At 37.0% G+C, this 72,089-nt stretch overlaps 1 long non-coding RNA gene across 1 annotated transcript; it reads right to left on the bottom strand.

Moving 5' to 3' along the window:
• Window positions 1-27,620: 27,620 nt before the first annotated feature.
• Window positions 27,621-70,317, bottom strand: LOC140711576 (uncharacterized). The gene is made up of 3 exons (XR_012092851.1): window positions 70,228-70,317; window positions 30,588-30,682; window positions 27,621-27,668 (listed from the first exon to the last, which is right to left on the bottom strand). It is a non-coding gene; the product is annotated as an uncharacterized lncRNA (long non-coding RNA).
• Window positions 70,318-72,089: the final 1,772 nt, after the last annotated feature.

The following is a 72,089-nucleotide window of genomic DNA, read 5'->3' as shown; positions in this document are numbered from 1 at the left end:
TGAATCTTGAAGACATTATGCTAAGTGAAAAAAGCCAGTCACAAAATATCACATTTGATTTCATTTATATGAAATTCCCAGAATAGGCAAATCTCTAGAGACAGACAGTAGATTACTGACTGCTAGGGACTAGGGGAAGAGGAAGTAGAGAGCAACTACTAATGGGTGTGGGGTTTCTTTTGGAGTGATGATAATGTTCTGGAATTGGATAATAATGATGGTTGCACAGCTTTTTGAATATACGAAAAACCACTGAATTATACCTGGAGGAAGGTATATATCTGGACATAGTTGGGCTTCCAACAGAAAGGTAGAAGGATGTTGAGAAGATGAACAAAACCTTCTGCTTCATTCTTATAGGCATTTGAGTTTATAACCCTGTCCAAATCTTCTCTGCCTGGAGAAGCTCTGACATAGAGTTGAGCATAGGTTAAGACATAAACAACCTTGCCAGTATATTGAACATTTCCTAATTAAGCTTTCAGAAAGTAACTGGCCAAAGCATAAAATTAGTAAATAAAATGGTGGTTCCTGTATAGATAGTCAAGTGAATGAAGGAATAGAGTAATTTTTTTTTAGTTTACACATATCAATTTAGCCAAATACTAACAAGCATGGACTGCTGGGGTTCCAAGGGAGCCCCATGTCTCCTTGAATATTGATGTGGTTACTATGACCCTTATTCCAAATAGCATTATGAGCCGAGCTTAAAACATAAAATAGAAATGCACGTTGGATGGGTGAGTTATAGTCATTATTTATTTATTCATTTTTTTACCCTTCATTCAACAAATATTCTTTGAGTCCTGTCCAGTCCTGTGGATAGAAGGAGACTGAGTGTCATTACTTTGCCATTATGGAGCTTAGAATCTAGTGGAGAAGACAGACATTAATCAAATTATTGTACAAATAAAAGTAAAACAATTGGGAAACATAAAAAAGAATCAACACACTGGTGAACAGCGCTTACCAGTGAATTGATAACTGAACTGATATCTGGAGAAAAGGAAGAGGTATATAATTGACGGTTGAAGGTGATTTGTGGTAAAAGAGATGGGTGGGGGTGGCTCACAGTGTTTTAGGAGGAAGAAAAGGTGTTTGGCAGGAAGAAACACGATGCACCACTGGAAGTAGAAAGCTGGTATGCTTGGAAGCCAGATGAAGAAGGAAGGTGATCTGTAGGATAAATCTCCAGCCTCTCTGAGGGCCTTTAGATCTTGTTGAGGCATTTTGATCTGAATCCCAAAAGCAGTGGTAGGCTATTGGAATATTCAGGCTGGACTGACATGGCCAGACTTGCACTTCTAATAGATGCCTCTTGCTAAATTGGGGAGATCAAATTAGATGGAAAGCTCTAAGTCTGAACATGTAGGTAGAGATTAGGATGTCATTATTAAGTTGAACTATATGCAATTGTCTGCATTTTATTATTATTACCCAAATTTCATATGGCTCAATGTAATATATTAAATATAAAAAAACTAATTGGACTAACAGCTATAGTTGAACTAATATTTACTTTTTATTATCTAGTTAAAAGGAACTTAGAGTTAATATCTAACATTTGTTGAGTACTCAATGCTTATTACTTCAACAAATAATTCTGTGTGTATTGAGAGCCTATTAGGTGCCAGTCCTGTTTCAGACACTGGAGATTAAGCAGCGAACAAATAAACCAAAAAAACAAAAAACAAAAAACAAAAACAAAAACAAAAAACCCTTTCCACATACAGCTTTCATTCTAGTGAGGGGAAACAAATAATAAATAAGAAAAAGTATATATTATGTGTGATAGTCGAGTGTTATGAAGAAAATTAAACAGGATAATGGTTGTAATGTTTAACAAGATTGTTTGAAAGGGTTCACAGAGAAGGTAACATTTACGCAGCTAAGGAAGTGGATTATATAGTCAGGGGAAGGTCCTCTGAAGTCAGAAAAAGAAAACAATGTAAAATCTTGAGGCTAGAACATGTCTGGAGTGCTCCAGGAATAGCAAGACCACTGCAGGAGAACAAAGAGCTTGAAGGAGAAACAAACAGATGTCATGGGTAGGAGTTGAGGCGAGGGTGGGGTATCTCCAATCCTGCAGGCCTCCAGGTCACTGTAAAGACTTTGGATTGTTTTTTCTTCCAATGGGAAGACTCAGGAGGCTGTGAAGAGAAGGAAGTACAATCTGACTTACATTTTAATAGTAAGCTTCAGCTGCTCTGTGGAGGAAAGACTATGCAGGAAGAGTGGTGGCAGGGAAATCATTTGGAGGCTTTGTAGAAATCCGGGGGGAAATAGTATGATACATTGGACCAGGGATAGATCCATGAGGGTCATGATAGCTGGTAGGATGTTCCATTTATCCTGAAGGCAGAAGCATCAAGATTTCCTGACAGATTGGTTGTGGGGTACGTGACAAAAAAAGGATTCTATGGTTAACTCCTGGACTTTTAAGGTGGAAGATTATAAGGTTGTTGTTTCCATTTACTATGAGGTGGGAGATGGGATGAGAAGCAAGTTTGAAGTGAAGGATTAGGAGTTTGAGTTTGGACATTGTAAGTTTGAAATGTATATCAGACATGCAGAGATGCTGAGTAAGCAGTTGGATACATAAATCTGAAATTCAGAGGAGAGGATTATCCTGGAGATATTAAAGCCATGACCACCCAGAGAGTGTATATAAACAAAGAGAAGATGTCTGAAGACACTGGAACACCTGGGAAGATTTGGAAGAGGAGACTTCCAAACACAGAAATGTAGAAAGTTCTTTATTTTAATGAACTAATAAAAAGCAAAGACCAGTTCAACTATAGCTGTTTAGTTCAATTAGAGTTTTCTATATTTAATATTTAGGTTGGACCACATGAAATTTAGGCAATAACAGTCAAATATAGACAACTTCATATAGTTCAACTTGATAACATATTCATATAGGAGACTGAAAGGGAGTAGTTTATAAGGTAGGAGGAAAATCAAGAGTTGTGGTGTTTTAGTAGTGAAGCAAGTGTTTTAAGGAAGAGAAAGTGCTGTGGGCTGATCAAATAAGATGAGAAATTAGAATTGACCATGGATGTAAACATGTAGAAGGCACTGGTGGCCTCCATAAGAGAAACTTGAGTGGAATGGTGTGAGCGCGAGCTTTATTGGCATGAGCACAAAAGAAAATGGGAACAGAGACAGTGAATAGAGACAACTCTTTCAAGGTGTTTTGCTGTGGAGGGAAGCAGGAAAATGGAGTGGTATTCGAAGGTAGATGTAGGATCCAAAGTCAGTTTGTTTTTTATATGGGGAGAAATGTCAGCATATTTATGTCCTAATGGAATAATTTACTAGGAAAAGAAAACCTGATGATGAAGGAGAGGAAGAATTGAAGAACCATGTCCTTGAATAGGTGGAAAGGGTAGGTAATAATACACAACTGGAGGGGGCAACTGAAAGAGAAGCATGAACAATTTATTCTAACTAGTGAAGAAGAAGTCAGAATTTATGGTTTAAGATTCACACAAGTAGTTAGCCACCATGATGGAAGCTTGTGAAAATTTTCTTCTGTTGATTTCTCAATAAAATAAGAAGCAATATCTCATCTAAAAGTAACAATAGGGGAGGGGGTATTGAAAGTCTGATACATTAGTAGAAGGTATAGAACATCCCTTAGAAAAGTGGGGGAATAAAGAGAGAGAATAACAGTATTTATGTGTAGCAATAAGGGCCATTTTGACGGCAGTGGCTGCTGCCATGCTGGCTGTAGCAGGGAGGCCCGGCTGGAGCTGCACACTACATGGAGCCAGTAGGAGCCTCGACTCCTCTGAGATGGGGCAGGAGGTCCCCAGGTGCCTCTACAGCTGTCCAAATCGCAGCTGCAGACACAGGCCTACTGTTTTATGGAGCAGGCAGGAGCCACGCCCTCCTGGGTGGGGCTACAGCCGCGGGAACTGTGGCTGTGAATCTGAGCCTCCCTGTGCTCTTTCACCGGACCAGGAAAAGGCAGGATCTGCCCTCCCCTCCCGGTAAGGATGCAGCTGCAGCTGCTGGACCCACATCTGCAGACCTGCGCCTCCTGTTCTACAGAGCTAGCAGGAGCCAGGGACAAGCAGGAGCCGCCCCTTCCAAGTTGGTGGGGCAGGAGCTCCCGTATGCTGCTGTGGCCACCCTCTTAGGCGAAGGACCCGGGCATCTCTACAGCCTGCACCCTCACAGATTCCAGAAAAGACACTCCCCCATCCCCCAGGCAGGCTCTGGGGTGTTTTCTCCCACTGCCTGGCCTCTCTACTGTCCTGGCACCAGTTCCGATTGTGGAGCAGGGTCTGGGCTGAGTCCCCAAGCCATGAATGGCCGTGGGAGGCAGACACCTGGGTGGAAGGCGGTGGGTCCCCAGTAAGGGCTCACCTTCAGCCCAGGGAGGACTTGGAGGCTGGGGGCTGGGCTGCCAGTCCTGCAGACTGGAGTGGGGACTCGTGGTGCCTCTTCTCAGGTAAGAATCTTACCTTTTCACCGGCCCATGGCTGCCCATGGACCAACTGACATGCACTTCCTCTTCTCTGAGGTCTGTAAAAGTCATGGGCTCAGCCAGAGCAGGGCAGAGGACAGCCAGAGGACAAAGAGGGCAGAAAGGCTACTAGACGACCAGACCACCTGTAGAGAGGAGCTACCCTCTTTGCTGAGAGGTGCAGAGATGGCCTGCCAACAGAGAGGAGCCACCCTCTCCAGGGCCTTCTCTCTGCTGAGAGCTGCAGACATCTGGACAACCAGTTGCAGAAAGGAGTACCCTCTCCAAGGCCTCCTCTCTGCTGACAACTGAACACTTGATGGATGACCTACCTACAGAGAGGAGCTACCCACTGTGGGTCTCCTCTGAGCTGTTGTAACACTCAATAAAGCTCATCTTCATCTTGTTCACCTTGTGCTTGTCTGTGTACTTCATTCTTCCTGGGTACAGGACAAGAACTCTGGCAAAGGTGCCACTGGCCACAGAGGTTTCTGGGAAGAAAATTGACACCCCAAGGATCCTGTAACAATTTCATAGTCAAGAATTTAAGTGACATCAAATAGCATGATTGGTTGTTTCTGCTAGCCAGGGCCACCTTCATGGTGGAGATATGGAGTAAGTAGAGAGTTGAATCTTCTAGGATTGAGGTTTTGTCAAATAAGAGCAAAGCAAAGAGAAAAGTAATGAAGTTGAAGTAGTATGTAAGAAAGTGATTTACAATATTAGACCACAGACTAAAAGCTCAGTAGGGGAGAAGGAGTTGAGGTAGAATCAAAGAATTGTTGGAGTTGAGGTACAGGAGGTACTAGCTGCAAAGGCAGTAGGGGGGTGGGCAGAAATAGGATGCTTGACATTGAGATGGTAGTTATTATTAATGACAAGTCTAAGAATGACAGATGTAGTGAATGCCAAGTTTTCTGATAAATGCTTTACATGCATTATCTCATTTAATCCTCATTAATCCATAGAGATTTACTTTTCCAATTTTTCACTTAAGAAATAAAGGAAAGACAGGGTCCAGATCCTTCTGTATTGTTGACAGCTATCAATACTGTATCTTACCATAAAAACTTTCTCTTTTCACAAATTAAGTATCTCAAGTTCATAGGTTTTAAACAACCATAATCCTACAGCTCATTAGTGGCAAATTAAGGGTCTAGGATCCAGGTTTTATAGTTCCATGGTAAATTTTCATGACAATATTCATGTTTTCTATATTCCTTAGAGAATTAGCAATTTGAAACCTTCTGAGAAACTCCTTGAGAAATAATTTTTTTCTTGCACCTTTTCTTCAATAATTTGATATATTAAATTCAAGACCCAGATCAATCTCTCAACTAAACCTTTCAGTAGTGAAAAAGAGATAGTAGCAGATGGAAACAGAATGTCCAGGTGATCTATCTGAGCATTTCCTTTTCATAAACTTATCTGGACTTGGTAGAAGCCAGCCTTAAAATAATTGACAACACTGCTTAGACAACTTCTAAGTAGCTTAGCTTTTCCTTTATTATTTCACCAAATATACAAACTGAATGTTAATTGGAAATGACAGACATTTATGATTAAATTACAACTTCATAGTTGTAATGCTCCATTGAAAAGAATTCATAATGAATTTTTTGGGGGGACTTGTTAGTTTTCTAGGGTTAAGTCCATGATAGAAGGTGGGGCAGAACGTCAATTTTTAGGTCAATAGATCATGAAATTAGGCTTTATTGTAAGCACTGACATTTCTCGTTTTTCCTTATTCTGATCCCTCATGGATCCCTCTTCCTCCCCAATTAATCATGACAGTAATATTCAAATAACAAATGAATAAGGTATGTTTGGCCTGTGTAAGTATGAACTTTATCATTGTTCATTTCGACTGTTTATTAAAGCAAGCCTCTAAGGAACAGGAAAATATTGGAGATGATCAATTTATTGTAATGCCTCAAAATGTAGTATCTTAGCAGTCATACACTCATCTCCATTCACTGTTAATTTCCCATGCTTTAAAACCTTGAGGGGAGCACAAGAAAACTTTGTTACTTGTATTAGTTTCCTATTGCTGTTAACAGATTTCCACAAACCTAAAACAACACAAATTTATCTTACAGTTCTGAAGGTCGGAAGTCAAAAAAAAAAAAAAAAAAAATCAATGGGCTAAAAGCAAGGTGTGGCAGGACTGCTTTGCTTCTGGAGGCTCCGGAGGAGAATCTTACCTTGCTTCTTCCAACTCCTAGGGACCACCTGCATTCCTTGGCTCATGCCCTTCTCCCAGCAATGCCATTGCTCTGACCTCTGCTTCTGTCCCCACATCTCCTTCTCTGGTTCTGAACCTCCTGTCTTCTTCTTTTTTCTTATAAGGATCCTTTAGATTATTTGGGGCCAACCTGGATAATTCAGGTTAATATCCTCATCTCAATATCCTTATCTTAGTTACATCAGCAAAGTCCCTTTTGCCACTTAAGGTAACATATTCACAGGTTCCAGAGACTTGAACGTTTATATCTTTTAGGGCTATTGTTTAGCCTGCCACATTTTCAACAACTCTGAGAATGTTTTTCTCCTCTGTCATGCTTTTTCTGGGGCACAGCCCACACACCCTTTCTGCTGAGTCACTTTGTCCTGTCAGGTGGTCCTCATAGATGGGGCCATTTCAAGTTGCATCTAGCCCAACTGTGTGACATCCAGTTAATCCATGATAAAGCTTGATGTCTTTCCTTGCCAAAATCTGGCGATGTAATCCCTTCTACCCACCACTCATCATTAGCATCTCCCTCTGTCTTTGTCTCTACCATCATAGGCATTCCAGAAAGCCTTTAGTTCATCAGACAAGGTGTAGGGTGTGTGTGTCAGTTTCCTTTTCTGGTAGACACTCCCACTCTTTATGAATGGTTCCTTTAGAGGCTCCTCCACTGGGTTTGAGGTGGGGAAAAGAAACGATATGTACTCCGGCAACTCTTTTTCTGAGAAATCTTCATGCATTCTATAAACCTCTTTGTCTTAGTCTGTTTGGGTTGCTGTAACAAAATATCATAAATTGGATGGCTTAGAAACAATAGACCTTTACTGCTTACACTTCTGGAGGCTGAGAAGTCCAAGATCAAGATGCTGGCAGATTTAGTACTGGTGAGGGCTCCCTCTCTGGTTGATAGATGGTGTCTTTTCCCTGTGCTCACATAATGGAATAGATGAAGAGCCTCTCTCAAGCCTCTTTTGTAAAGGCGCTAATCCCATTTACGACGGCTTCACCTTCATGACCTAAATCACCTCCCAGAAGCCTCACCTCTTTTTTTGTTGTTGTTTTTTTGTTTTTTTTTTGTTTTGTTTTTGAAATGGAGTTTTGCTCTTGTTGCCCAGGCTGGTGTGCAGTGGCGCGATCTTGGCTCACCATAACCTTCGCCTCCCAGGTTCAAGTGATTCTCCTGCCTCAGTCTCCTGAATTGCTGGGATTACAGGCATGCGCCACCATGCCCAGCTAATTTAGTATTTTCAGTAGAGACGAGACTTCTCCATGTTGGTCAGGCTGGTCTCAAATTCCTGACCTCAGGTGATCGGCCCGCCTCGGCTTCCCAAACTGCTGGGATTACGGGCGTGAGCCACCGTGCCTGGCATCCTCACCTCTTAATACTACCACATTGGGAATTAGGTTTCAATGTATGAATTATGAAGGGACACAACAATCAGACCATAACACTCTTTAAGTTGGTTTTTTAAATATATGTATTTCTTCCAGATGGATGATGTACTAAGGCTAAGAGAATCTTCTTAGCAAGTCCTGCAGTGGTGTCTGACCCCTCTCTGTAGAATGGGGAGTTACCTGTACTCTAATTGGCTTTGGGTCTTAACTGATATGTTGAGATTTTAAAATATCTATTATAGAAGTGAGGAAAGGATTCCAGCAGAGCGGCTAGGGCAGGATGTGTGGAAAGGGGAACATAGTTGAAATTCTAGGGACTTTTACATAATAGAGGATGCATTAACCTATGCTCATCTCTACCTTGAAAGTCCCCCCAACCAATTCCTCTACTGAGTAGTTTCAGATGGGATGACTGGTTCTGTGTGTAAGTGAATCATATGTACCCAGAATACTCTCGTTTATCAGTGTGATGGAACAGCTTTTAGGGTTAAATCTGCTTTTGTGATGTCTGCTGGAATAGTGGTCTTCAAGTCTCTTTCCCTAGCATGACCTGATTCCCAAAATAATTTTATAAAACCATATAGCTTGCACATTTTTAAGTTGAAAAAATGACACTTTTAAGATTTTAAGATGAACTATCTGCAAATGTCATAATTCTAGCAAATTGTAAATATTGACATTTTATTTTTAAAATATAACTTTTAAATGTATCCAATAGACTCCAAATGCCATAGAGATTTGATATACATCATCATTAACTTAAAAAACTTAGAAAGTTCTTCTTTAACAGAATTTTTACATAATTCATTTTTTCCCCTTGAGCTTGCATTTTCAATTTTCTTCCCCTACAAAATTTAGTTTTATGTAATACATTTTATGTTTGACAATATTATATTGACAACACTATTGTACTTCTCTGCAACATGCATAATATATATATAAATGGTAATTGCTTTTAAATTTTTTTGAAAAGGGAGGCTCTAAGCATTTTTAAAAGGATCATTTGAACTGAGCTATTATAATTATTATGACAATATAATTGATCAAAACTATAATTGTTATTAACATGAATAATTATGAAACATAAAATGTAAGATTTTATCTTTTAATGAGATAGGCTTTTTTTCTTTCCCCAATTAGGTCATGTACTTATTGGCTTCAGAATATGTTTTATTCTTTTTTAGTAGGTATAGATTTTGATGAACTTTGTTAATATATATCTAAGTAGATGTGGATATAATAAAATTATATTATAGTAATATCATTCAATTTACTCATTCCTATTTATTAACAAATTTTACTGCAATAATTTATCAACAAACAATTAAATTGGGTCCTTTTTCAATTTTATTGAAAGCAAATAATTAAGAATTATTTAAATTGCAAAAGGTTTTTTACCCAGTCATTCATTTTCACTTTTTCAACTTGAACACCAACAATTTAAATTTTTCCTGGAGGGTTTTATACCTGGAGTAATTTTAGAAGGGTGAGAGTCTTTTTTTTTTTTTTTAAACTTTATGTTAGTGTATAAATACAGAAAAGTGTATGTTTCATAATGTGCAGCCTGATGAATTTTTACCACTGAATGATTACTGTAACAAGTTCTCAGATCAACAACAAACAAAACGTTATTAGTACTCCATGAGCTCTTTACTTGTTATTTTCTAACCACTATTCACTGACTCCCCCAACCATATTTGCCTTTTTTGTGTGTGTGGTAATTGATATAAGTGGAATCATTCATTATGCTCTCCTTTGCTGAACATTATTGAAATTGAGATTCATCCTGTATTTTGCATATATCTGTAGATCATTCACCCTTATTACTGCATAGCACAATTTCTTTATTCATTCCATTATTGATGGGCACTTTTTATAGTTTGGGGACATTAGAAATATTACTATTATGAGCATTCTAGTATTTGTTTTATTTTTATCTATGTGTACTTTTCTGTTGAGCATATATACATTGCAGTAGAATTGTTGCATCATGGGGTCATGGAATATGCATTTGAGTACAGCTTTAGTACATACTGCCAGATAGTCTTCCAAAAGAGTTGCACCAATGTATATACTCAGCAGCAATGAATAACGTTTCTGGTTGCTTCATATTCTTGTCTACACTTATTTGTTCATTTTATTAGCCTTTCTAGTGGATATATAATGGCATCACTATGTGATTTTAAATTTGCATCACTTCGAGCAATAAAGTTGATCATTATTTTATATGTCACTTGGCCATTTAGGTCTCCTTTTTTTGTGAAATGTCTAATCTTTTTTTTGCCAATTTTTCTGTTGTTAAAATTGCTTTATTGATTTGTTGAAGTTTTGTTTTCTCAATGTATTCTGTGTATAACACTTTTTCAATATAAGTAATGGAAAATATTATATTTCATTCTATGAGTTGCCTTTTCATGCTATTAATAACTTTTTGTAAACAGAATACTTGATATAGTCCAATTTATCTTTTTTCTGTTACAGTATATGCTTTTTTGAATCTTATATAAGAAATCTTTGCCTATCTCAAGGTCATGAAAAAGCTCTTCTATACAGCTTTATTAACTCCAAGAGATTTATTATTTTACCTTTTATATTCAAAACTGTAATCCACAAATAATGTTTGTGTATGCTGTGAGGTCAAGACCAAAACATACTTTGCCCCAGTATGGATATCCAGTCTATCCAGTACCACTTTTTGTGCCCTTTCTTCAAGCTGGAGAGGAGCTATTATAAATGGGGTGATGAAAGAAAATCTGAACTTCCATAACAGGCTCATTCTTAGACACCACCATTTTAGAAACAGTAAACATGAGAGTTGAAGAACAGAGAATCTACTACTCTAAAAATATCTCTTTCTTCATATCTTCTGGGAAATCTTGAAGTACTCTTGGGCATTTCAGTTTGAAGACTACTGTTCTAGGAAGTAAGTCAGGATAGAGGAAGATAAGGATGCTTAAAAGGGAGGATAGAGTCCATATGGCAACTCATATACCCTGTACACGCAAGAGGACTTTGGGGCCCAAAGGCAGACAAAGAGATAATGATATTGTGGAGTACATTGGGCAAACTTTCTTGACTAAATGAAGTGAGGTCTCTTTTCTCCCCTAAGCTACTTGGCAATTCGTATTTATTTTTCTGTTGACTGCACAGAACTTTTCAGTGGTGACTACTAAAACCGCACCATGCTATAGCTTCATTTTGGATCATCATTTTTTCTTACCTAAGGTCATTCAGCTACAGATTTTAAATAGATTTTGATGGAATTTTATATGACTGGAAATTACTGAGCAACCACATTTTACCAGTTACTTTTTTTTTACATATGAAAATTCTAAAGCAGTGAAACATTCAAATATATTGTCCTCGGTCATGTCCTGAGTTTCAGGCTTAGTTTCTTAGAAACCAAAATTCCCTGTTTCCAACCTAGTGCTTCACCCCTCTCTAAAAGGTATGCCTTTGCAAAGAATTAAAAATTTCTGTCAAAGGAGCCCTCAAACATCAGAGTTTTTTTGTTCTGTACATGGGGAATCAGCCCAAGGCTGTCTTTGTGGGCATGTGTGATTCTGTGGATTTCCCAAGGGCCATGGGAATGGCTGTGGACACAGAGCAGGCCAAGTGTCTGTGATCAGGACATGATAGAGATGACACTGCCTTTCCTTTAGCTGCCCTTGGAGGCATCTTGTGCCTCATAACAGAAGGTAGAAATGGGGAGATTTTTGTCTAACAGGACGGTTTCAGGCTCTGTCAGAGCTGTGAGTGGGTTACGTGCCATTTCCTCAAGCTGTACTTGGGGGGAAAGTTGGGGCGAACTGGTGCATTTAACTGCTTGGGTTGGCCCAGCAGTGTTTCTTGCTTTTTCAACCCTCAGAGTTCTGAAGCAACTAGGAAATGTTACAGGAAGGAGAAAGAGGTTTTCAGGGACAGAAGGGTAGTGACTAGCAGGGCAATGTTGGAAATGGAAAACAAACAAATTTTTAAAAATAAATCTTTTACTTTGGAACATTTTAGATTTGCAGAATTATTCAGAAGATGCTACAGAGAGTTTTTGTATACCCTACACCCAGCCTTCCCTGTTAATAGCATCTTACATTAGTATGGCACAATTATTGCAATTAATGAATAAACATTGATATATTATTATTAACTGAAGTCCATACTTTATTCACATTTATTAAGTTTTTCTATAGTGTCCTTTTTCTGTTCCAGGATCCCATCCAGGAGATCATATTTTATTTAGGAAGGATGTCTCCTTAAGTCTTCCTTGTTGTGACAATTTCTCAGACTTTCCTTGTTTTTGATGACCTTGATAGCTTTCAGGATCAGGTATTTTGTAGAATGTCCCTCAGGTGGGATTTGTCTGATGTTTTCTCATGATTGAGTTGGGTTAAATGTTTTTGAAAGAAAGGGTACAGAGGCAAAGTGGCATTCTCATCACATATCAAGGGTACATATTGTCAACATGACTTCCCACTGTTGATGTTAACCTTGATTGCCTGGGTGAGATAGTGTTTGTCAGCCTTCTCCACTGCTTCCAACAGGGCCAGATTAAATTTTGGAAGCTCTAAAGCATTGAAAACATTGGAAGACACATTGCGCCAAATTAATTTTAAAGTATATATTACAAAATTTTAGATTGTTCTGATTTTTCCAATGAGGACTACATTTTTTTTGTTGTGATTTTTAAGCTACAAAATTGTTTCCTAAAAAAATTGTACTATGAAAAAAACATATCATGGTTCTTCTGTTTTGTTGATGTCCTAAGCACATACTCTATCTGTCCCTAGGGTAATCCAACAAAGGCCCTCTGGGAGCAATTTCTTACCCTTCATCCCATTTGAGAGATATCCTTACATTCTCTCTAATCCCAAGGACTTCTTGCATTTAAATGAAATTAATATAATTCTCTCTATGAATATTTATTAGGAACAATAGTTCCTAATATATTAAAACAAAAGCAGATCTCTGCTAGAAACAGGAAGAGTAGCTACAAAGGTTAGTAATAAACCTTTGTTCTTAGGGTCCTTCTGATCTATAGCAAACACTACCTAAACCTAAACCAAATGCATGAATCACTGGTTTCTAAGACTTGCCACATGGCAGATAAGGTATGTTTTGTAGTCAGTAGCTTCCTGGGAAATCTCCAAATCACATTCTCATCTTCTAAGTTTGGCCTTGTTCAGAAGGAACCTGGATGTTAATTAACACCAGCCCCTCCCTTCCTTCCTTCCTTCCTTCCTTCCTTCCTTCCTTCCTTCCTTCCTTCCTTCTTTCTTTCTTTCTTTCCTTCTTTCTTTCTTTCATGGAGTTTTGCTCTTGTTGCCCAGGCTGGAGTGCAGTGGCTCGATCTCAGCTCACAGCAACCTCCGCCTCCAGAGTTCAAGCGATTCTCCTGCCTCAGACTCCTGAGTAGCTGGGATTACAGGCATGCACCACCACATCTGGCTAATTTTGTATTTTTCGTAGAGATGGGGTTTCCCCATGTTGGCCCAGGCTGGTCTCGAACTCCTGACTTCAGGTGATCCGCCCACCTTGGCCTCCCAAAGTGCTGGGATTACAGGCATGAGCCACTGTGCCCGGCCAACACCAGCCACTTTCTTAGCATCCACCAGGAGTAGGAACTATGCTTGACCATACAAAACCCAGAGTAAGTGACTAAAGTCACACAGCTGGTGATAGTGGAGCCATGACTGGACTCCTAAGCATCTGGCCTCAATATTTAGCAGTAACTCACAAGATGGTTTACAGTTTTCTCATGTCAGGTTTACATAAAATCCTGGTGCATTATGAACTACACAGGTAAAAGGATAAAAGGATTCCTTTCTTTCCTCTAAAGTACTCTTTTTCATCTTGGTGAGGATTTACTCCTAAATAGTAGTTAAAAGGTAGAAGAGGGTTTAATGCTCATGTTCCAATATTATTCTCAAGCAAGGCAGCATCACATGCTAAGATTAGCTGCTTATCAGGAATTTAGTATCACTTTAATGTATGCATTCATTTAATAAACTCTTCAGAATAATGTGTTAGAGAAGTTAAGTCTTCTCCATTAACTAATTAGTTATTATAAGAGGAGGACAGTGTATAGTATACTAATAAAAAGTAGCCTTATATTGGGTAGATTACTTCATATATTTAGGGCCATTAGAGAGTTAATTTTCAGTAATATTCCTACTTTCTCCCATGCATAGCATTATTCATGGCAGAAGAGGAAATAATCTTCTATTAAATGGGACTTTAAAAATATTATCCTTTAATCATACCAGCTAATTAGCACTAATGTATAAAACACCAAACAGAAAAAAGTGATTAATATCATTGATATGTTATAGGCAGATATTTTATTTAAAATATCCAACATTTGGTAGGGAAGGGAGATAAAGCGCATAAGAATAATTTATTTAAAATTAAAAGTTTGAAGTTTACAATATTAAAATGTGGTAGTATATTAGTGAGTTCTGTATCATTAAAAAAAGTAAATGGCTTTTATAAATGCCACAGTCTTTATTAGCAACCTGATAATCATTTCTCTGGTCTAAAACCAGAGATTTTTCTCTAACCGCCAATTTAAGAAAAGTAGTTAATTTTTTTTTTCTGTTTCTCACTCTCTGTCTCTCTTTTTTTTTTTTTTAAATGTAGCATAAATATCTAGTTCCTTCTCAAACACCCAAAGAACCATTCCATACCTCTTTCTTGCTGGTAGAACCTTGATTTTCTGGAATAATTACACGGAGTCATTTCATGATTTGAGGTAAGTTTAAGCTAGTCATAAAACTTCGTTCTCCTTTGCCAATGACTACATTTTTCAGCTTTCTTTGCAGCATTTGAGGTTCTATAACTATGTATGGACAATGAAGGAAAGATCCTGCTAAGAAGCTTCTGAAAAAAAACTGCTTTCCAGATAAAATGGCAATTGTACCACTGCTATTCTGTCATTTTTCTTTTCCTTCCTTTGAATTTAGGTGTGAAGCCTTGTGTTATGGAAGTCATCTTGTGACCACAAAACCACAAGCCACATGAAACAGATAAATTAGCCCTTTTTTTATTATCAGCATTGAATTTATCATGAAATGCCTGTCTTCAGACTTTTTATTACAATATTTTATTCAGTTTTAAAGTATACATTTATTTTGGCACTTTAACACCTCCAAAATTAGGTGTGGAGACTATAGAAGAACATTCTTTTAATCCTTAAAACTAAGAAAGGAGGCAGAGGAGATGGTAAATTAGATGGGTTTTAGCAGCAATGTTAAAGAGGATATCTACCTATTTTCAAAGTTGGCTTCAGAATTTAGCTCCAATGGTGTTTAAATCTTCAAAGGACTATTTTAAGAAACGTTGCATCATTTATGCTCCTGATGACACAGAAACCAACACTGAATGGAAAAACTCATTGGCAATTTTAAGTTGACTATGATTCAAAAGAGTTGAACTCTGAATTTGAAAGAATTTAGAGACATTAACCAGTTTATTTCTCATTTTAAAGTATGCAGATAAGTGATATGATACAGATCCAGGTTTAATACATCTGTATATAATAAAAATTCTAAGTAATATCGAAGCATGTGTAATAGTTACTTGGCAGCATGATTCTTTAGGAACATACAATAACGATTACTCTTATAGCTGATGGTACTTCAGTTTTGACAAACAGTAGTGTGTAAGAGAAAGAATCTCCTACTTGGTTAAGCTGTTCTTAGTTGAGTATTTTCTTACTTGGAACTGAAATAATTTCCACTGTACACAAGAACACTCCAAATTCTTGTTCCATAAGCTTTACTTGCAAATGTGTTGTTCCTCCTACTATATTATTCTTAAGACTCCATTTAGCATGGCCTTTTGGTGGTCTGAGTGTGTGAGGCTTCCTTTAAATACCTGAATTGGCTTAAATTGATTATTAACTTACTGTAAAAATCTTACACACACACACTAATGTTTTTGGATAGCTCCTGCTTCTTCAACTTACATTCAGGAATTATTTACAAATTTCAGAGTTCTTGAAGTCAGCTCTGTGATGGTTAATTTTATGTGTCAGTGTAACTGGGCTAAGGGATCCCCACATAGTTGGTAAAACATTAGGGTGTGTCTGTGAGAGTGTTTCTGGAGATTAGCATTTGAATTAGCAGACGGAGTAAACAAGATTGCCCTCACCAATGTGAGTGGTCATCCTCCAATCTGTTGAGGGCCCAAAGAGATCAAAAGGCAGAGGAAGGGTGAATTTGCTCTGTCTCTTCTGGAGCTGGGACATCCATCTACTCCTGTCCTCAAACATCAATATTCCTAATTTTGGGGCCTTCAGAATTGGATCCGTACTTACACTATTACCCCCACTCTCCAGTTCTTCGGCCTTTGGACATACACTGGGACTTACGCCATTTATGTCCCAGGTTCTCAGACCTTCGGGCTTGGCTTTCCTTGGCCTCCAGCTAGCCCACAGGAGATTATGAGACTTCTCAGTCTCCATAATTACTTGAGCCAATCCCTCTTAACAAATCTCTTTGTATTTATCTACATGTAGTCATGCATTGCTTAATGGTGGGGCTACACTCTAAGAAATGCATCATTAGGGGATTTTGTTATTGTGTGAACATCATAGAGTGTCCTTACACAAACCAAAATAGTGTAGCCTACCACACATTTAGGCTATATAGTATAGCCTGAATATTGTAGGCAATTGTGATAGAATGATAAGTACTTGTGCATCAAAAGACATGGAAACATAGAAAAGATAAAGTATAAAATATAAAACACAGTACACCTATACAGAGCACTTATCATGAATAAAGCTTGTGGACTAAAACTTGCCCTGGATGAGTCAGTGAATAAGTGGTGGCGAATGTGAAGGCCTCGCACATTACTGTATACTTTTATATAACTGGTAGCACAGTCGGTTTGTTTACACCAACATCACCATAAAGATATGAGTAATGCGTTGAGCTATGACATTATGACAGCTATGATGTCACTAGGCAATAGGAAATTTCTCAGCTCCATTATAATCTATGGGGCCACTGTTGTATATAAGGTCCGACATTGACCAAAATGTGGTTATGACTATGCAGCCTATTGGTTCTATTTCTCTGGAGAACTTGATCAGTACAAGCTCCCAACTGGATTTTATGATTTAAAGTGAATCAGTTCTACCAGAATGAGTGCTAGATATTCCTACTAGACATGTGCTGCTCAGTTTGCTAAATAATATACTTCTACGAGAATATAGTAACTCTTCTTGCAAAAGCATTTCTTACAGAGCTTTGCAGGACTTTTGGGTTTTTTTTTTTTTTTTTTTTTTTTTTTTAAGATTATTACTCTTTACTATTGGGTATTGACTTCCCTTTCTCTTAAAGATTTAAATCTAATGGTGTCTATGCACCATTACATTCAGGGAAGAAAAGAGACCTATATTAAATCCCTGAAATATGCCATTCTTTTGTGTGGGCTTCTGTCATAACTGACTTACTCCATCATCAGAATAATATCTGAGGTAAATAATGGCCTGAGGTTATGCCCTGTGTTATATCTGAGGACACTAAGGCTGAGAGAGATTTAAAAAGTTGTCCAAACTGATAAGCCATTTTGATTCAGATTAGCCACACTCAAAAGTGCAGATGACTTCCAAATCATCATGTTTTCTCCTGAGAACGAGGGGTAATTCACAACAAATATTTGAATGTGTCTTACGGGCCACTCATTTTACTGGCACTGTCCCTGCCTTTAAAGTGCCAATAGTCCCGTGAGAACTAGAATGACGCATGGTGCTTTCAAGTCACATTTGCTGAGTAAGACCCAATGGTGTGACCAGAACAACTGGTCTTTAAAAAAGGCTCTGGCAGCCTTTTAGCACAGAGATTGGTTAACAGCACTGAGCACAGACCTTGAAGTCAAGATCTTCTGGCTTCACATCTCCAACCATTAACTTATTGCTTGACTTCATATAGCCTGTTTCCTCATCAGCAAAAAGTAATAATAATGGAAATGATTATGTGCTTTACCAACATTGTTGTGTGAAGTAAGTGAAAGACTACTTACAAAGTGCTCATGTGGTTTCTGGCACTTAACAGGCCTCCAGCAAAGCTTTGGATGCGCTAAGAATGAGACTCCAGGAACGGAATGTCTCAAAGACAGGACTTGTGTGTGAGGGCCCTGGACTGGAAAGACACTGCGAGAACGTTTGCCATGAGGATTCCTCTTCCATACCCTAAACACAGTGCTAAAGTTTTCAGAAAGGACTTGCTTGGGAGCACTAGGAATAAAACAGAGTGTCCCCCCGGGCTTTTTTTTTTTTTTTTTTTTTTTTTTTTTTTTAAACTGCTGACAACTGCTAAACTGCTCACAGACTTAGCCTGGATTTTCAAAGATGATTAGATATCACTAACAAGATTGTCCAGGTGCCTAAAAAGTTATGCGATGTTTTCTCTGATGAAGGCGTCTTTGTGGTGAGCTTGCAGAACATCTGTGATCTCTGTTTATAGGGCTCACCATTATTTGAGTGTCTGTGCTCTGCCTCATGGGCTATAAAATAAGCCAAGTCATCCTGTTTGCTCCTGGTAAAATATTACAAATTAAGTCAATAAATCCACCTCTCCCAACTGAAAATCTGCACCCCTCTGGACATCACAGAGCTATCTGATGCCTTGTCTTTCTGTACTCTGGTCTCTAGGTTCCACGCAATCTGCAACTTGATTGAAAAAATTCCCAGTTCTATATATGAAGAAGTAGTACTGCATCTGTAAGCCAGACCCTTGTTTCCTCCTGCTTACTTTATCTTTTCCTATATTGTTCTAGGAAGACATGTTTGCCTTCTCGGTCTGCAGAGAAAGTTAGATAAGTATTATATGTTGCTTTTAATATCTATCCAGACAATTACATCAAAAACTTTTAAGTGCTTCTCTTCTGTTCCCTATTTGACTGCCTGCAGCATTTCTCAACTAAAAGCTCTCTTTCCAAACTTTGCCTTAATTGTTAACAGGCATCTGCTGAGGCTTAACTTTGCTTTATGGCACAGTGTGGGAGATTCCAATGTGCCTCAGCTTGTTTGTGGCAGAACTTGGGGAATGGTGAGAAATTAGACAACAGTCTGTTGAGCCCTGAACATACATCAGTAAGAGATCACTGCAGAAATAATAGCTGACATTTGAAAAACATCTCATAATGGTATACTAACCAACCTTCCTGGGTTAAGAACTAGATTGAGCAGCACACAATCCCCATGAAAATGTTCTCAATTTACTGCTAGCTGAGAGCCCTGCTGCAGTTCTGTTATTAACTGCTCCACTATGGCAAAAGGATAGAGAAGAAGGTTGAACAGGGCTTTTCTAATTAGTGTTTGTGGTGCTAGTCTGCTGGCTGGCCTTGAAATTGGAATGAGGCAGGTCAGACATTAAAACTCAGAGAAAGAAATCAGAATTCTTTAACTCTCTTCTCTCTATACTATCTTTAGCTCCCCTTCTCTACTCATCTACTCTACTTCTCTTATACCATCGATCTACAACTGGGCAACCCTTCATACTATATGTTTATTTGTCTTACACTTTTACAAGGCTTAATAACACTTCAGCTTACTAGCCAACCAATATGGGAGTTTTTCTGATTCTCCATAATGACTTCTAAATGTCAAATGAGTAAGATTCAGTTTATCCAGTTCCTTAGGCAAGATAGCAAGCCCCCGATTTCTAATAATGAAGGAAGCTTATTACTTTTTAACAACTGGCCTTGAAGACCTGGGTGGTTCCCAAAACCCCTTAATTTGACTGCAAAGATGAGTCACTGAAAACTCTGTCATCAACCATAATAAGGGGACAGTGCTAACAGAAATCCTTGAAATTCCCAGATAATCCCCAAACTGCCATTTCACTACTAGCTGTAGCCTCTTAACTTAAATCTTCACTAGAACTGCTAACAACATTGCACTGATAAAAGTTTCAAAAGAGCTAGCATATTTCTGAGAAGTGTTAACTTGGGGATGTATCAAGAATTGGGCCATAGAAAGAAGTTATAGAAGCAAAAATTGATTGAACATTCATTCTTGTATAACAAATGCATTGTATAGTTTTGAGTACTTATTGTATCCTTTAATTGTCGGTAGAATAGTTTGATTTAAACTATATATCATTTTTTGTAAGCCTTAACTAGATAGAAATATCTGTTTATAGAACTTAAACATGATATTAAGAGCAGAAACTGACTTGCTGAGAAATTGCTGGGTCTTTCCAGAGGTCGTATGAATAGATTCTTAGAAAAAACAAAAGTCCAATTCTAGAAATCTGTCTAGTTTTCAAATGTCTATTACAATCTATCTCTGAGTCTTAAGTGTTAAGGCCTACTGCTCTTCTCATTGTGTTAATGGGCTTTTGCTTGTTCCCTGCAGAGTCTAATTTTCTTTCCCATATAGATATAAATAAGGACAACTGTACAAAAGAGAAAATGGTGAGGGAGGCCTTGGAGCTACAGTTGGGAGCCTTGTAGGATTCCCTGGGTTCCTTAGAAAGAGTTCACTAATGTGGAAAACCAAAGTCAGGTAAATGGAAGAGGAAATGTTAAAGGAGAACTACTTTCTGGTATTTATGCTCCTTTCATAGTCATTTTTTATAGCTCCTGCAAAGGCAAGAAGGAAATCATTATGGACTTTGGATAGTGACCCAGACCCTGGCATGGAAATCAAAATACTTGCTATTAACTCTAGCTCTGCCACTAAAGTGTGTGGCCTCAGGAATGCTATTTCTTTTCCTGCACCTCTTTGTTTATAAAGTGAGTAGTGTAAACTATAGTGAAACACTCATTTTCTGCCCTCACATTTGATGTTAGAAACCTTGTGATATAATGGAAATACCACACATTTAGGAATATGAGCAAATTTCTAGTTATATGTTGTATAACACTGATTGAGTGAGCTCTTTTAGTTTCTTATCAGTAAAATAAATAGGTTAACACATACTTTGCAGGGCAGCTGTGAAAATAAAAGATAACATATAATAAATACCAGGAAATGTGAACAGAATATAGACAGCTTTACATTAAAAAATAATGTTTATTCAATGATGCCATGACCTGGTCCTAAATGGCCCTGCATTGCAGGTTGAGTTGTAAGTCTGACTTCTGTCTCCACGGATTAAGCAGTATGGAGTCTGTGTTACTACCTAAGAGTAAAAGTGATTCAAAGCTCCTGACTCTGTCTATGAATGAATGCAAAGGCAATTCTCTCCCAGGACCTCTTGGAAAAGCTATGGGAGATTAGAGCCACATTGCACAATCATGTCTTAACTCCGCCTCTATGGCCCTGGGACCTCTCTAACCCCTCTTTAACCTCTCTCAGCTATGTTGAAAGCTCTGCTGGTGAAGGAAAATGTAGTGAAGAATGGCAAGCTACCTTACTCACATCAGGAAATACAAAGCTCTGACAATGTAGAGGGGTTCCAGAATAATTATTTGAATCCTTTTTCTGATATTCTCAAATACTTGTGTTGAAAATTGGGCAGGACACTGAGGGGTGGGCAATAGGCAAAAGATGGCTAAAGACATGCACTTCAGCAAACCTCTAACGTTTCAGATTCAGGTGGGAATCTACTGTTTCAGATTCAGTTGGGAATCTGTCAAAAAATGGGCTACATTTTGGGGGGAAAAATCCATCTTTTAAAAGATTTCCATCAACAACAAACTTCTCTCATTTACAGGAAAATGGATCATTTGACACCTTGGAGATTTTACCTGGAGGAAGATAATTTCTTGAAGCCTCTTGTGACTGTGAGAGCCAAAAGCTATTTTGCAGCTGTAATATTGACAATGTATTCACATTTTCCCCAGAGCAATGGATTCTTTAACCTTAATATTGAGTCTGTAATGAGATTCTGTCCTCTAGAGGTCACCAGTGCACCAGATTTGAAGGCCATGGAGGCTTCTACAACGCTCAGGAAGAGCTAGGTGTCCTGTTCATATATGAATGAAAGAGAAAATAAGGCAAGTAAATTATCTTAATGGTTACTTTCCAGTTAGTCTCTGAAGAAGTAGGAAATCTGGTTTTCAATAAGGCATTTTAAATGGATTTATCTTGGTTTATCTTGGCATTTCTCTGCATTGATTTAGCTGGAGGAAACTCTTACAATGGTTAAATACTTCTTAACAGATAGCTTACTTTTGATAGTGAGAGAAGAAACTTTTCCAAATAGGAGAAAAACTGATGTAGAAATAGGCTATTTTAGCCTCCATTAAATGAGTGTTACTTTCACTGGTGCTCTGGCCAAGGCAGAAGGTCTCTCTGTGCCTCCTCAGCACACTGTCTTCAAAGGGCATGGGGACACCGAGGCAGGGAAACATGGCCCTTTAATTCACTGTTACATAATTTTTGAGTTGCTTCATGAGGAGAGATGCCATCCGAAGTACTCATTTCTCTACAGACAAATTAGAAACTGTACATAAAGGGATCACTTTGATAGTCAAAACATGCCTTTCCCTTGGGAGAACAATCAGTCAAGAGCCAAGAAAGTGGTGGTCTCCTTTTGGGACTAATGGGAGCTAAAGGAAAGTCTTACTCGGACTTCGCCTTTTTGGTTATCCCAATGCATTAATCTTGTGTGAAGCTAGTTGTCTCCCTTAAAGAGAACAAGCCAGGAGAACGGCACTCCATGTCGGCAGCTGGACTGAAGGAGGGGAGTAAACACTGTGCTGCCCAGGGTTCGGGAGGTGCTGTGGCCTAGCCTGGTGCCATGGACTGCACTGTGCAAGGCGTGACTTGAGAGTCACCACCAGCAGTTCCCAGCATTGTTCCTGCTCCTCTGGTTGCTCTCCAAGGAGATGAATTCCTACACCACGACTTTCCCAGGGTCCAGACACTTGCCAGCAACTGATCCATCAGGAAATCGCCTCTCCCTTCTTCCTCCCCCTATTCCTTCCTGAGCATTCCCCAGTCCAGGGTGTGGTCAGCCCTCAGAAGATCTGCTGGGATTGATTGACAAGAAAACAAAAGCTTCCTCTAGATAAGAAAGATCATAGTGCTATAGGAAATCGATTTACTTCTGGGTAGCACTTGTCTGCCCTCTCACTCGCTCTAATACTTTTAACTGCTGACTGTGTAGTTTCTTATCATTTCTTCAGGATATGTGGGGCACTCAATTTTCAATCAATGAGCATTGTTTGGGGAACTCTTTTTATGGCCAATTCACAAGGAAGTAAAACACTTTGTCCTAGAGAGTTAGTGTTGGTCTTTCTCAGGGTAATTAGACATTTTCTTTAGCACTAAGAAAGAACAGAGGCAAATTTTTATTTCTGAGCTGTTTCCTTTAGCTGAGAGCCCCCTCTAAAAGCTGCTGGTACTACAGAGATGTGAGAGTTCAGCAAAGGATGCCACTCATCATCTATTCTGGAGAATACTGTAACGTGGATAATATGCGAGGTGGGTGGCAGAGTGTTGTGCAATGTGCTTAGCTAGGTTGAGAATCGTGTCCCTGACTTCTTGTCAATGTAGGGCTGACAGAAAGCTTTCTGGGGACTCAGCCGTTTGATCTTGGTTACCAGTTGTGTGACTGTAAGCAAGGCTCTCTTATGTCTCATTTCTCTTATTTGTAAAGTAAAAGGGTTGGACATCATTTTCTCTAAGGTCTATTTTGAAGCCAGAACCCACTCTGAGAAGTTAAGGCTGCTCAGTCAGGGCAGTTGCATCTTAGCAAGTATACTGGCCTCTTAAGACTCCCGTAACAGTGTACCAAAACCCGAATGGCTTCAAACAACAGATAATTCATTTTCTTACAGTTCTAGAGGCTGGAAGTCTGAAATCAAGGTGCAAGCAGGGCAAAGGTCTCTCTGATAGCTCTAGGGAGAATCCTTCCTGGCTTCTGCTGCCTCTTGGTGTTTGCCGCAATCCTGGCATCCCCTGGCCTGCAGATGCATCACTCCAGTCCTATTGCCATCTTCTCCCTTTGTGTCTTCACACGGTCTTCCCTCTGTGCATGTCTGTCTCTGTGTGAATATTTCTACTTTCTATAAAAACACAGTCACCTTGGATAGGACCTGCCATAATGACCTCATTTTAACATGATTACTTCTGTAAAGACCCTATTACCAAATAAGGTCACATCTTGAGGTACTGGGAAGTAAGACTTCAGTGTATCTTTTTGCAGGGATATAGTTCAAACCATAACAGTAAGCACATAAAAAATCCCTCTGTGCTGGATATCTTCTCTTTGACCTCTGGGTGCATTGTCCATGTTATTTTGTGCCCTGGCCTTCATAGATTATACCAAGGGATCCCCTTGTCCTCCAGCTTTCAGTTGGGTTTAGCAATGACAGGCGATATGATGCAATAGGAGAGTCAGATAGGGTGAGTGGTGGTATTTAGTCCCCTGCGGGGTTCTCTCTCTGTAATAGATGTTACTACAGGCTGGCTCTTCCTTTAAAGAGACTTTATCCACACAGATTTCTTTGCCTCTGGGACCCTTAAGGGCTGCTTCAAACCTTTAGGCTAAAGGTCAACAATTATCTCCCTCCTCTGGCTTCACTTTGGTTTCCCTACAGTGGATCCATTACTTTAAAAAAAATTCTTTTTATTAAACTCTCTTTATATTATCCATTTTGAGTGAACCATCTATTTTCTACAAGGATTCTGACTCTCTACCTTCTCAATGACTGAATTGTTTTTCTAGAAATTTAAGGTGTCAGTTTGGCCCAGAGAAGTCTTGGGCGGGATAAGTTGTCTTGCAATTTGGAGAACCCCTAGTCCAAGAAACATTCAAAAGTCCAGGTCTAGTGAGGCAGGTACACCAGGCTTGGTGATGTACCTAGCCTGTATCTGGATGATGTAGGTAGGGACATATGTGGGTTTATGACCACTCTGGAACAGCCCTTCCGGGGTAATTGCACATCCTGGAGCCAGGCTGGCTTCAGTAAACCCACCTGGACTTTCTCTGTCTCGTCCCTGCCTCCCTGCATGACTTCACTGCATTTTTTTCACCCAGTATCTAGATTTCTTTCAGTAATACAATGTCTTTCTTTTAAAATTTGTTTCACATAAAATAATTTCTAAGTCAGTTTTTTTAGGTCAACTTAGTCATTACTAATAAACATGCTAGGGAAAGAATATTGTGCCAGATATTCTATTGCATATTCCATTTGATATTCTATTTTCCAAATGGAGAAAAGAGGCACATGTGTGAAAAGGATTGATGACAATCTCTAGAATGACACATTCTTAGACTACCCTGTGAAGCAGATATTACTATCCATTTTAACTAAATGAGGGAACTTGAGTTTCTAAGCAATTCAATGAATTACTCTGCTTACACAGCTAGTAAGTTTCTGAGGGCTGCTTCTCAAATCCAGGTTTTCAAATTCCATTATTTGCTTCTAAAAAGGTCTGTTTTACTATGATGTTCACAAGCCTTTAAAAAAAAGAACATCTGTACTGTATGATTCGGTACATGGCCTTTCCTCCCTCCCAGTGTCCAAGATAGCATTTTGCCCATAGCGTTCTGAAGACTTCTTGCATGGAAGAGGCAGAGAAAGGCACCTGAGAATGTTGCATAGCTGTTAAACTCCCTTTCTTAAACTCATTTCTCTGTTGGATTTCTACAGATCCTTAAAACATTATCTGTTACACATTAAGTCAGTCTCTCTTTTTTTTTTTAAACTGGCCTTTCTTCAGTGAATTTCAATCTTCCCTATTCACCCTGGGTGCCCCCGTGGCTGTTGCTTTCATTCTGGACCTTGGGTAAAATCTACACCCACATCAATTTGTTAACAATATGTGTTGAAAGTCTGTTGTGCATTAGCTTAGCTGATCTCTGCTGTAGCCATGAAAATGGACACCTATATTTAAGGGTGAGAATTACACCACAGACATGAAATGTCTTTTAGAATGGACAAGGGAGAGGAACACATTACTAGAAAACAAAGAAAACACACTGAGTTGAATATTTGTGGCTTAAGTTGCTAGTTATACTTGGAGAATTCTGAGTTGGTTTGCATTAGAATTTTTATTACCTTTTTTAAGGAGGAACCCGCCCCCCCCCCCCAACAAAAACTCATTAAAAAGTAGAAAGGTTTATTTGGATATCAGGTAGCTCTTTCCATATCACATGTGGCTGATTGCAGTGTAAGGGGATAAGAAATGCTTAAATGTTGTTTTCTTTAAAGCCGACTTGGGATTAAGTAAGAAGTGGAAAACATCCTACAAAACCCATGTGAATTGTTTTGGAACTCAAACATTTGGAGAGGCACTTACAAGAATTCTTTTATATTTGAGAATGCCCACGTTGGTTTCACTTTTACTCTGGACTTTTTCTGTGTACCTTATTACAGTATCATCACAGTTTTATTATTCTAGGCATAAAAGCAGCAGATTTTTTTAAAGATGTAAATGATATAAAGCAAAAGAAAAATTCTAGAGAGACTAGGAATAATTGTGTCTCCCTCAAAAAAATCCCTTATTTATGATTGCCTTTCAGGGTAAGAATGGTGGGGCAATATGAACTGGTATTCATGATAAGGCAAGGGTAGTATGCCTGAAGCATTGAACAGAAGGCAGATTTATCTTTATTTAGTCATTTATCTTACTCTTGCCAGACTTATTTTCCTGAATGTCCCTTTCATTGTGTTGCGTTCCTGCTTAAGCAATTAGCCTGGCTTCTTACTGTCCACTGAGTCAAGTTTGTGCTTCGTTCCCTGGATTTCACAGCTGTTCAGAATAGTATCCAACTTGGTTTCCTGCTCTTGCATGAAGGACGAGGTCAGAAGAAAAGCCCAGAACTTCATAGGTGATAAGTAATGTCCATCTGGGAATGGTCAGGCTCCTTTACTAGATGAGTTCACAAAGGTGAAAAGAGGTGCTTGAAGACACAGTTCCTGGGGGGTGCTAGGACCCCATACAAGTTATTGAGACAGGAATCAAGGTCCAGCTTCCTGATCTCAGTAAAAATGCGGGGACTTGACTACGGGACGTGGCAGAAACTCTGTTTAATGCTAGAGCACAAAGGCCAGAGAGAGGCTAGGGTCAAGTCTTCGTATGCAATCCTTGAAGGTACTGCACAAAGGCCCCTAAGTATGAAACAGGAATAGTTTTAAAAGAGACATCCTGCAGGTGAAGGTGGGAATCACAGTGTTCCAGTGCTAGAAATCAGGAGGCAAGGGGTAGACCCTTCTCTTGCCAAATGGCTTATATTAAGTCTGATCTATGTTCTTTGGACTGTAGACTTGCCTGAGCATATGTGGTAGATTTGAGGGAAGCGCCAGGAGGACTGCATTTATATAAAGGACCAATATGATATCTGGTGCACGTGGCTTTCTCTAGAAATAGGGTAGTAATGATGAATACCATATGAGCTGTCACTCTAAATGTCATCAACTCAGCTTCCATGGATTTATGTCTGAGTCTTAGGTTCAGAGGAAGCTGCAGATAAAAACTGGAGGAGTTGTTCCCTTGTAGAATAAAAATTGGCACTATTTTGGGACCAATAATAATACAATATTCAGAGGTTTTTCTAACTCCATTATCGACATACCAAAGCTTTGCTGCATTTGGGGGCTTTTAGAGGAAGCATTGTTGTTTCTTTTTCATTTTAATTGATGGCTGTAGTACATCAGAGATTTTATCTGGAAAAGAGACAAGTAAAGTCCACTTAATGTAATTGTGATAAGTAGAAAGATACATCATTACTGCATATTCTTCCATGATACTTATTTCATTTTTTTCCTTCTAATTTTAAAAATTTTGGGAAATGTACATTAGGTGATTTATAATATATTATGTAGATATAGTCATTTAATCCTTTTGAAGGATCACGTTTGAAAGAGAAATGTATTGTCTTCTAACAAACTGCAATGGTTTATTTATTACATAATTAATTCATGGTAACATGCCAACCTCATGCTATCAAATGCAAAACCCATAGATCTTGTCATCCTGGCAATTCTTTCGAGGCAATACAAGAGTCATCCTCTCCCTTCCCTTGTATGTTTGCAGTGGGTGACAGGAATGGTTAATGGTTAGTATCACATTTAATTATATAATTAAGTGCATTATATAATTGGAAAGCATTACTTTTTGTATGATTCCCTTTAAAAGATGGTTTATCAAGATATAATTTGATTTTTTTCCACCTCTACTGACTGGAAGCAAGATAAGATTATGAGAGGGTTCAAAGGATAGAATCAAAGACTTTGAGAAATTAAAAGCCATACAATTGACTGATGTTCTCAATCATCAATTGTACTGATTACAATAGCCTTTAGTTTGGGCTACCCTGCCACATATATGAAGTAACTCATATATAACCCAAAAGACAAAATAGAATAATCTGTTTCATGGAAATATTTTGCATCCAATACAGAATCCGAGAAATTAGCAACAGTCTGAAGTTCTCTTGGTCCTCCAAATAATCAATTAATGATAGAGATGGATCCCCAGACTAACCCAGATTTAGTCAGTTAAATGGTGTGAAGTTGTTTAGAAACTGGATCAACATTTATATGGGTCAAAAGTCCAGGGACCTTTATCTCAAGACTGCTAAGAGAACAAAATCAGTATGATGAGATGAAAAGAAAAATGTTGTAAATGTAAAATATTAGTGAAAGTTTTTTGTGTAATGAAGTGTTACAGCTGAGAGGTTCTCTGAAATAGACTAAACATCTGTTTTCTAGGACTGAAGAGTTTCCTGGGATTCAGGGCTTTCAGCGCTAAGACCACCTGTGACCAGTTGACCACCTATCTTTGAGCACATTCCACCCAACTTCTTCACGTTACATAGAAAAATAATAAGGTACAGTTAGGTGAAATCACTAGGGTTTTAGTCTGTTTGTGCTGCTGTGACAAAATACCTCAAACTGGGTAATTTGTAAAGATCAGAAATCAATTTTCTCACAGTTCTAAAGACTGGGAAGTCTGAGATACTAGAAGATTCAGTGTCTGGTAATGACTTGTGCTTTCTTGCTATGACCTCACATGCAGAAGAAATGAAAGGGCCAGGAAGATCACCAAAGACTCTTTTATAAGGGTATTCATCCTAGCCATGAGGTTGGAGCACTCATGGCCTAATCAGTTCCTGAAAACCCTACCTCTTAATACTATCACACTGACAATTGAGTTTCAACGTATACATTTTGGGGGTACATTCAGATCATAGCAACTGGCCAGTGGCAAAGTCAAGAATACATTCCCAATCTGGTGCTTGTCCCACCACACTTGGTTTAGATGCCAGAACATGGGGCTGAGGGCCTCTAACTAGGGAGGACTGATTACAATAGAGTAAACAGTAATGAAAAATAGGATTACAGTAGCAATATAATAAGCAAGAAATTTCTAGAATCTTGAACAAAGTGACAACTTTAAGTCATTTCTCCCCCCAAATCATAGTGTTTTTCAGTTTAAAATATTTACTAATTTCCCTCAAGATTTCATTTTTAACTCTAAGGGTTATTTACAAATGTGATCTTTAATTTCCAACTATTAGGACATTTTCCAGTATCTTTCTGTAATTGATTTCTAATAAATTCTCTTGTAGTCAGAGAAAATACTCTGTATAATTTCTGTTCTTTTGAATAGAATTGTTTTATGACCCGGAATATGGTTAATCTTAGTGAATGTTCCATATGCACCAGGAAAGGATGTGTATTCTACTATTCTATAATGTATTTTCTTATAAATGCCAATTAGTTTGAGTTGATAGTATGGATAAGATTTTTTTCTATCTGTATTGATTTTCTACATGTTCTTTTAATTACTGAGTGAGGGGTGTTAAAACCTCCAGCTGTATTTGTGCATTTATCTGTTTCTCCTTTTAGTTCTGAGGGAGTTTTTCTTGTATTTGGAAGCTCTGCTATTTGCTGAATATATATTAAGATTACTGTGTATTCTTGATAAATTGACCCTGTTGTCATGAAATGTCCCTCTTTATACCTGGAAGTACTCTTTATTCTAAAGGCTTCTTTTTCTGATATTAACATAACCACTTCAACTCTCTATATATTGATGATTTCATGATATATTTATTTTTCATCCTCTCATTTTTAAGCTATTCATGGCCTTGTATCTAAAATGGGTTTCTTGTAAACAACATCTATTTTGTGTTTTGCTTTTGTTCAGTTTGACAATTTTCATTATTTAATTGGAAGTTAGACCTTTCAACTTAATGCAATTATTGATATGATTGGATTTATATCTGCCATCTTACTATACATGTTTTCTATGTGTCCCATCTGTTCTTTTTTAATTTTTTAAACTGCTTTCTTTTGGATTAATTGAACATTTTTTAAATGATTTATTTTATCCCACTACTAGCTTATTAGGAGTATCTTTATTTTATTTTTTATGGTTGCTCGCTGGTGTATAATATACATCTTTGATCATAATCTATATAGTATCACACTACTTACTAAGACTTACTTTCATTTCAATTCTCTGATTTATTGAATTATGTTTTACTGTTGAATGTGTTATACGCCATGATTGTTATTTATTTTGTCTTAAATGTTCACTTTTATTTTAAATAACTTAAATAAAGGGAAAAAACTTACCTTCTGGCATCATTTTCCTTTTGCTTGAAGAACTTCCTTTAAGATTCCTTGTAGTAAAGGTCCGCTGTTGACAAATTTTCTTAGCTTCGATTTGCCTAAAAAAGATTTTATTTTGCCTTTATTGTGAAAGATATTTTCACTGAATATAGAATTTCACATTGACAGATTTTTTTCTTGCAGCTGTTTAAAATGCTGTTCCATTGTCTTTTGATTTGCATAGTTTAGGATGATAAATCTATAGGATATATATCTTTGTTTTCTGATACCATGTGTATTTTTTTCTGAATACTTTAAAAACTTTATTTTTATTTTTATTTTTTTAGCAATATTATTGTGATGCACATTGGAGATGTGTGTGTACATTTGTATTTATATATATATGTACAGGAGTGTGTTTGTCCAGTTTGGATTTCACTGAGCTCCTTGGAACATTTGGCTATTATTCTTTCAAATATTTGTATTCATTCTCCTTACCTGGATCTCCCCCTCCCGCAGTTTTCCTCCTTCTGAAACTTAAATTACTTTTATGTTAGTCCACTTGGTATTATCATACTGATTATGAAACCTCTGACCATTTTTTGTTTTTCATTTAGTAGTTTTTTTCTATGTGCTTCATTTTGAATACATCTTATTATTGTGTCCTCAAGTTTATTGAAATATTCTAATATTTTCTTCCACAGAATAGAATCTACTGTAAAATACCTCTCAGTGTAATTTTTCATCTCCAAATGTTTTATTTTTTTGTTTCACCTATTTTTCTTCATTATGCTCATGTTTTTCTTGACATATTTTAATGTTTATAATATATAATAGCTTTTTAAATGTGCTTACCTGCTAATTTTATAATCTCTGTCATTTCTGGGTCTGTTTCTTTTGAAAAGTTTTTCTCCTTGTTATGGACCAGAGTTTTCTGCTTCTTCATACTGTAGTATTTTTTAACTGGATGCTAGTTTTGTAAATTTTATATTACTGATTGTTAGTTTTTGTGTGTTTTTCTTTAAAGAGTATTAGATTCGTTCTCCTACAGAAAGTGAAGTTAAGTACAGATTAGTTTGATCCTTTTGGGGCTCATTTCTGAGTTCTTTGAGGGTGACCCTAGAGTAGATCTAATTCACTCCCAGTTTTAGGATGTGATTTTTTTGTCTCTATTATTTGCCATATATATTCAGTGAGATCTCTCTATTTTTAGTGGAGAAACACTGAACAATTTCCAGTCCCACATGAGCATTGGTATTTGTGTTATAGCTATCCTGTTATGTGTTACCCTGTTATTTGGCTATTATTCTTTCAAATATTTGTAGGCACTCTCCTTACCTGCATCCACCCCCAATTTTTTCTTTCTAAAAAGCAAAATAACGTAATGATTAATATTCAGCCAAAGACTCAAGAAAACTTCAATTCATATATTTGAGGCTCTTTCTCTGCATTTTTTTCTGTTCTTAGGAAATTGTCTCTGCCTATTCTAGAAATTTCATCTTCCCTGAACTCAGATATTCATTTCCTAAACTCAAGAAGACCATTTTTGTCTGTTTATAGTCTTTCTCGCTGTGCTATAGTCTTAAAATTACCTCAGGCAGAGGATTGTAGGGCTCATCCAGTTTTTTACTTTTCTCTGCAATATCAAAGTCCTGGTGTCCCTTTTTTCCAATGTCTAGAACTATTTTTTGCATAGTTTATGGTTATTCACCATTCAGAGTGATTTTATTCCCTGTTACTCATTTGTAGCCAGAAGCAGAAGTCAATAATTGTATTTTTGATATGAGCAAAATTTAGTTTTTAAAATTAGAAATGTAGAATTCATCTTTTAGTTCTAGTTTTATGTATCCAACTGGTTAATTTATGTTTTTCCTTCAAACTTTAATGGATATCTCAATCTTAACAATCTCCGAAACAGAAATCTTAAATTTACATGGCACACCCTCACTCAAAGTGTGCTTCCCTTGGTCTTTAATATTTTGTAAGTGGCACAAACATCCATCGGATTATTCAAGCTAAGAACCTAGAGTCCTGTCAAATCATCTCTTTCCTTCACATCCCATATTCAACTCAACATTCCTGTCAATTTCATTTCTAAGATACACCTCACATCTATTCAATTATGATCTTCACTGACAACAATGTAGTCTATCACCTGTCATACAATTATTATAACAATTTCATACCAATCTCCTATCTTCCAATTTTGTCTCTCATTTATTCTCCATACAATAGCAAGAGTAGTGTCCTAGAGGAAGTAAATAGAATCATATAATTCTCCTAGATTAGATTTTAAATGGCTTCCTTTGCACTCAGAATAAAATTTAGTCTCCTGACTACAACCTGCAAAACCCCACAAGCCCTGGCTCTTGTCTGTCCAGATCTTTGCCTCACCATTATCCAGTTTTTCACTATGTTCTAACCATACAGGTTTCCCTGAGGTTATTCATGTGCCTTTTGTCACCTGAAGGCCTTTGTATATGAATTTCTTTCCTAGAGTGAGTGTACTTTCCCTATTCTTTCTATGATACCTCATTATCCTTAAAGTTGTAGCTTATATATCACCTTCTCCGAGATATCTTCCCTGATTGCTCCATCTAAGGAAGTCCCCTAATTCATTGTTTTTATTTTATTTTATTTATTTATTTTTATTTATTTATTTATTTTGAGACGGAGTCTCACTCTGTCACCCGACTAGAGTGCAGTGGCGTGATCTCGGCTCAGTGCAACCTTCACCTCCCAGGTTCAAGCGATTCTCCTGCCTCAGCCTCCCGAGTAGCTGGGACTACAGGCATGCACCACCACACTCTGCTAATTTTTGTGTTTTTAGTAGAGTTTCACCATGTTGGCCAGGATGGTCTCGCTCTGCTCACCTTGTGATCAGGAGGTCCACCTCGGTCTCCCAAAGTGCTGGGATTACAGGTGTGAGCCACTGCTCCAGGCCTTAATTCATCATTCTATATCAGTCCTTTGTTTCTTGGCTAAAATGGATCACTTCCTTTATGGTAATTTGTCAATTTAAATTTTTATTTTTGACTTTCTTCCTCACTAAATTATTTTCTCCATGAGGGCAGGGACCTGCCTGAAAGTCTTGCTTATTTTTGGCCTTGTAATGTCTAGCAAAGTGCTTGACTGAGGGCAATTTCCTAACTGCAGAGCTGAGAAGGGGAACCCAAATAGAGACATGTAGCTTTAATGAGTTGAGGAAATAAGCATTTTAGTCTATGGGACCTGAGGTTACTAGAATTGGTTGGCTTAAATAATTAATGTATTAGACCAATGTAGAGAAAGTACACTTAAAATAGAGGTGAGAATAGAATAAATTGATATATCTGGCAGGACTTTATAAAGTAGATTTATAGAAAGCATAATTAGACATAGAATGGTAAAACAGCATTAGATTTTAGCACAGTGTCTGTCTTAGCACTCAATATATAATTGTCGAATCAGTGGAAATTGATAGACACCTTCAATACTGGGTATTCCCTCCTCCTGTTGGAGAACTTTAGCCTGAGGACTCTATTTTATTTCATCCACAGGTTATTAGAATTCAGTTTGACTTATTTTCATCTTGACTGATCCTAGAGTGAACCAGTCTATCTAAAACACTAAAGCAAGGTACTCTCCTCTCTTCTAACTGTATTTTCTCTTTCTCTGAAAGTGAAGGGCTATATACCATGTCACTACTACCATTCCCACTACTATTTTGAAGATGAGATTATCACATTATACTGAGTATCTAGAAATCAGAGCCTTGGGGCATTCCTGGGATAACATTCCATCCTTCTGATGGTATACTGGAGTAAAATACCTGCAAATAAAACTGCCTCACACTTAGACACCTTCACTTTTATCCCATCCCACAAACATGTGGATGCCTATTCAAGCAATAGCTCATGGAAATTGGAAGGCTTGCATTTAAAAATGAGATTCCTAGTAAGAATCATCTTTTTTCCTTCTTTCTAGTCACAGTATTTTTTAAACACATGACATTAGTATTACCTGTTATTTTGAGATTAGTTGTTTTTTATCCTTCCAGTTTTTTTTCCTTTTGTTTCTTAAAGAAGGAGACAATGTATTTGACATTCAAGAGACTTAAACACATTTCTAGAGTCTTTACAATTATAAATCTGTAATTTCATGTAATTGCATATTAACCCTAAGAAATAGTTATTATTGACCATAGTTTATACATCGGAGAATGAGGTTCAGAGAAATTAAGTAACTTGTCCATGTTGCATGGCTGATAACTGGTGGAACTGGGGTTGGAACCCAACTCTCTTTCAAACTATTGGATAAGAAAGCTTATTAATTGGCCAGGCACAGTGGCTTATGCCTGTAATCCCAGCATTTTGGGAGGCCGAGGCAGGCAGATCATCTGAGGCCAGGAGTTCGAAATCAGACTTGACCAACATGGTGAAAACCCTTCTCTACTAAAAATACAAAAATTAGCTGAGTGTCATGGCATCTGCCTGCAATCCCAGCTACTAGGAAGACTGAGGCAGGAGAATCGCTTGAACCCGGGAGGTGGAGGCTGTAGTGAGCTGAGATCGCCCCGTTGCACAGCCTGGGCAAGAGGGAAACTTAATCTCAAAAAAAGAAAAAAAAAAAAAAAAGAAAGAAAGAAAGCTTATTAATCCTAGCATGTTGTTTAGCAGTTCCATTATGAAGCAATCCTGACATAATGAATATGATTTTTTTGAAACTGGAATTTGTGTGACAGAACCTGGGATAGTGATCTGTGCTCTGTACACTATTTGGAGAAGACAATCAAGTTCTCCTCACCATAGATAGTCTCTTGGGGGGTTTATTAGACAAATATTTTAATAGTTTGTCTACAGTTTATCTTATTTATATATACTACCATTGTTTATTTGTCCTCTCTCTCTTTTATTGCCTATGGCAAAAGCAACATTAAGATATCCTTCATCAGACTTTTTACCTTTTAAAAGCTATCAGAGTTTTCGGAATTTGATTCACAGCTTGCCATCTTGGAGATTATAGAACATAGGTCAGAATTGGCATTTACATTTATCTAAAAAATGTTTCTTGATAGTATATCATGTGCCAGGGACAATTCCAGGTATTGATGTATTGATGTAAAAATAACCTGATAAGGCACCAAAGACTTTTTTTTTTTGGTTGAAGGAGAATGAGAGACAAGCAATAATATCATAAAAATGATATTTCAATGATAGCAACTGTCATACAAAAATAAAGGTATCTAATAGTGAGTTATTGGGGAAAAGCTGCTTTATATTAGGTAATCAGAAAAGCTGAAGTGTCTACATGAGCAAGTAGACTTCTTTGTATGAGGTATATGGAAAAACTGAGGCCCAAGATGATTAAATAGATTATTCATTGTCACATACATAAATAGTTACTGGCTAAATTAGGACTGGAACCTGAGTTTTGCAATTTTGTTAAAAAATAAACTTTTTTTCAGCTTTTATTTTACATTCAGGGTACATGTACAGGTTTCTAACCCGGGTATATTGCACGATGCTGAAGTTTGGGGCATGAATGCTCCCATCCCCAGGTACTGAGCATAGTATTCAACAATTAATGTTTCAACCCTTGCCCCTCCCTCCCTTCCCCCTCTAGCAGTCCTCAGTTTCTACTGTTGCCATCTTTATGTCCATGAGTACCTGGTGTTTAGCTCCCACTTCTAAGTGAGAACATGCGGTATTTGGTTTTCTGTTCCTACTTTGATTTTCCTCAGATTATGGCCTCCAGTTCCATCCATATTAACGCAAAGGACATGATTTTGTTCTTTTTTACCGTTGTATAATATTTCATGGTGTATATGTACCACATTGTCTTTATCCCATCCGTCACTGATGGGCACCTAGGTTGATTCCATGAGTTTACTATTGTGAATAGTTCTGCGATGAACATGCAAGTGTGTGTATCTTTTTGGTATGATGATCTATTTTCCTTTGGATATATACCCAGCAATGGGATTGCTAGGTCATTTGGTAGCTCTGTTTTAGGTTCTTTGAGAAATCTCCGAACTGCTTTTCACAGTGGCTGAACTAATTTACATTCCTGCCAACAGTGTGTAAGTGTTCCCTTTCCTCTGCAGCCTCACCAACACCTGTTGTTTTTGACTTTTTAACAATAGCCATTCTGATTGATATAAGATATTATCTCATTATGGTTTTGATTTGCATTTCTTTGATGATTAGTGATGATGAGCATTTTTTCATATGATTGTTGGCTACAGGTAAGTCTTCTTTTGAGAAATCTCTGTTCATGCCCATTGACCTTAATGGGATTATTTGTTTTTTGTTTCTTAAGTTCCCTATAGAGTCTGCATATTAGACTTTTGTTGGATGCACAGTTTGCAAATATTTTCTACCATTCTGTAGGTTGTCTGGTTGTTGATAGTTTCTTTTGCTGTGCAGAAGCTTTTTAATGTAATTAGGTCCCACTTGCCATTTTTTGTTTTTATTGCAATTGTTTTTGAGAACTTAGTCATAAATTCTTTCCCAAGACCCATGTCCAGAATGGTGTTTCCTAGTTTTTCTTCTACTAGTCTTATAGTTTGAGGTCTTACAATTAAACCTTTGATCCTTCACTTGTAGCCTATCATGCATGAGATTTTGACAGCATACATGGGGAAAGCATCATTTACACTTTGGAGGCACCACACAGAGAGAGAGCCAGATTCATATACGCTGTGTAGACACCTGCTTCCAGCCCATTTTCCTGATTCTTTGGCTTGCCAATTGAGAATAACCTCAAAATCACTTGACTTCCCTTTTCTTGGAAGTATAATTATCCAAAGATGGCCCCAGATGCTCCACATTAAAGATGTATCTGCCCTTTGGTTTTTCTTCAGGAATAATAAAGTGTTTACCTGAGAACTAATTCAAATGGTCATGGATGGGAATATTTGCTGATGCTCAGTGTCCTTAATCCATAGATTGGATTGGTTTAAAGTCTACTTTGTCTTGCAAGCATCTTTGTTCCCATGGGTAGTGACCTTGTTCTCGATTCAGCCTGACAGCTGCTATGCTTCTGTCAAAACCAACTAGATGGGAACTTGTTCCTCTGCTGCACCGTACAGTGATTGGTGTCACCCAGTACTTCCATGTGAGAATGAACACCCTCTTAACAAGAAATTTTGAGTGTTTTCCTTTTATTCACAACTGAATGCAACAGCTCATTTGTTTTCAATTGTGTTTTATTATATATGATTAAAAACTGTGTGTATTTTTTTGGCAGCCAAGATTTCTGTACATGTATTTAAGAAACAGTTCATTAACTGCTTTTCACAACTGTATACTACAAATGTTATACTTTTTTTTAATTAGCTGAGAAGCTGTATTAAAATATCTCATTGCAAAAAACATGAACTTTGTTATCTGGTAAAATGAATTTTGCACTTCAGAATTGTCTTGAATATTCTTGTCATTGCAAATGTTTTTATGTTCATTTGTGGAGTTTCACCAAAATAATCCTTTTGGAATTTTATTAGGATCAAATTGAATTTATTGGTTAATTTGGGCATAATCGTCATTTTCACCTTACTGAAGCTTCATCGTCAATATTTCAGTAATGTCAATATTTTGTCCTTCAAAGTCTTATGAGTATTTTGGTATATTTATTTCTAGACATTTTATAGTTGGATCAGTAATCAAAAGTAGTACATTTTTTAAAAGTACATTTCAAATGATTTGCAATGGCATATAACGATGACTGTATACATTTATCTTATATCCAACCAGCAAATTTGTTGAAATTCTTACAAGTTCTAATAGTTTGATATTAGTTTGTTTACATGTTACCTTTTATTTGCTAGCCCACTCCTTCTTTTTATGAATAGTCTTGACTGAGATTTGTCTATTATCTTTATAAATATCCAGCTTTTGATGTCATTGGTTAGATCGATAGTCTGAGAATCTCTCTGTACCTTATAAATTTAATGAATTTACATTAGTTTTGATTACTAATATTTAGATTCCCTTCTAGACACATCATAATATACTAGTTAATAGTACAGACTTTGGTGCTATACTTCTTATATTTTAATTCTAACCTTCCTTTACGTTACTTTTCTCATCTGTAAAATAAGGAAAATTATAATAATATCATAGTGCTTCACTGGATTGTTATGGAGAATGAATGACTTTATATATGTAAAATATTTAGAACAGTACCTTACACATATAAGGACTATATAGTTAACTCTTATAATTCATATTATCTTTTCTTTATATTTTATTGGTGTCTTATTTGCTCTCTTCTTCATCTTATATTTTATTAAATTACCGTGTTTTCTTTTTCCCTTCCCTCCCTACCTACACATACAAAAATTGAAAATTATTTTCCATTTCCATTTGTTAGAGATAAATCAAATCTCTCTGAATATTCTAGACTTAGATTATTTTAACTCTTATCACCCCCATCTTGTTTGTCATTGTTGTCTAGTATTTTAATACTGACTAATTTTTTGATCCTCCAAATTAGCCATTAGGTTTATTTTTATGCAGTCAATGCATGCTTAAATTTATCAAAACATGGCCGGGCGCAATGGCTCACGCCTGTAATCCCAGCACTTTGGGAGGTCCAGGAGGGCGGATCACGAGGTCAGGAGATCTGGACCATCCTGGCTAACACAGTGAAACCCCATCTCTACTAAAAATACAAAAAATTAGCCAGGTGTGGTGGTGGGCACCTGTAGTCCCAGCTAATTGGGAGGCTGAGGCAGGCGAATGGCGTGAACCCAGGAGGCAGAGTTTGCAGTGAGCCAGAGATAGCGCCACTGCACTCCAGCTTGGGCGACAGAGCGAGACTCCTTCTCAAAAAAAAAAAAAAAAGAAAAATTATCTAAACAGATGCTAATTTCCATGCTCATTTTCTTCATGCTATTTCCTTTCTTCTTTCTGTGTTCAATTTCCTTCTTTTTGGATACATTTCTTTTGATATCTTTTCACAGAAGATCCTTAGTGATAAACATTCTCTCAATTTTTCTGATTTAAAATTATCTTGATTTTTACTTTCACTCTTAAATGAGAATTTAGCTGGTCAGATATTTATGAGTTGATAGTTACTTTCTTTCAGCACTTTGAAATATCCCTTTATCTTTGTGAGACCAATTTCCCTTGGTCTCTAGAACTGCTTTTAGGAAGCCTGCTGTTAGTTTAATTCTTGTTCTTTGTACATTATCTACTTTTGCTCTCAGGTTATTTTAAAGATATCTTTAAAATAAAGATATCTGTAGTTTCACTGTAAGTATGTCTAGATGTGAATTCATATTTATTTCTTTGTATTAGTACTCAGTATGCTTCCTAATCTGAGAAATAGATCTGTAATCATTTCTAGAAAATTAACAACAATTTCGTGTTTGAATAATGCTATTTTCCAGAACTCTTTATTTACCTCATAGAACAAATAGATGCATATTGATTTTTTAATCCTTAGTCTTTCATACAAAAGAAAAGTTTGTATGTATTTTACTTCTTTGATAATTACCAGATATTCCTTATCTTGTAAGGTAAATAACCTGTGTCCCCATCTAGATGCTGAACTCTTGGGGTCAGTTTGCTACATGTCATAAGTCTTTGGGATATCATGTTTTTGAGCATAGGTTCTAGAGACAGGCTATCTAGGCTTGAATCCTTGCCCTATCACCTATCTTTGACATCTCAGGTGCTATTACATGTGTTACAGTATAATGGAGATATTAATAGTATTTACCTTAGAATTTATCAAGAACTCAGTGAATGTTAGCTATTACACTATTTTTACATAAAGAAAAACTGTTAAATAACCTTCACTTCACAAAAATACACAGATTTAGACTAAATTTTGAAAACAGGTTAACTTTTAGTATTGGAGGAGGAATAAAAAAAGGAGGAAAGAAATGAACATTTTAGGCCGAGGAAACAGCATGCACATATATACAGGAATTGTGAAGTGTAGAGTATATTTGAGAAATGTAGGGGATGTTGCCTGTGCCCCACCCATATCCTCTCAGCACTCCTGGGTCATTAAGATCCATTTCCTTCTAGAGGCATTTGCAGTTCTTCACTCGATGACTTGCTCTTGACCTGAATACCAAGCTAGTGGAATTCATGCCCCTAGGAGCAGCTCCCAGCCAATGATGGATGGGGTTGGAAGATAAATACTCTAGCTTCCTATTTTTCAGCTATGTGAACTCTGAGTTGTGTTCCACACTGCCACCCAATTACCAGTGGAATTGAGGACCAGTTACCTTCTAAGATAACTTGCTTGACAATGTATCCTGCTTTAGCTTCTCTTCACCTTCCTAGTACTATTTTACTACCTTATCTTCTGATAAGCCTACGAAAACAAGATATGTTGAAAAGACTCTCATTTTATTTCCTGCTTCTAATATGTAAATGCTTTAATTATTTAAAACTCTCTGAGGTTTTCTTCCAAAAGACTGACAGAGCATTGCAATTTCACCATGAAAAACTCTGTCAGGGCCAGAACAAAGTCTGTGATTTAATGAGAGGCATTTTAAAGACGATGAGAACAACTTGATGCAGGTATTTAAGAAAAAAAAAAATCTTTTAATAAAGGTTCTGTTTCTCTGAGGACCTTTATTTTATTTTATTTTTTGTATGAAGCCAGTTGCTATGTGGGCGTTTACTGTGAGATTAATATGTGTTGCCGCAAATTCATAAATGAGTTTTCTCATCTTGAAGGAAAACACAAAATTCTATCTCTCACATTGCTTTCCTAGTTGGAAGAAAAACAGAACTTTCCAAAATAGGGCAGAGAACAGATGACTTCCAGGAGTCCTTGGAATATCCTATGAGTGAACAGATTTGTGTATCTATGGTCATAGCAAGTCATAGTATGTAATCATGCCTATAATCATATAGATAAATGGTGGGAAGGGTTTTTAAAGATTATCTAGGCCATCTAGATTTTATAGATAAAGAATATAAGGTCCACAAACTTAAATGGGTTACCTAAGATTACCAAGAAGATTAGTGTTGGTTAGAGCATTAATTCTCCTGAATCCTGGTCCAGTGCTCTTTCACATTATAGAAAAGTCCATTTCTTAAAAATTACCTTGGAAAGTTCCTTTTCTTTGGCTGGCTTCAAGGGAAAAATAAAATCCCTACATTGTACAAGATAATTGTATTTGATTCAATTTATATTCCCAGTTGTGGGGGGCCAGGGAACAAAGTTTAAGCTCTAAGGCCACTGGGCACACTGAGGTCAAATTGGGTGGCCCATTCTGTTAATGATTACCCTGGTACTTTCACTAGTATCATCTGTACATTTTATAGTCTTTGAATCAAAGGTAATTTTATTTTATTTTAATTTTTACAGTTTGGCATGTAGAATTTTTTTTCAACTTTTATTTTCGACTTTTATTTTAGATACAGGGAGTACATGTGCAGGTTTGTTACATGAGTATATTGCACCCAGGTAGTGAGTATAGTAACCAATAGATAGTTTTTTTGACCCATTTCCCTCTCCCTCCTTCTTTCTCAAGTAGCCTACAGTGTCTGCTGTTCCCAGGTTTATGTCCATGGGTGCTTCATGTTTAGCTTCCACTTATAAGTGAGAACATGCAATATTTGGCTTTCTATTCCTGTATTAATTGGCTTAGGCTTATGGCCTCCAGTTCCATCCATGTTGCTGCAAAGGACATGATTTTGTTCTTTGTTGTGATTGCACAGTGTATGCAATCATACACTATGCAATGATTCCATGGTGTGTATGTGCTGCGTTTTTGTGATCAATCCACAATTGGTGGGCACCTAGGTTGATTCCACATCTTTGCTATCATGAATAGGGTGATGATAAACATACAAGTACATGTATCTTTTTGGTATAATGATTCATTTTCCTTTGGGTATATACCCAGTAATGGGATTTCTCTGTCACTTGTAGCTCTGTTTTAAGTTCTCTGAGAAATCTCCCAACTACTTTGCACAGTGGATGAACTAATTTACATTTCCACCAAGAGTATACAAGCATTCCCTTTTCTCTGTAGCCTCACTGGCATTTGTTGTTTTCTGACTTTTTAGTAGTAGCCACTCTGACTTGTATGAGATGAGATCTCATAGCGGTTTTGATTTGCATTTCTTTGATGATTGGTGATGATGAGCATTTTTTTATATGTTTGCCATTTGTATGCCTTTTTTTGAAAAACATCTGTTCATGTCCATGACCATTTTTTAATGGGATTGTTTGGTTTTTACTTGTTGATTTGTCTGAGTTCCTGATAGATTCTGGATATTATACCTTTGTCAGATGCATAATTTACAATATTTTCTCCCACTCTGTAGGTTGTTCATTTATTCTGTTGATAGCTTCTTTTGCTGTGCAGAAGCTTTTTAGTTCTATTAAGATTCCACTTGTCAATTTTTATTTTTGCTACTGTTGCTTCTGGGGACTTAGCCAAAATTTATTTGCCCGGGCTAAGGTCAAGAAGGGTATTTTCCAGGTTTTCTTCTAGGATTTTTATAGTTTTGGGTTTCACATTTAAATCTCTAATCCATTGTTAGTTAATTTTTGTATATGATGAGAAGTAAGGGTCTAGTTTTATTCCTCTGCATATGGCTAGCCAGTTATCCTAGCACCGTTCACTGAATAGGGAGCCCTTCCCCATTGCTTGTTTTTGTTGGCCTTGTCAAAGATTAGATGATTGTAAGTGTGCAGCTTTATTTCTGACTTTTGTATCTTGTTTCGTTGTTCTGTGTGTGTTTTTGTACAAGTACCATGTGTTTTGGTTATTAAAGCCTTATAGCATCTGACGAAGTCAGTGTGATGCCTCTGGTTTTGTTGTTTTCACATAGGATTTTTGGCTATTTGGGCTCTATGTTGGTTCTATAAGAATTTTAGAATAGTTTTCAATAATTCTGTAAAGAATGATGTGGGTACTTTGACAGGAATAGTTTTGAATCTGTAAATTACTTTGGGGCAGTGTGGCCATTTTAGTGATATTGATTCATGTAAACCATGAGCATGAGTTTTTTTCCATTTATTTGTGCCATCTCTGATTTCTTTCAGCAGTATTTTATAGTTCTCATTGTAGAAATCTTTCATCTCCTTGGTTAGCTGTATTTCTAGATATTTTATTTTTCTTGTGGCTATTCTAAGTGGAATTGTGTTTTGATTTGACCCTCAGCCTGGACATTATTGATGTATAGGAATACTACTGACTTTTGTACATTGATTTTGTATACTGAAACTTTACTAAAATATTTGATCAGTTCTAGTAGCCTTTTGGTGGATTCTTTAGGGTTTTTAAAGGCATAAAATCATACTGTCAGTGAAGAAAGATCAATTTAGTCACTAAGAATTTATTTATGTGTCTATGAATAATTTATTTAATCATCTTGGGCCTCAGTTTCCCAATATACCTCAATAAAAGGAACAATGAAACCAAGAGCTGCTCCTTCAAGAAACAAACAGGATCAAAGACCACTAGCTAGATTAACAAAAGAAAAACAGAAAGTCTTTTGTATGAATTTTTGCATGTCAATTTCATTCAGTTCTTCTTTAATTTTTGTTAATGTCTTTTCTTCCACTGGCCTTGGGGTTGTTTGGTTCTCTTTTTTTCTAGTTCCTTTAGGTGTAAAGTTAGATTGTTAATTTCAAATCTTTCTAACTTCTTGATGAAGCCATTTAATACTGTTAGCTTTCCTCTTAACACTGCTTTAGCTGCATCCCAGAGAGTTTGATGAGTTTTGTACCTATTTTTATCAATTTCAAATAAGTTTTTGATTTTTGCCTTAATTTCTGTGTTTGTCCATGAATCATTCAGGAACAAGTTGTTTAATTTCCACGAATTTGCATAGTTTTTAGAAATCCCATTGATATGGATTTCTATTTTTATTGCACTGTGGTTTGAATATGTGCTTGGTTTGATTTCAATGTTTTTGAATTTATTGAAACTTCCTTTATGGCTGAGCATGTGGTTGATCTTGGATAATGTTCCATGTACAGATGAGAAAAATGAATATTCTGTGGTTATTGGGTGGAGTGTTCTGTAGATGCTATTAGGTACAACTGGTCAAGTGTCAAGTTTAAGTCCAGGATTTCTTTGTTAGTTTTTTGCCTCGATGGTGTGTCTAATGCTGTCAGTGGGGTGTTGACGTTTCCCACTATTATTGAGTGGTTGTCTGAGTCTTTTTGTGGACCGAGAAGAACTTGTTTTCTGAATCCGGGTGCTCCAATGTTTAATGCATATATATTTAGGATAGTTATGTCTTCTTGCAAAGGTCATTTTAATCCTTGTTTTACTAGAATTATTCATTTTGCTTTCTGTTTTCTTGAACTCTGTGATACCCACGCTCGTGGTTCTTCTTGAAACTATCTGATGGCTTCTCCTCTGTTTCATTTGTAGATACCTCTGCCTTTTTTCATCTCTTGAATGTCAGTCTTTTTAGCTGTCAGTGTTCTGTTCTTGTCACACTTTTCCTCTATGTAATATTCTGATACACTTACAAAGTACTAAATATGTGTTTGATCAGTTAGACAATAAATAAATAACTGCTCCCATTTATTTCTAGGGTCTCTTTGACACCCATATGTTGATAACTCAAAAGTCTACATCATCTTGATGATCTGGACTTACATATATTTCAACATACCAGAGCTACAGTCATATGTTACTAGACATTTATAATGCAATATATAAAATGAACCCATCTTCAGTATTCTCTATCTCAATGATTAGACCTATCCAGTCCCTCAAACTAGAAACCAGCTAAACTTTTTTTGTCCTGCTCCCTCACTAGTCCTAATGCAATCTATCATAAAATTCTGCCTGTGTTTTCTTCTAATATTCTCTCATTCATTTTTCTCTCCATCTCTAACTTTGCCTGATATCAGGCACTGATCATGCCTTCACTTCTCTTTCTGACTTTTTCAAGAGCCTCCTGCATTCTTATTTTTAGATATATTCCTTTAAATCACATTCTCTGTACAGATATCATAGTATCAGTATCAAAAACACAAATCTGATTTTATTGGACAGTTTTTTCACTCACCACTACACTAAGAAGGACCATTAAACTTATGTTTTGTTGTTTTCAGTATTTTCAATAGCTTTCCATTGCCTAGCAGTTAAAATCCAATTTTCTTAACATGGCCTACCAGGCCATCTCTATGAACCTCCTGACCTTTATCTTACAGCACTCTGCCTCTCACTTCATGCCTCAGTTGTGCAATATTGCTTAATTGCTTATGTCCTTCATCCAGAAACCATGTAACTTTTTACTTTCATGCTTTTTTTTTTTTTTTTTTTTTTGAGACAGAGTCTCGCTCTGTAGCCCAGGTTGGAGTGCAGTGGTGATCTTGGCTCCGCCTCTGGGGTTCACACCATTCTCCTGTCTCAGCCTCCCGAGTAGCTGGGACTACAGGTGCCCGCTACCACGCCTGGCTAATTTTTGTATTTTTAGTAGAGACGGGGTTTCAGCATGTTGGCCAGGATGGTCTCGATCTCCTGACCTTGTGATCCACCCGTCTTGGCCTCCCAAAGTGCTGGGATTACAGGCATGAGACACTGCGCCCAGCCCACTTTCGTGCCTTTATTGATACCATACTTCCCTTTTCCTCCTTTCTTCTATGTGTTCCTACTCATTTTTATGAATGAGACCTGGAAACCTTCTATGGAGGTACCCACGGACGCTTCCATGATTTTCTTGGTTGGATTATGTGTTTACATATACTCATTCAGAGGTAGCCAAACTTTACTTATACATTGTTTTATAATTATCCATTCATATATTTGTCTACTTTACAATACAGGGATCTTTCAGTGTGGACACTGTGTCCTTTTCATTTCTATTCCCAGGACCTGGGCTAATACCTGAAACACAGAAGACTCTCAAAAAGTATCTGTGAAATGAACACTAGTGAGAAAGGAAGGCTTTTGTTAGCCTTCATCCTATAAATCTTGAAGACTCTACCCTAGATGCATTGGAGGTCAGGTGGTTTACTCCAGGAGTTTTATTGCTGGCTTGATCTGTGATCTCTCATATTTATGTGCTGTTGGGCAAGGGAGATACAGAGAGGCATAAGCTCTTGGGTATTCTTGTTTGCCCTGGTAAATCGCAGCTCTACCTATTCAACTGCATAAATATTTCTGAAATGCATTTACTATTTTTAGTTCAGATTACATACAACATTACATGTCTGGATTCCTAAGCAACCTCTCCAAAACTGACTTCCTTGCCTTAAGACTATTCTTTTCCAATTCATTTCCCATACATAATATAACCACAGTAATCTTTTCCAGATGCTAAAGTTCTTTATTTGGTTCCAAAACTTTTAGACAAAAGTTCAAACTCCTTAATGCAGCATATAATGATACAGTTTATAATCTGAGTCTTGCTTACTTTTCCAGCCTTGTGGCTCACTATGCTGTCCTGGACTACCTGAGCTCTTGTTAGACTGCATGGCTTTGGTTCACTGAATTTGCTTTATTTCACTTACTTCTGGGTCTTTGGATTTGCTTGGGACACTATTCCTTTTTATCCCCATTCTCATTTTCAACTAACTCTTAATTCATCATTCAGGGTATAGCTTATGTGTTACTTTGCCCGGAAAGCCTTCCTTGATGTCCAAATACATTCAGGAATGTTTTAGGTCTCTGCATCTACCAGTTTCTCAACCCATATGCTCCTGTCACACCCCTGTTCTGCCCTCATACGTAAGCATCACATGATCATAGTTGCCTTTCATATTGTCTGTGTAACCCACTAAATTAAATCCTGTGAAGGCAGAAACCACATCAATTGCACTCTTTGTTTTATACCTAGTATCTAGTACAGGAGCTTGCACAAATTCCTGATGAATATTATGAATTGAATGAGTGAATGTTTGAATATAGGGTAATTTTTTGTTATCCACTGTATTTCATGTTACTATGACGTTGAGTAATTACAAGAGAAAGACAACTAGAACTCTGAAGTTTTTTTTTTTTAAACCTACTAGTTATACATAAAACTTCTCCTGACAGTCCTGTGTTTGTTGTTTATTAGGTGTCCAATGAGGAACTTGGGTTTTATGAACCCTAAGTCCCTACCAATCCCAACAGTCTGTCTGAATCTCTGAGTTCCCATAAGAAGAAAGATTCTTCTCAAAATAAATCACTAATAAGGGAAATTTGGTGACCGATTGAAGCTAAGGGAGATAATCTCATTTCTTCTTCTGTAAGGAGGAAAGTGCCCTCTCTGTCAAAGTAAGTGGATGCCTCTAGGTCACTGGCAATGATCTGATTTGCTAGGACTAGTTTTCTGGAACCATAATGGAATTTGGGTCTGGTTCCATAACAGGAGTGTGGACTCAGGAAGACAAGATTTTAAGTATTGTTGTCAAGGGTTTTATGTTCTTACGAGGTATAGGGGCAAAATGTATTAATGACTCAGCAAGGCTGCCCTATTTTTAGGCCTGAAGGTAAGCTTGCAACACTTCAGAGAGTGGGAGACAGGGAGGAAGTATTACCACCTCAACTGAGTCTTGTTTTATTTATAAATACTGTGTTGATGAATTTTAAATTGGTCATCCTTAATTTGGGGCCTAAAATAGATCAGATGTCCTTCTTAGTTCTCTCCTTTGAGTCAAAAGAGACCAAAATAAGAATTTATATATGTATTACCAAATAGTGGGTGTGCCACATTGGGGGCTTTATTTAGTGCACTGGGTAATTAATGCAATATGTAGAAAAAGATATCTTTTCTTCCTTGCAAATAAGTCAAGGGCTCAAGGATCAGTCTGTTAAGAAACTTGGTTTTTCTCTTATTTCTCATATTAACCATAGCTTGACCAGTTCTCTTTCTGGTTTGGCACTGTCATAAGAAGACCCAGGGAAGGAATGCATTACAGAATCTGAATCTATCACTACCACTCATGTGTAAATTGGGAGCTTGAGTTTCATGGCCTCTTTTACTGTCAGTCCAGGAGGTCTGTGAGAATAAAGGCTCATCCTTCAGTAAATTCTTACGAGGCAAATTTGGTGACTAATCAAGCCATGCACCAACCTTCTTCATAGTCCATACTTTATGTTGAGTCAGTAGCATGAATTGTGACAGACAAATGACAAATATGTTATTACTGGTATATTACATTTAGTTAGCTAGAGTTTGGTCTAAAGAAAACTAGACTTAGAGTGTAGAAAGGAACTGGACTCTGCCTCCAGTTGTGCAGCTTTGGGTAAATCATTTTAAACATTTGAAACTCAACTTTTTTATTCATAAAGTGGGACTAATTTGAACAAAGCAGAGAGATCAGGAAAATATGATACACAGTTTGATGGACAGAACCAGGAAAGTCGGGGGGGTTGTTGAAGTGTGGCTAAATTCCATTAATGAACTATCCCTTCAAATTCAGATAGATGTACACACACGAGCTTCCTACTTATGCTCAGATCCTGCTTCTCATGTACTTTCTCTAAGCCTCTGTTGCATGTCAGCAACAAGCAGGTGGCAACTGATACATTCGTAGGGACCATTTCTTTTTAACATACACACGATCACATCCATGTGGGAGGATAAACTAAGCATTACTGTGCACCCACTGAAGCCTAGACAAAAGTGCAGTGTTATCCATGAATTACATTGTTTGATCCTCAAACCTGTGTTCTGATGCAGGCATTTCTATACCTTCATTATAATTATAATATGGGAATAATTCTGGAGAAAAGAAAGGCAGAAGGCTCAGCTCGTACTAGCAGACAAGTTTTAGACTTAAGGAGTTAACACAGTAGCGGGTAGAGGGAATCTGGATCTTGAAGGTCTCTGTGGTTGAATGGTCAACACTTGTGTCAGTTCTGGGGAAAGGTTATGGGCAGGGCCACCATATGTAAGTGGGCAGATGCTTCACAGGACAAGAGTGCCACAATTTCACAAGGTACGAGTGCTGGTGGAACCCAGCTTGTGCTCCCCTCACCAGCTGCCTGCCCTGGCAGGGACTGAGACTGCCCAAAGAGAGGGTCACCTTTTGTAGTACACACCAAGCCACCATTTATTGCCCCAGCCATCTGCTTGTGGAGTTGCTCCTTTTTCCTAATTTCTACAGAGACACCATGTGGCCTACCTGATGCTCTGGTCAGGGCTTGGAGGAATTTGAGAAACAGGAACAAACCTACCCAGCTGAAGACTAGGATTTTGTATACAGAGCATTGTATTGCATGAGAAAAGTATAAATTATTCATGTTAATGTCATAAATATTCTGTCTTCAAAGCTCAGTATTTTAATGCTTAGAGCTCAGCATTCTTTAGTATAAAGCTCTGCTGTCCCATATGGTAGCCACTAGCCACAGGTAGCCATTTCAATTTAAGTGGAAAAACATAAAATAAAATAAAATAAATAATTCCTTCATTACAGTAACCACATTTCAAGTGTTTAATAGCTGTAGCTACATGTGCTAGTGACTGCCGTATAAGATAGTGCAGAATTATAGAACATTTTAATCACTGCAGAAAGTTTTATTGGCCAACCCTGGAATCATCAACTGTTTCTAGCCTACAGATTGTTCCCTGATCCACATTAAATTATTCAGGCCACTATAATTGTATTTTCTTTTTCTTTTTTTTTTTTTTTTTTTTTTTGAGGCAGAGTCTCGCTCTGTTGCCCAGGCTGGAGTGCAGTGGCCGGATCTCAGCTCACTGCAAGCTCCGCCTCCCGGGTTCACACCATTCTCCTGCCTCAGCCTCCGGAGTAGCTGGGACTACAGGCACCTGCTACCTCACCCGGCTAGTTTTTTGTATTTCTTAGTAGAGATGGGATTTCACAGTGTTAGCCAGGATGGTCTCAATCTCCTGACCTTGTGATCCGCCCGTCTCGGCCTCCCAAAGTGCTGGGATTACAGGCTTGAGCCACCGCGCCCGGCCTATAATTGTATTTTCTTTAGTAGATGATTGCCTACCAAACCTAAATAGTATGTAAATGTATGTAAGAATTTTAACGTGGTTTCTAAATTTTCAAACTCAATTGTATTTTTTTAGCCCTTTCCCAGTTCCCCTTCCCAGAGGCAACTCATGTTATCATTTTATGTATTCTTCCTGAGATTCAAAAGAACAGATCTAGCACCCTCATGTACACAAACATACCTTCTTACATTCGTCTCTATCACTTGGATGACAGAATATGAGTTGTTTCACACATTGATATTTTCCACTTCATACTGTATTTTGAATATCACCCCATATTAATGCATAAAGAGCTTCTTAATTCATTTTGAGACTGTATGGTATTCCATTATGTGAAGGGGTATGTTTGTGTGTGTGTGGTTTTCATTGTTTGCTGTTATAATATTGCAAATAACTTATATATGTATGTTATTTCACATTTTTAAGATTATGTTTATATGATAAATTTCTGAAAGAGAAACTGCCATTTCTAGGTGATATGAATTTGAAATTTGTATGGATATAAACAAATTTCTCATAAGAGTCATACCAATTTATACTTTAACTATCAGTCTCCCTGTTATCTCTACACCATCCCTAAGGGTACATTATCTGTTTTCTTGCCAATTTCATAGATGGAAAATTATATATCAGTACAATTCTAATTCAAATTTTTCTTCTTATTAGTGAGAAAGGCAGCTTTTCATGTGTTTAACAATAATTTCTTTAATTTTTTGACTGTCAAAGAATATTTCTTTATATTTGAAGTCCTTTTAACTGGAATACGACTTATGTTGACTCATTGGGGTCAATATTCCCAGGGACATGATGTGCCATATCAATATTTAACTTCAAGTCTTCTTTAATTTTAGAAATGTTTTCTTGAATTTTATTGTTATAAATTTGTGCTCTTTAATTTTGTGTAGATTTCTTCTTAGGGGACTTCAATTATGCATGTAATCCCCTTTATCTATTCTCCCTGTCAGTTTCTCTTGAACTGAAAAAAACAAATCATTATTTCCTTTTTAGTTTATATTCTTACATCATTATCTACTCCCATTATTGTTTTAAAAACTACCCATTTTATGTTTATTCCAGTTTTGTCCTCATTTATGTATTTCGTTTCATTTTTTCCTTGAGCTCTTTTGTTCACATTTTGTCTCCTCTTTCATCAGCATTTCATCTGTGAACATTTATATTTCTGTTTTGTCTCCTTTTTTTATAGGGATAATTAATCCTTTAATTTGGAGGGGCTATTCACAATGATATATTTTGGCGCAATTTTTATCTGTTATGTGCTAATTTTTTTCTAGTGGCTTTTTTTTTTTTTTTGACTTTTATTTTATATATTTCTTTCTGCATTTTCCTCTTGTCAAAATTCTGTATAGAAATTTTTATGTTCAGTGTTCATCTTTAAAGGAGGTAAAATTGCCCTGGATCAGATATTGATAGGAAATTTATGTGCAGAGGAGTGAGCACAGAATTCCAGGCTAACTGGAGTTTTCTTGTCCTTGGGTGTGTAGGGAGTTCATATAGCACTTACCTCTCCCCAGCTTTGGCATTGTTTACAGTGTGAGGTCTCTCCTCTGCCGTGCTGCTGTACAGACAGCCAGCTTCCTGGAAATAAAGCTTGACTATGTGATTATTTTTTGGCTCCACCCTTATTTGCTGCTTCCCCCAGTGTGTGCACCATTGTCCAGCTGTTAAAAACAAAGGATTTAGCAACTGGGACTCAGGCTGTGTTCCTCTCTTTCAAGAAAATCTCTTTACTGTTTTCTCCCCCTAGACCTACTGCTGTGAGTCCCTCCATCTGATTCTTTCTGCACTACCCTTGCCTATCATGATGTGAACAGCCGTCTAGACCTATTATGTAGTTTGGCACTTCAGCTATTTTCTATTTTTACCAAAGCTGAAGTTTGCATTCTGAGTTTTGATTTTTATTCTTAGGAAAGAAAGACGGAAACACTCACCTTCCACCACCATCTTTAAAACAGGAACCTCATGCATTATTTTGTGGAATACTTGGTATTTTTTTTAACTTTTCCAAAAACAAACAAACAAACCCTAAGGTATGAGTCATAATATTTCAGCCTTTACCGATTATTTTATTTTGATCAAGCCTAAGATTTTCAGTTGCTTAACAGACACGTCCTTATAGAAATTCTACCAGTACATCAAACTTACACTTTTTGGAGATAAATTCATCCTCGTTTTTTCTACAAATATGTTTTCCTGGGATTATGAAAGTCCCTTTTAGCAGTCTTCAAAGTTTAGCTCTTTTATATTCTCTTCACTCCACATATTTATAATTAATTAGTAACTTTTATAATAACTAAGGCATTTGTCGAACCCCACTATACATAAGGTAGTGTGCTAGGTACTGGATAGTAATGGCTCTGGACTTGGATGAAAGGTGTTTCTCCTCTGAGTTCTTAAGTTTTTAAGGATCCTACATGTCATAAATCTACATTAAAAATTATTTTAAAACTCACAGGCATCTCTTTCACTTAGGATCCAGAGCTCAGTACCCGCACAGATGTTCTTATGGCCCAAGGAAATGCTTCTTCACATCTCTTGCCCTATTACCTTGAAAGAAAAACTGCCTGCCCCAAATCCCCAAATGCCATGAACATTGGAGGATGGTGCCACTGTCCACGTTGCATTTGGACACCTTTTTGGAGTATCAGGAGGATTTGAGCAGTGGAAGCTCTTAAGAAAGAAAATACAGATTATTTTAACTTGTCATATTCTTTCTGTCAGATAGCATAAATGCAATAAATTCGACTATAGCCAACTACCAGTAGTGCTAGCATCTGTTTTATGCTGTTTCTTATTTACAGTTCATGGCTCAGAAAGTACTTTTAAATTAGCACATTATGTGTCACTGTAGCACATGGAGAACAAGGAATATTTTACAATATTAAATATAAATAATTCATAGAACTTATAAATAAACATAGTTCTAGCTGTAACACAGTGCAGCCAATTCTTTAATATTAGCAACTAAATGGATGTTGATCACTAAAATTTCTAATAGTTTTATTTTTATAAATGTATTTCATAAGAATAACTGACATGGTTTTCAACATTAAATGACAATCTTTAGATTTACAAAAATAATTGTAAATTTTGATTACTGTAAATTACATTTTGTATTTTGCTTATAATTTTGAAAATTTTGTGTATTTTAGAAGAAAAGTAACATTTTTAAAAACTTATGAAAACTAACCTTCACTTATTTATATTAATATTTACTTTCTTAGGCAAGTTTGACAAAAATACATTTAAATTTTGAAAGCTATTTATGCGCTTGTACTTTTATTCCTTTAGGTCATTGACATTAATAGAACATTAGTTGTGTAAAACTTGATCATGCAGCATAGTCATCCTATTGAAATGAAGGCAGAAAAAATAAATAAATTGAAAAAACATATTACTAGTTTACGACTCATGCATATTTTTACTTTATTACTTATCCAAACATTGCTGATCCATGAATAGAGTCCTCAGATATGTAAAAGAATAAGTAAATTTAGTTTTTTGAAAAATTTGGTTGACTTTTAGTCATATCAAAACATAACTTTTGCATATTTTAAATTCTGTCATTTAAAAATATATTTGCCAAAATTAAGAGGGTAGACCATACGTTAAATCACCATTTGAGAGTCTACTTCTTTAACTTTTATGTATTTGGACATACTACATATGGACTTTAATTGGTATTCTGGCCCCAGGTCTGGCAAATGAATATGAAGGCACAGGCCCTGTCCCTAAGGAGCGCATCATCTAGGTTCCTCCTTTTCAACTTCTTTCTCAGAGTCTCTTACAAGCCTCATTTTCATTCCCATCCGTACTGTGTTCACTGAATTCCCCTTTTAAAGCATCTCTAATTCCGGTGGAGTTACCACGCTTTATTAATATTTCAAATCCTTATAGTGTCTTACACATAACAAGGACTAAATAAATAATGATGAACTAGAGTGAATTGAGTTGAAAGAAAAAATAAATGAGAGAAGGAGAGAAAAAACGTCTGTCAAGAGAAATAAATTGGTGAGTGTTGAGGAGGGAAGAGTCATTGTGACTTGGAAAAGGTCATTTGAACATTACTACATCTGTGAAAACTGCCTTAGAAATCACCTTACATAATTTACTGGAATATAAAGTAGCAGGCTCAATTTTCACATTCACGTAACTTTCTTAAAACCAGAAAAGATTTAGCAAAAAACATTATTGTGTCAGTTCAGGAAGTCTTATTTGTTATAAGTCTGTTCAGGAAAGATCTGGAAAGAATTCTCATCCTTAGATGCTTTTGTTCACAACTGAAAATCTAATCAATATCTTGCTCCTGGTTATAAGATCATATAAAGAACTTTTTTTTTTAAAACTGTATGTGGCTTTACTTTCACAATATGAGCCAAGATTTCTCTCCTACATGCCTACCATTAAATAAAATGTGTGGATAAACACCAAAGGAACCTTGATAAAATAGGGCAGTTATCGTTTTCATGGATGTAAAAGACAAGATACTGGCTAGTTAGAGAATAGAATCTTGAAAATTCCTTCTGTGAGTGATTCTATTTATGCTGAACATATATATATATTAGAAACACTAGTTTGGAAACTGCTGTGTAGAAAAGAAAGCTATGAAACTATTACAGACTGTGTTCTACTGCTCAGAAAATATGAAGAAAATGTCTCTTAAGACAGGAGTATATTATTTACTATTAAATTATATGCATGATTTCTAACATATTATTATATATTATTTATTATTTTTCTCACCCCATACAGAAGGCCAAAGATTAACAATGATATTTTGAAATATTATAAGTTAAGGTTGGAGAAAAATTTCTATTAAATCTTTAAAGAAGGTATCATTTGGATGTAAAATGTTGGGGGAATAAAATATAAAAACGAGTAATATTTTTACTGTAGTGTAAGACTAGCTATCCTTGCTCAAGAAGGACAGTAGATCACAGGCATGGCTATTTGCTCTAATTTTTTTAAACTGAGTCTGCAAAGTCTATTTTATTCAAAAGTTTAGTAAAAATAATTGTTTGGTGAAGTGACTCATTTCATTTGCTGCTCTGTATGACATTTAGCTCTCTAATCCATGTGTTTGAAGATTTATTTCTAGCTAAATCTAGAGCAGAAATGTTGCTAAGGGTAACCAACTAAAAGTTGATAACTGACAAGTAACTCTAAGTAGATACCTTAATTAGACAGTGTCTGCAAAGGCCACCATGGGGGCTGGGAGGGGTGGAAGAGATAAGTTCTGTGTTTTGATTTGGATTTCTTTGTCTATGTGTATGCGTGTGTGTGTGTGTTTCAATTGACAAGGTTTTCCCTAATTAGTAGAATTACCACAGATACATACAGCAGAGCCTCATAGTTCTCATCTATTACCCCTTTTTTAAACTTTCTGCCTCAGGGTTTTAGAAAGATTGACAATTGGTTAATGAACTGGGGAAAAAGTCTGAATGAATATAGCTGAGTAAAGGTCCTACCTGGTCCAAAGAAAAGGAAAGCTTTCATACAGGGAATAAATGAGTTGGCAGCTTAAATAATGTTCAGGGATGCATAGCTGGAACTTCTGAAACTAATTATTCAACAGCTAGAGACCTTTGCCTCTAAGCTAATGTTGGTTTAAGTGATTCTTCTTAGTAATGGTCATAAACTAGAAAGGAAAGATACAGCTACCTTTTAGAACTTAGAGGTTTCACATTTATTCCCCAAATATTGATTTTACTCTCTAAAACATCTACTTTGATGGTATACATTGTTTCTCAAGCAATTTATTTTTAACAGAATCCTTAAATTCGTGCATAACCATTTTTCCCCAGTCTCCAATCACCATGGGAAAAAAAGACTCAATTTATAATCAGAGTTCTTTTATATCAGCTCCTACCAGGTAATTATTTTACCAGAATACTTAGCCTCTCTTCCACAACTTTAGTGACTGGTGTCTATTATTCTCTTATATAGTCAGTAGGGAGGCAACCATAGGTCGTCTCTCATCCTGAACTCGTGTGACCTAGGGCTTCAGTAAAGATGTTGTCCACCTTCACCTTCAGTGAATATTGGCCCAATTTTGGTTCTTGCTGATTCTACTTCTAAACTAGAATTGTTATACCTTTTTGTGATCTGCCAAAGTCAATCTAAAATTCCCAGGGAGTGTTTATAGTTTACGCTTCACTAATATCCATACCAAACTTCCCTATAAAAATTTAAATTATCAGACAAAGCCTGTTTCAAACAGCTAGGATCCGTGAGTCCCTCAAATACTAAAGAGGCAGTAATTAGACAAAGGTTAAGCTCCTGGGCATTTATTTGATAGCGTTAACTACAATATCCCTTGGCAGATGAAAACTTCCTGTGAATTTATTCAACGCATTCCTAAATATTATGTACTCCCTATGTGATGTGCATTGTTTCAAATACTGGATACATGGCAGCAAACTAAACACCCAAAATTTTGCTCACATGAAATTTATCTTCTAGTGGGCGGAGAAGACCATCAACAATTTTTGGTGTTCTTACGTGGTAATGCTGTTTAGCAGCTATGAAGAACCTGCACCAACAAGGTGGGGTTAGGGAAGGGAAACCTCAAATAATGGAAGCCATTACCAATAATTTTTTTTTTTTTTTTTTTTTTTTTGAGACGGAGTCTCACTCTGTTGCCCAGGCTGGAGTGCAGTGGCCAGATCTCAGCTCACTGCAAGCTGCGCCTCCCGGGCTTACGCCATTCTCCTGCCTCAGCCTCCCGAGTAGCTGGGACTACAAGTGCCCGCCACCTCGCCCGGCTAGTTTTTTGTGGTTTTTTTTTAGTAGAGACGGAGTTTCATCGGGTTAGCCAGGTCTCGATCTCCTGACCTCGTGATCCGCCCGTCTCAGCCTCCCAAAGTGCTGGGATTACAGGCTTGAGCCACCGCGTCTGGCCCACTACCAATGATTTTAAAGGTTGCTGTTCCTAGGGTTCACTAGCCTACCACCCACATTCTGAAAACTCGGGAAACATATTAATCTCCCTATTATGTTGTTTTGAAAATACTCTATGATAAAACTTTTTGTGTCTTGTTCATTCAAACAGATATAATTTATTAATTAAAGAAGCATCTCAAAAATGAATGAGAAGAATGTTGAGTCCTCTTGGTCTAGTCTTTTGTTAGATCCTTTCTTGATTTTTCAAGTGTTAGAGTCATTCAAAGGTCAATAAAATCTAATTAACTAAAAAACAAGATTGAACATTTCTTTTGATGATTCAAAACCGCGAGAAGGGCCAGGTGCGGTGGCTCACGCTTGTAATCCCAGCACTTTGGGAGGCCAAGGTGAGTGGATCACGAGGTCGGGAGATCAAGACCATCCTGGCCAACATGGTGAAACCCCGTCTCTACTAAAAATACAAAAATTAGCTAGGTGTGGTGGCACATGCCTGTAATCCCAGCCACTCGGTAGGCTGAAGCAGGAGAATCGCTTGAATCAGGGAGTTGGTTGTTGCAGTGTGCCGGGATCGCACGGCTGCACTCCAGCCTGGGTGACAGAGCAAGACTCCGTCTTAAATAAATAAATAAATAAATAAATAAATAAATAAATAAAATAGTGAGAAGGATAAAATACCTGAAGTACACAACTTAACAGTGGCACTGGTAAAACCTATGCAACCTAGTTAATAGACATTTCAACCTCTAGGATGACATGAAATAGCATTTAAAGCATTATAAGAGAAAATTCAAATTCCTATATCAGCTCATTCAATTTCTTTTTAAAGCTCCTGCTTACTATTTTTCTACAAACCTATTTATATTCTAGAAAAAAAAACCCATATTTTAATTCAGGCTTTTAAAGTCAGTATGAGCCTAGCTAGACCTGCTGTGTTGGTTCTTTCATAAATTTATGGTAAAAGTTCACTATATATCCTCTAGCTGTACTTCTCTTCTACTGTGTATAACCGGAAAGATTCACTCTTTGAAGAATACGCCTCCCACTGATTGGTTCTTTTGCTGAGTGCTGTTGACTGCTCTGAAGTTGACCTCATGGTTAGCAATTCATTCTAAGGCAAATGAATCATTTCATCAGCAACAGTCATGCAACTATGAAATCTCGGTGGTGGTTTCCCTGGCCAACTCTGCTAATTACAAATACCAGGGACACTGCTAGGCTGACTTCAGTCTTCATATCCAAATAAGGAGAGGCAGGTCAGCTTAAAACTGAACAGGGCTTCTGTGCATTTTATACAAAGGAAGTGGGGAGGCCCTGCAGGAATTAGTCCATATGCACATTTTCAAAAAGGGCTGGCACTGCCCCCTCCCCTTCTCAGTATACTGTACATTCCTCAAATACAGAATGAACAGAGTAGAGCAAGTTTTACTTAGCTCTCCATCTTGAATGTCCACTAACATTCTCTCAAGGATCTAGGATATAAACCTGGTGCACTAATTCTCATCACAACAAATTTCTTCTTTATTTTTTCTTAAAGCCTTCAAGAATAAGAGAAACCCCATAAATCAGAAAAAGCCTCATCTTTTAAGAACTACTGCTCCTAAGCTGGGCGCGGTGGCTCACGCCTGTAATCCCAGCACTTTGGGAGGCTGAGGCGGGTGGATCACAAGGTCAGGAGCTGGAGACCATCCTGGCTAACATGGTGAAACTCCGTCTCTACTAAAAATACAAAAAATTATCCGGGCGCGGTGGCGGGTGCCTGTAGTCCCAGCTACTCGGGAGGCTGAGGCAGGAGAATGGCGTGAACCCGGGAGGCGGAGCTTGCGGTGAGCCGAGATTGCGCTACTGCACTCCAGCCTGGGGGACAGCGAGACTCCGTCTCCAAAAAAAAAAAAAAAAAAAGGACCTACTGCTCCTTCAGAGGTGGAATTGTCTGAGTAATTGCTGTATAATGGTGCTTGGCACTTAGTAGGAGCTTAACAGATATTTGTTGATTTAATGAATAAATGAGAACTATTTGTTAGGCTGCAGTTTTAAATGAGTACAACTAGCTGTACAAGGTCCAAGTTCACCATGTCCAAGCTAAGAGAATGTGGTTGGTTTGCCATTCACATGGCTGGTCTTGGTTTGGGATTTTTTGTTACCTGAAGGAGTCTATGCTGAAAAAAACTTCCTAGCAGAACCAGGCTGCTACCGTGACTGAGATCATTCTTCTGCGTCTAGATATTTTATATGCCAAAGGAGAGTACTTCCTCTGCCTGTCTAAGCTACAAAACTAACCATTCCTGTCTCTAAGCTTGTCAGTGCTTTCAACAGCATAGCTTGGAATGGCGCCAAAGAGATCTAGAACTACTTTGTATCCATTTGGAATTTTCAGTACCCATTTTCCAAGATAGACAAGAGATTCACAAATATTCTGTCTCTGAAAATGCTCCTGTTTCTGCCTTGAAGGGCTGTATCATATCTAGCCTGTAAGAAAGAAGAGAGGTTTGTGAACAGCTTGGGGGAAAAAAAAAAAGTGAGAATTGCCTTCCAATGCAGAAGTGTATGAAGCAATCTTCCCTTTTGAATCACAGTGTGCTTCATGCCAAAATTCAATAGCCACATCGAACATCAATCAGCTGAGTGTGGGATACATCTTTTCACAAGTGATTTAATGCTTTTCCTAAGTTGACTCTTTTGAAGTGACACAGACTTCTGTTGCTTCGTTTTTAACTTCTTTTCTTTCTTATTTTATATCTAGCTTCTAGCTTTGTCCCTCAAAACTGATTATGTTAGTGCTTCATAAGCCAGAAACCATGGGAAAGACGCACCTCACTGATACTTCCCATGACCAAGATGTGTGATGTTGCTGTTCAGTGGAAAGGTTCCCGGCAGGGGGAAGTGTTAAGTGGACTCAGTGCATGGTGTGTAGCATGTTGTGAGACGTTACTCCTCTGAAGCTTTGGTATTAAAGTCTGATGTATTGTGAATCTGTGCATCACTTGTAAAATCAACAACCATAAAAACCATTTAAATATCCATAATATCTTTTGTCAGTAGGCAAGTCAATTGCTTATTCAAGAAGTAGATCAACTTAACCTTTTATTTGGCATACATTTTCTCTGTTTTGTTTTGTTTTTGGCACAGACAGCAAAGTTTTTATAATCAACTCTCAGCCAAAGCAGAAATTGATACAATCACATTTTGCTTTCCTGTTCAGGATTCTTTTCCTGACACATTTGTCATCTGTGACTAAGATTTGCTCTAACACCCTAGGTTAAACGTTGTTCAGAGACAGATGTTTGGTTACCCTTTTAATAAGCAGATGTTATGTGATTTCTCAGCCAGCTAGAAAAGCAGTGGTCAAAGCAGCAAATCCGATTCTGGACCTTGCTTTTTTCTTTTTCTCTTGTCAGACATAATGGTGCTTCTTGGAGGCAGATTTCACTTCTGTGTCCTATGCATCAGCATAATAGGCTTTCTCACTTATGTTTTGAGACAAATTATCAGGCTAATGTTTAAAATCCAACAACTACCAGAAATGGTTATAATTCTAATAATTCCAATTTTACGGAGGTAAGCAATAATAGGTTTATACTCACTGTCATTCACTCTCCCTCTGTCTCTCAAACTTATTGAGCACTCTTTCCATGCGAAATATTAGTCAATGAGCCCTACATTAATTAATGCATTTAATTCTCATAATACTGCTTGGATGTAGATTGTAAATTTTTAAAAATGAAAGCATTTAAAAGTGAAGACACTTGTAAAGGGATATACCATAGTGAATAATGATACCACCCAGGCAGTGTGACTTTAGAATCCATACACTTAACCAAACACCATAGAGGCTCTTGTAGGTGCGAAATTCTTAATCAGATATGTGATTTGCAAATATTGTCTCCCAGCCTATAGCTTGTGTTTTCGTTTTCCTTTCATATGTTTCAAAGAGCAGTTTTTAATTATAATGAAGTACAAATTATCATTTTTTTCTTTTTACGGATTTTGTTTTTGGTGTCATATCTAACAACTCTTTAACTCAGGGTCACGAAGGTTTTCTACTTGAAGTTACATAGTTTTAGGTTTTAAAATTAGGCCTATGATCCATTTTGAGTTAATTGTATATATGGTGAAAAGCATTCATTAAAGTTTATTATTTTACATACGAATATCCAATTGTATAAGCATCATTTATTGAAAATACTGTTCATGCTCCACTGATTTGCTATTGCATCTTGGTTAAAAATCATTATTCCATGTATATGAGCAAGCCTATTTCTGTACTCTGTTCTCTTCCACTGCTCTATTTAGCCATTTTGATGCCAATGCCACAGTCTTTTTTATTGTAGCTTTATAATGAGTTTTGAAATCAGGAAGTTTTGGTCCTCCAACTTTGTTCTTTTTCTAACTTGTTTGGGATATTCTAGATCCTTTGACCTTCCATGTGAATATTAGAATAAGCTTATCAATGTCTACAGAGATGGCTACTAGAATTTTATTGACTTTATGGATACAGAGATTTGACATTTGAACAATATTGAACTCTTTAAGTTATGAACAAAATATACCTATTTAAGCCTTTCAAAATTTCTGTCAGTGACGTTTTACAGTTTTCAGTGTGTAGGTCTTGCACATCTTTTGTCCAATTTATATTCCTAAGTATTTTACATGTTTTGTGCTATTGTAAATGGTTTTGCTTTTTAATTTAAATGTCTTTCTGTTCATTTTTCTTTAGAAATAAAATTGATTTTTATATTGCTCTTCTATTCCTTAACCTTCCTGAAAGTTCACTTATTAGTTCTAGTAGCTTTTTTGTAGATTCCACTGGATTTTCCACAAAGATAATCATGTAATATATAAATATAGAGAGTTTTCCTTTTTAATCTGTATACCTTTCATTTCTTGTGCTTGAGCTAGAATATACCAGTTGAATACAATGTTGAATTTCTGTTTTTATTAAGTGCAGACATTTGTTTTGTTTTTGATCTTAGGGGAAAAGGATTTAGATTTCCTCTGTAACGTGTGCTGTTAGGTGTGGTTTTCACATAGATGTGTGCCCTTTATCAGGTTGAGAAAGTTAATCTTAAAATATATTTCAATTTCATCTAAGTTTTAAAACTTAATGGTATAAAATTTTTTATAACATTTCCTATTATCTTTGTAGTATCTGTAGAATCCATAGTGATGTTTCCTTTTTCATTTCTGATATTATAAATTAGTATCTTCTCTTTATTTCTGATCATTCTGGCTAGTGGTTTAAAAGTTTTATTAGTTTTTCAAAAATCCAGCTTTTGACTTATTTTCTGTTTATACTTACATTGGATTGAATTCACTTTTTTTCTGTTTTCCTAAGGTCATTGATTTGAGGTCATTTATTTGAGACTTTTCTCCTTTTCTAGTATTAGTGTTTAGTGCTATAAATTTTTCTATAACTACTGCTTTAGCAGCATCTCAGAATATTTTAAATATTTTGCTTAAAATTTTATTGAGTTCAAAATTTTTATATTTTTCATTTTGATTTCTTCTTTGACCGATGGATTATTTATAACTGTGTTATTAAATTTCCACATATTTGGAGATTTTATAAGAATGCTTTTGTTATTGATTTCTAATTTAATTCCACTGAAGTCAGAGGGCATCCTTTGATGCTCTCAAAGTATGATAGAAAACTTTTTGTATTCATTGAGACATTTTATGACCCAGAATACGTCTATCTTAATAAATGTTCCATATACACTTGAAAAAGAATACGTATTCTGCCACTTTGGGGTATAATATTCTATAAATATTAATTAGGTCAAATTGGTTGTTAGTGTTGTTCAAGTTTTCTATATCCTTTTTGTCAACTCGTTCTAACAGTTACTTAAAAAGCTGCATGAAAATCTCTGACAACAATTGCAGATTTATCTATTTCTCATTGCATTTCTATCAACTTTTGCTTTATGTATTTTGAAGCTCTGTTATTAATACATAAATAATTAGTTGTTTGTTTGGTTTTTTTTTTGAGACAGAGTCTCGCTCTGTTGCCCAGGCTGGAGTGCAGTGGCACAATCACTGCAACCTCCGCCTCCTGGGCATAAGCAATTCTCCTGTTTCAGCCTCCCGAGTAGCTGGGATTACAGGTGCTCACCACCATGACCAGCTAATTTTTGTATTTTTAGTAGAGGGGGGGTTTCACCATATTGGTCAGGCTGGTCTTGAACTCCTGACCTCAGGTGATACACCTGCCTCGGCCTCCCAAAGTGCTGGGATTACAGGCGTGAGCCACCCCGTCCAGCCAATGATTAGAATTCTTATATCCCCTTGATGAATTGGCCTCTTTATTATTACGAAATAACCATTATTCCTGGTAATAATCTTTGCTCTTATAGCTGCTTTGCCTACTACTGACACTCTAGAAGTTTTTAAAAAATTGATGTTAGAGTATGTATATATTTTTCCATTCTTTTATGAATAACTTTTTTTGTTTTTACATCTAAAATTGGTTTTCTGTATGCAGAATTTAGTTGGTCTTGCTTTTTCATCTAACGTAATGCTCACTGAGTTTTATTTGGGATATTTACATTAAATGTGAGTATTGTTATAATTAGTATTAAGTATATCATTTTGTTGTGTTCTATTTGTCTGATTTTCCCTTTTTTTCTATTTTTAATGGCTTCTTTCAGATTAACTGAGTAATTTTTAGGATTCCATTTTTTAAAATGTTGTGGCTTATTAGCAATAACTGATTTAATTTTAGTATTTTAATAGCATTAGTGGTATTTTAGTGGCATTTTTAGTATTTTAATATTAGGGTTATTTTTGTATTTTAGTGGTGGCCTTGGGATTTATAATATCACTCAGTTGTAACAGTCTTTATTTCTAAGGTAGAAATCATTGGTGATACTCTTTTTTTCTCTCTTTTTGTTTATCTATATTATGCTGTAATAGTGCTATGCTCCTTCAAGTTGAAAGGTTACCGTGAAACATGCTCCTGTTACCTCTGTAACTGGGAACTAAGTGTTAATACACATGGAAAACTAGAGAGAAAGAAAAGGTCTTATCAGCGGAACCATGGATAACACAGCTAACACCCCAGTCAGGTCTCCACACAGACCTTTTAATACTAGTCAGGACACAGATGTATAACTACTAATTTGTCATCTACATACAATATTAAACCAGCATTTCTTAAATCCTGCTTTCATTCATCCTGACTCTTCACCTCTGCCTAGTCCCCTGTTGCTGCAGGTTTTCTTTTGCTCCTTATCTTCCTCTTGTCTTGCTCTTGCTCTCTCTACTTTTACTTCTCCGGCTGCTGTTAACTAGAAGATTCTTTTTATGTACCTATAAAAATCCAACACTGAAAGAGAGAGGATCAGACAGGCACGGGGCTCACGTCTGTAATCCCAGCATTTTGGGAGGCCGAGGAGGGTGGATCACTTGAGGTCAGGAGTTCGTAGACCAACCTGGCCAATGTGGTAAAACCTCGTCTCTACTAAAAATACAAAAATCAGACAGGTATGGTGGCAGGCATCTGTAATCCCAGCTACTCGGGAGACTGAGGCAGGAGAATTGCTTGAACCCAGGAGGTGGAGGCTGCAGTGAGCTGAGATCGTGCCACTGCACTCCAACCTGGGTGACAGAATGAGACCCCATCTCAAAAAAAAATAAAAAATAAAAAATAAGAAAGAAAGAAAGAAAGAAAGAAAGAAAAAAGGAAATAGAATCTGATTGGCTTCATTAACCATTATCCTAAATAGAGGGCCTCTTTTAGGCAGGTATTTCAGGCTCAGCCAGCTCATTGGCTGGTGCTATTCCTGTTCCAGTCAGCCATGACCAGTGGATAGAAACACACATTACAGAACATGGCAGCCATGCTGAGGAAGTACATTTCACCATGTGATAGACACTCAGAGGCTGCTCTGAAAAGGTCAGTATTGTAATTAGTGAAAAAGGAAGAAAGGAAGGGAGGAAGGGAGGGAGAGAAGGAGGGAGAGAGAGAAGGAGGAAAAAGAAATGAAGAAAGAGAAGGTCAATCTATTATATATTTTCAGAGAGTTCTCATGATTAGAAGTTTTTCCTTATATTGAGGTGAATTCTACCACTATGTAACTTCCACCTCAATTTTGTTTTGTCCTTTTGTACTTCATCCTAGTTCCGTTTTCTTCAAATGTCTGAGGACAGCTATTTGCTCCATCTCTTTCAACCATACTTCATATGATAAAGCTTTTAACTTCTCTTTAACTTGGCCACTCTCTTCTATGAGAGTGAGGAGTGAGGTCCAGTTTGATCATACACTCTTAAACACTCTTAAAACGTGGCTCCCTGAAATAAGCACCATAGCCCAGATGTGATCTACCTACCTATAATTACAGATTACTTAAACCTTTTCACCAGCCAAGTCAGACTTCTGGTCTCTGTTGAAATGCTCTCCAGACAGGTCTCTCTCATCTGTTGTTCATACAATGGATGTATTGTAATGTGGATGCAAGAAATTTACATTTGCATCTATTAAATTTACCAACCATGTCTTCATAACAGTTATTAGTGTGCTCCCGTTTACAGGTACTTTCACAGACATTATCTCATTTAATTCTCCAAACATGTTGATTTTGGACCATAGCTGCTACCTGGTCTATAAGATCACTCCTAGTTGAAGTCTTTCCTGTATTCACCATTAATACTGGAGTCTTCAGAATAATTAAAGTACTGAAGGAAAGTGAACTAAATGTCCCCTTTGGACATTAAATAACAAACTCTGTGTAGACCAATGCACTAGACATGGCAGGATGCACAGTGTTGTGGAAGAGGGTCACTGCATGAACTGAAATTATTGTTGAATTGAGAAAATACAGAATAAGAACTAATGGGAGATGTTTCTGTGCATTGCTTAACAGCATATATGTCAATAGAACAATATTTTCTACAAAATGTGTTTTAAATAATCTCTTCTTTCTCTGCCCTTAGAATGGTTGTCAAATGCAGGGATGGGACTTTCCTCAGAGGTTTGTAAAGTCATGGATCAAATATAACAAATGCATTTGAGTAATCTCTTGCACTTCCGCACTTCTATACTAGTCTTTTCAAGTTCTGTTCCCACATATTGATTTTTTCTCACTATGGTAATATGAAAGCTTTGTGGTTCAAGGTGGTGCTCTCTAATCATTGGGCTGCTGCCTGGTCTGCATGACTAGCCTGAGAGTCACTCTGTCGGTAGCCTTGTTCATTCGATTACTATCATCTCCACCACATTCCATTGCCTCTACTCCCTATATAAGGAGAGTACTCTGTCTTGTTTGTTTCCCTGTCATATTTTCCCTGTCTTAGGTCATAGATGAAATGCAGGATTTTTTTTTTCCTATACAATAATCTGTACTACCCACCTATAGAATACAGATATCCATCTATTATTAAAATTCATTGCCAAGTATTCAGTTTTGAACAGAACTTTCTCCTGTTGACTGTCTTAGTAGCTAAAAAAAATTACCAGATTTAAATCCAGTAACTGGTATGATACCTATGACACATCTTCTATTTGTTTAAGCAGCATAACCTAATGTCAAGTAAAAAGAAAAGTATAGCTGTTTTTTGGGAAAAATCATAAATAATTTTTAAAATTTAGTCTATAAATTTTTAAATAAGTATATATATTCTTTTTGGGAAGTCGTTTAGAAATCCTTGTAGCTCCTAATAATTTAAGTGAGATTATGTGTGGGTCAAGACAGTCTGAAAAGGGCATATGTGTGAATATATGTGTATCTATGATTGCATGTCTGTCTCTGGGGAGGAGTATGTCTGTGTGTGTGGAGTGTGTGTCTATGTATCTGGGTGCCTGTGGATGTGGAGAGGACAGAGCATGGGGAAAAACCATAGTCCTATAAATTCTTCCCCTCCATTTGGTATCAGTTCAACACTGATAAATGTGCATATGAAACTAATATGGAGAATGTCTTGTTAATAGTAACATAACACCTGGTTCAGGAAGAAAACATGGAGCCAAAAGCCTTTATTCCCAATTCCTCTTTCCCGCAGCTGCCAGTTGGGTGTGGCTTGCTAATAGTTTTAATACATTTCATGAGTGCATAACAAAGTGTAATTTTTTAAAGTTGAAAAGTAGTTGCTGGTGAGTCTGCTGAAATGGTTTATTTTACAACTATTTCTACATTCAGGAACTTATATAAATATTTAATCCAACCACTACATATTTGCTTGCTTCCTCAACCACATTCCTTTACACATGGGTGGACCCTGGCTCTGCATGCCAGTCAATAAGCATAATTTATCTCATTTGTTCTGCATAACTACTCTTTACAGTAGGTGTCTTGCCTCCGTTGACCACCGTGGAAAGGAAACTTGATAGTTAAGGAATTTCCTCTAGGCCATTCAGCTAGGAAGTTGTTGAATCCGATACAGATTCATTAGCCTGCACAGCCCATAATTTCCCACTCCTGTAGTGCTTCTCCAGTCTCTCTTTGATCCTTTCTTTCCTATTCTCTTTACCCTTTGACTCATAAACTTGATGGCCTGACCTATATCTTGCTTCTTGATAACAATTTTAATACGTAGCATTTAATGGTCAATATTTTCAACAAAATGGAAGGATTATTAGTAAAACTTGGGTTCAAATTCTTCCTCCCCTGAGCCCAGAGAAGAATGAGTGAATCTTCTTTCTATTTCAGAAGAAACTCTCAAATAGTCACTTAGCTAACTTGTCTGTTGCAACTCTATAGAAGAACAACTCCATATCTGTATCAAGTTTGTTAATCCTGCGTTAGACAGGACTCTGCCTGTTGTCTGGATATATTCCACCTTCAATGCTCCATGTTGAGGCCCACGTTTTTGCATTATCTAAATAGCATTAAGAGAAGAATCACTAAGCCCTCTCCAGAGTCCTATCTGAGGAGAGTTGAGAAATGGTGGTACTGTCTGGGTCACTATAGATGTTCCTAATCTATGCTTTTATTTTGGCTTCTCTAGCAATCTGAAGAAGATCTCTAGCTTCATTCATAGCTTGGTGATGGTATTCATGAATAGGAATGCTTGTTGCATTTAAATTTAATTGAAAACCATCATATTGTTATGCTGATAAAACATTGAACGAGATTAGTATCCTGGATAACATTGGGTTTACTATGCTGTGGTAAATGGATAATAATTGGGTTGCTTGTTGCCATATATATATATATATATATATATATATATATATATTTTTTTTTTGAGACAGTGTCTTCCTCTGTTGCCCAGACTGAAACGCAATGGTGTGATCTCGGCTTACTGCAACCTCTGTCTCCCATGTTCAAGAGATTCTCCCACCTCAGCCTCCCGGGTAGCTGGGATTACAAGCATGGGCCACCACGCCTGGCTAATTTTTGTATTTTTAGTAGAGACGGAGTTACACCATGTTGGCCAGGCTGGTCTCAAAATCCTGACCTCAGGTGATGTACCGTCCTCGGCCTCCCAAACTGCTGGGATTATAGGTGTGAGCCACTGCACCCAGCTGCTTCTTGCCATTTTTCTCCACCCAGGCAAGAGGTTAGGGTTGATGAATGATCGCTTCAGCTCCTTATCTCCGCTTGCAGCTTTTCATATTACCTAAGACAGCAAATTTACAGCTTGACCTAATCTCTTTGTTTGTTTTGTTTTGTTTTGAGACAGGATCTTGCTCTGTCACCCAGGCTGGAGTACAGTGGCATGATCTTGGCTCACTGAAACCTCTGCCTCCTGGCTCAAGCAATCCTCCCACCTCAGCTTCCCAAGTAGCTAGGGCTACAAGCATGAACTACTATGCCTGGCTAATTTTTTTTTTTATTTTTTTTGTATTTTTAGTAGAGATGGGGTTTCACCATGTTGCTCAGGCTGGTCTTGGACTCCTGGGATCAAGCGATACTCCCACCTTGCCCTCCCAAAGTGCTGGGATTGCAGGCATGAGCCACTGCACTTGGCCTTTACCTACTCTTAAACCTCTTTAGAACTATCTCTGCATCCTTGAGGTTAGCCGATAGCCTAGTCATAGCCTTTTTCATTCTCTAAATCAGTAATTATCTCCGCATCCTTGAGGTTAGCCTATAGCTTAGTCATAGCCTTTTTCATTCTCTAACTCAATAATGTTCTATTTTTATTCAAAAATAGAAGTAAGTAGAACAACATTTAAGATTAAAAGAGCATTTTTATTTGGAGGTTAAAAAAAACTAATTGCAAATTTGTTTCTTCTCCCCCTCCTTTTACTTTGATAGAGCTTGAATCATTTCTTCTTCATTTGCTTTAATAAAAACTTTTGAATGCTTTCACATTAAAACACCTTGTTTAAAAACAAAGAAAAAAATAGAGTTGAAGAAACTTATTTTGTTTGTCTATAAGTATTTGTAATCCTACTGGAATTTATTGAAATGTATATAAATTAGATGAGCTAGATTAGTTACAAGAAAGTACAAAACAATGAGATTTCTTTTAAAACATAGATATTATTTAGAGAACCACATAACAAAAGCAAATCCTAGAGTATCCCTCAAGTGAAGCCATTTGAAAGAAACCTTAACTCATCATATATAATATGTAATACTTGTACGGGGATAAAATGACCAGGCTCATTCCATTGGAAGGGTAAATGCTTACATAAGAAAGTTCACTTAATATTTACTGCCCCATTAAATTACAAAGCATACAACAACATGCTATTGCACACAGTATGACTATGTCAAGTGTCTATTAAACATAATTAAAACCAGCAACTCTGGCCATAATGAGATTTAGACTACATGAGAAATATTAAAAATATATTTGCCTAAGTCCTTTTAGGCAAAATTGATTGTATCCTTTGCTAACCCAATGTATTAGTTTATTCTCACACTGCTATAAGGACATACCTGAGACTGAGTAATTTATAAAGAAAAGAGATTTAATTGACTTACAGTTCTGCATGGCTGGGGAGGCCTCAGGAAACTTACAATCGTGGCAGAAGGCACCTCTTCACAGGGCGGCAGGGGAGACAATGAGTGCTGAGTAAAGGGGGAAGCCCCTTATAAAACCATCAGATCTCTTGAGAACTCACTCACTATCATGAGAACAGCATGAGGAGACTGCCCCCATAATCTAATCACCTCCCACGAGTTCCCTCCCATGACATGTGGGGATTATGGGAACTACAAATCAAGATGAGATTTGGGTGAGGGCACAGCCAAACCATATCCCCTAAATGTTAACAAGTTCAACTTCTAACACTAACTTATCAAAGCAGTTAAATTCTTAGAAGACACTATTTTGGTTTAATTCAATTCTATGCCACACCAAAAGCAATCAAAGATAGGTTCCTAATGAACTTAAGGACCTATGGAGGTTAACCCCAAATCCACACTAACGAAATCTCAAAGCAGATGTGTTTTCAATAAACATTCCTTTATCTCCACACAAATTTTGGTAAAATCCACTTGTTCATCATCATTAAAAAATAGGGCTAAAAGATTCCACTGATTCCGATATAGAGATGCATTACCTCTTCCAAGGAGTTAACAAAAGAGGATAGAAACAATGAATAAGCTTTGTTTTGAAGTCCAATATCAAAAAATTATAAGTTCGTGGCCTCCTTATATTTTAAGCACCCATGTAATCCTAAAAACGTCTCAAAAGTACTCTTGGTATTCTGACACTGTTTTTGTCATTTCATAGCTTATAAGAGTAAATTTAAAAACCTATTTAGAGACATTTTGATACTTTGCCATTTAAAAGACATGTAAGTATAATTTATCCTATAAAATTAAAGAATATTTTAAAAGACTCAATAAACATGTTTTAACTAAATTTTGGGGAGTAACTTTTACCCTAAGAGTTTGGGATTGATTCAGCTTTTACATTTACTAATCAAACACAAGTCAAACATGATCTTTTTGGGACAAGATCTTGATCTAAGAAACTCAAAGGAAAATGAATTTAGGGTTTTACATATTTAATAAGCAAACACCCATCTCTGTCTTGCTGGGCAATTGTCTTCCTAATACTCTTTTTAGGAAACACACACACAGAGACACACACACACACAAAAGAGTAGGGGTAGAAACGACTAATTACTTACTAAGACATTTCTTATTGAATACTGATTTTCTTCCTGGTCTGTACCAGGCTTTGAGGATATAAAAATTATGTTTTTCCTCAAAGCACTTACACTGTAAAATAATTAATCCACTGATTTCTTCACTTATAGACTAGTCTTTATTAAGCACCTCCTAAAGGTAAGGCACTTGGCTCAGAGGTAAGGATGTATTAATGAACCAAACAGACCTGGTTCCTCCCTTCATGGAGTATACAGTCCAGTGGGGAGCATAGACACTCATCAGATTAACAAACAAGCTCATGTAGAATCATCACATGGAATCCAAACACGTGATGAGAAGTATATGGTTCTATATAAGTGCTGAAGTGTGGGATAGGATTTGGTCAAGAAAGTGAGAAAGGTACTAATTATGTTGAAATCATAAAGAATGGGTAGATATGAGCAGGAGTATCTAGGAAAAATGGAGAAAACGGCACATTCCTAGCAAAATAACCAGTATTGTGGATTGACTCGTGTCCTCCCGAAATACATGTTCAAGTCCTAACCCCTAGTACCATGTGATCATATTTGGAAATAAGATCACTGCAGATGTAATTAGTTAAGATGAAGTCATACTGGAGTAGGATGAGCCCTTATTCCAATATGACTAGTGTCCTTATATGTAGAAGAGAAGACACAGATCGGGAAGATTGCCTTATGAAGACTGAGCCAGAGACTGGAGTTATG

The sequence above is a fragment of the Chlorocebus sabaeus genome, chromosome 4 (assembly GCF_047675955.1).
Source record: "Chlorocebus sabaeus isolate Y175 chromosome 4, mChlSab1.0.hap1, whole genome shotgun sequence".
NCBI lineage: Eukaryota > Metazoa > Chordata > Mammalia > Primates > Cercopithecidae > Chlorocebus > Chlorocebus sabaeus.
Note: the sequence above shows the minus strand (reverse complement) of the source record. Positions and strands in the feature narration are given on the sequence as shown.